This window comes from Salvelinus alpinus, chromosome 3, assembly GCF_045679555.1.
Source record: "Salvelinus alpinus chromosome 3, SLU_Salpinus.1, whole genome shotgun sequence".
Taxonomy (NCBI): Eukaryota; Metazoa; Chordata; class Actinopteri; order Salmoniformes; family Salmonidae; genus Salvelinus; species Salvelinus alpinus.
The window spans coordinates 7,478,591-7,550,679 of NC_092088.1; the positions used below are offsets into that span (position 1 = coordinate 7,478,591).

Below are 72,089 nucleotides of genomic sequence, written 5' to 3' on the forward strand. Positions count from 1 at the left end.
AAGGAGAGATAAGGTGAGGGAAGGAGAGATAAGGTGAGGGAAGGGGAGGGAAGGAGATATAAGGTGAGGGACGGGGAGATAAGGTGAGGGAAGGAGAGATAAGGTGAGGGAAGGGGAGGGAAGGGGAGATAAGGTGAGGGAATGGGAGGGAAGGAGAGATAGGGTGAGGGAAGGGGAGGGAAGGAGAGATAGGGTGAGGGAAGGGGAGATACGGGGAGATAAGGGGAGATAAGATGAGGGAAGGGGAGATAAGGTGAGGGAAGGGGAGGGAAGGGGAGATAAGGTGAGGGGAGGAGAGATAATGAAAGGGAAGGATCCCTTCATCTACCCCACGGGGCACGCACTGGTTGAATAAACATTGGTTCAACGTCATTTGTCAACCTATTTTGATGTGGAATCAACGTGGACAACACATTTGGATTCACAAAAAGTAATCAACCAGCATTGTAACCAGCATTGTAACCAGCATTGTAACCAGCATTGTAACCAACATTGTAACCATTGACATTTGGGTAAAACTTCAACGAAAATACAATGACTTCTTAAACAGATCAGAGACCAGGCTACAATCTTGCATCTTTAGAGCAAAGATCTTCTTCAAAAAGAAACTCAACATTGCTCTTGTGGTCTTAGCTGAAACAGACAAAAAAAGGACAATCGTTGGAGGAACGAGGACCGATCTACTCCTGCTGTAATTTGTAACTCTATGTATTCTGTGTGTTCCACTCCTCCGTGATAGAACCAATAGAGATGACCCACTCCTCCGTGATAGAACCAATAGAGATGACCCACTCCTCCGTGATAGAACCAATAGAGATGACCCACTCCTCCGTGATAGAACCAATAGAGATGACCCACTCCTCCGTGATAGAACCAATAGAGATGATCCACTCCTCCGTGATAGAACCAATAGAGATGATCCACTCCTCCGTGATAGAACCAATAGACATGATCTAAACTAAAGAAAGCATTGTTCAACTTCTTTTCTCCTCTGTAGTCAACTGTAAATAAATTCAATAAAATTGTCATTTTTTTCCTGTATTTCCCATTGTGCGGGTCTTTGTTGTCAGTAATATATTAATATATGAAGAATATATAGTTATCTTTTTAAGAAACTAGAGCCTTAGGGTGGTTCATCGAGATGTCTTAGAATGGTAAACATAAACACACAGTTTCAACCAATGTGTTTTATTACATATTTACATGTATAGCATATTTATTACAGAGTTATTACAAATTTATATAATACATAAATAAACTAATTATTAACCATTTATAAATTACTTACAAACTATCTTATAATTTGTTTTGATTCAAGCCAATCTAGTATATCACACATTCGTATATAATCACATTTGGGAAGCAGTTTCTATCAAGTCAAGTGAGGTTTGTCATGTTATCCATAACCTAATGTAGCAGGTGTAAAATAAACACCTGAAACTAGATCCCCTACAAACGACCTGTCGGGGGAGGTGCTCTTCTGCACTGTTCAACCAATCCAGTAAATGTAGAGGAGGAGTTAAAATAGAATGTTGCTTTGTTATTGTCCAAAAGCAGAAGTTGTGTCACAGGCTCTCTTTCCATTTCCCCTGACAACCGGAACATCCACAGGCTCTCTTTCATTTCCCCTGACAACCGGAACATCCACAGGCTCTCTTTCCATTTCCCCTGACAACCGGAACATCCACAGGCTCTCTTTACATTTCCCCTGACAACAGGAACATCCACAGGCTCTCTTTCCATTTCCCCTGACAACAGGAACATCCACAGGCTCTCTTTCCATTTCCCCTGACAACAGGAACATCCACAGGCTCTCTTTCCATTTCCCCTGACAACCGGAACATCCACAGGCTCTCTTTCATTTCCCCTGACAACCGGAACATCCACAGGCTCTCTTTCCATTTCCCCTGACAACCGGAACATCCACAGGCTCTCTTTACATTTCCCCTGACAACAGGAACATCCACAGGCTCTCTTTCCATTTCCCCTGACAACAGGAACATCCACAGGCTCTCTTTCCATTTCCCCTGACAACAGGAACATCCACAGGCTCTCTTTCCATTTCCCCTGACAACAGGATCATCCACAGGCTCTCTTTCCATGTCCCCTGACAACAGGATCATCCACAGGCTCTTTCCATTTCCCCTGACAACAGGAACATCCACAGGCTCTCTGTCCATTTCCCCTGACAACAGGAACATCTACAGGCTCTCTTTCCATTTCCCCTGACAACAGGAACATCCACAGGCTCTCTTTCCATTTCCCCTGACAACAGGATCATCCACAGGCTCTCTTTCCATGTCCCCTGACAACAGGAACATCCACAGGCTCTTTCCATTTCCCCTGACAACAGGAACATCCACAGGCTCTCTGTCCATTTCCCCTGACAACAGGAACATCCACAGGCTCTCTTTCCATTTCCCCTGACAACAGGAACATCCACAGGCTCTCTTTCCATTTCCCCTGACAACAGGAACATCCACAAACTCTCTTTTCCATTTCCCCTGACAACAGGAACATCTACAGGCTCTCTTTCCATTTCCCCTGACAACAGGATCATCCACAGGCTCTCTTTCCATTTCCCCTGACAACAGGAACATCCACAGGCTCTCTTTCCATTTCCCCTGACAACAGGAACATCCACAGTCTTTCTTTCCATTTCCCCTGACAACAGGAACATCCACAGGCTCTCTTTCCATTTCCCCTGACAACAGGAACATCCACAGGCTCTCTTTCCATTTCCCCTGACAACAGGAACATCCACAGTTTTTCTTTCCATTTCCCCTGACAACAGGATCATCCACAGGCTCTCTTTCCATTTCCCCTGACAACAGGAACATCCACAGGCTCTCTTTCCATTTCCCCTGACAACAGGAACATCCACAGTCTTTCTTTCCATTTCCCCTGACAACAGGAACATCCACAGGCTCTCTTTCCATTTCCCCTGACAACAGGAACATCCACAGGCTCTCTTTCTATTTCCCCTGATAACAGGAACATCCACAGTCTTTCTTTCCATTTCCCCTGACAACAGGAACATCCACAGGCTCTCTTTCCATTTCCCCTGACAACAGGAACATCCACAGGCTCTCTTTCTATTTCCCCTGATAACAGGAACATCCACAGTCTTTCTTTCCATTTCCCCTGACAACAGGAACATCCACAGTCTTTCTTTCCATTTCCCTTGTAAACCAGAACATCCGGTTGTTGGGGACTCAACAGAGGCAGTGGCAACCCGTCATTCAGGGCAGAGCCCATAGTTTTTGCAAAAAAATTAATTATATATATATATATATGTACACTACCGGTCAAAAGTTTTAGAACACCTACTCATTCAAGGGTTTTTCTTTATTTTTTATATTTTCTACATTGTAGAATAATAGTGACGTCATCAAAACTATGTAATAACACATATGGAATCATGTAGTAGCCAAAAAAGTGTTAAACAAATCAAAATATATTTTATATTTGAGATTCTTCAAATAGCCACCCTTTGCCTGGATGACAGCTTTGCACCCTCTTGGCATTCTCTCAACCAGCTTCATGAGGTAGTCCCTGAAATGCATTTCAATTAAGAGATGTGCCTTCTTAGAAGTTAATTTGTGAAATATCTTTCCTTCTTAATGTGTTTGAGCCAATCAGTTGTGTTGTGACAAGGTAGAGGGGGTGTACAGAAGATAGCCCTATGACAGCTTTGCACACTCTTGGCATTCTCTCAACCAGCTTCACCTGGAATGCTTTTCCAACAGTCTTGAAGGGGTTCCCACATATGCTGAGCACTTGTTGGCTGCTTTTCCTTCACTCTACGGTCCAACTCATCCCCAACCATTTCAATTTGGTGGAGGTCGGGGGATTGTGGAGGTCATCTGATGCAGCACTCCATCACTCTTCTTCTTGGTCAAATAGACCTTACACAGCTTGGAGGTGTGTTGGGTCATTGTCTTGTTGAAAAACAAATGATAGTCTCACTAAGCACAAACCAGATGGGATGGCGTATCGCTGCAGAATGCTGTGGTAGCCATGTTGGTTAAGTGTGCCTTGAATTGCAAATACATCACAGACAGTGTCACCAGCAAAGCACCACACACACCATAACACCTCCTCCTCCATGCTTTACGGTGGGAAATACACATGCAGAGATCATCCGTTCACCCACACCATGTCTCACAAAGACACGGCGGTTGGAACCAAAAGTTTCCAATTTGGACACCAGACCAAAGAACAGATTTCCTCCGGTCTAATGTCCATTGCTCATGTTTCTTGTCCCAAGCAAGTCTCTTCTTATTATTGGTGTCCTTTAGTAGTGGTTTCTTTGCAGCAATTCAACCATGATGGCTTGATTTACGCAGTCTCCTCTGAAGAGTTGATGTTGAGATGTGTCTGTTACTTGACCTCTGTAAAGCATTTATTTGGGCTGCAATTTCTGAGGCGGTAATAACTATATACAGTAACTGATGGCCCGCTCTCCCGATCGCAACTGATAGTTCAGATGAAAGGTAACAGATTCGGTGGACAGTGGGGCAAAAAAGTATTTAGTCAGCCACCAATTGTGCAAGTTCTCCCACTTAAAAGATGAGAGAGGCCTGTAATTTTCATCATAGGTACACTTCAACTATGACAGACAAAATGAGGGAAAAAAATCCTGAAAATCACATTGTAGGATTTTTTTATGAATTTATTTGCAAATTATGGTGGAAAATAAGTATTTGGTCAATAACAAAAGTTTATCTCAATACTTTGTAATATACCCTTTATTGGCAATGACAGAGGTCAAACGTTTTCTGTAAGTCTTCACAAAGTTTTCACACACTGTTGCTGGTATTTTGGCCCATTTCTCCATGCAGATCTCCTCTAGAGCAGTGATGTTTTGGGGCTGTTGCTGGGCAACACGGACTTTCAACTATCTCCAAAGATTTTCTATGGGGTTGAGATCTGGAGACTGGCTAGGCCACTCCAGGACCTTGAAATGCTTCTTATGAAGCCACTCCTTCGTTGCCCGGGCGGCGTGTTTGGGATCATTGTCATGCTGAAAGACCGTTTCATCTTCAATGCCCTTGCTGATGGTAGGCTTTGTTACTTTGGTCCCAGCTCTCTGCAGGTCATTCACTAGGTCCCCCCGTGTGGTTCTGGGATTTTTGCTCACCGTTCTTGTGATCATTTTGACCCCACGGGGTAAGATCTTGCGTGGAGCCCCAGATCGAGGGAGATCAGTGGTCTTGTATGTCTTCCATTTCCTAATAATTGCTCCCACAGTTGATTTCTTCAAACCAAGCTGCTTACCCATTGCAGATTCAGTCTTCCCAGCCTGGGGCAGGTCTACAATTTTGTTTCTGGTGTCCTTTGACAGCTCTTTGGTCTTGGCCATAGTGGAGTTTGGAGTGTGAGTGTTTGAGGTTGTAGACAGGTGTCTTTTATACTGATAACAAGTTCAAACAGGTGCCATTAATACAGGTAACAAGTGGAGGACAGAGGAGCTTCTTAAAGAAGAAGTTACAGGTCTGTGAGAGCCAGAAATCTTGCTTGTTGGTAGGTGACCAAATACTTATTTTCCACCATAATTTGCAAATAAATTCATTAAAAATCCTACAATGTGATTTTCTGGATTTTTTTTTCTCATTTTGTCTGTCATAGTTGAAGTGTACCTATGATGAAAATTGCAGGCCTCTCATCTTTTTAAGTGGGAGAACTTGCACAATTGGTGGCTGACTAAATACTTTTTTGCCCCACTGTATATACTGTACTCTATACCATCCACTGCATCTTGCCAATGCCGTTCGGCCATCGCTCATCCATATATTTATATGTACACATTCTTATCCATTCCTTCACTTGTGTGTATGAGGTAGTCGTTGTGAAATTGTTAGATTACTTGTTAGATATTACTGCACTGATGGAACTAGAAGCACAAGCATTTCGCTACACTCACATTAACATCTGCTAACCATGTGTATTGTGACCAATAACATTTTATTTGATTTGATTTGATAGTATCCCCTCACTCTGACTGTCACAGTGTGTGTGTGTGTGTGTGTGTGTGTGTGTGTGTGTGTGTGGGTTTCATCCTTTAATTGTAATACATGTAGTAGCACCTAGGTGGCAGTACAGGAAAACTTTTAACAATTACAAGCTCTCCCTTAATGAGAACCTGGACGCTCATTCACAATAGACAGCTACTTAGATAGTGGACATATTTTTGAACTACTGTACGTAACAACAACACATCCTATAGCAAACGTTTGATGCATGTCATAGCAATAACCTTTCATGACATTTATGAGTTTCTGACTATAGTGCGCTAGACTAAGTTTGGATGAAAAAAAGAAAGGCAGGAAGTACGGGGATTGTGACTCTATGGGGAGGATATTGTTGTAGACACATGAAGCACTGTGTCTGAATACTAATTTACACTACAGAACTACACTAAATTACCAAACGTTTGTGGACACCTGCTCGTCGAACATCTCATTCCAAAATCATGGGCGTTAATATGGAGTTGATCCCCCCTTTGTTGCTTCACTCTTCTGGGAAGGCTTTCCACAAGATGTTGGAACATTGCTGCGGGGACTTGCTTCCATTCAGCCACACGAGCATTATTGAGGTCGGGCACTGATGTTGGGCGATTAGTCCTGGCTCGCAGTCGGTGTTCCAATTCATCCCAAAGGTGTTCGATGGGGTGGAGGTCAGGGCTCTGTGCAGGCCAGTCAAGTTCTTTCACACTTATCTCGACAAACCATTTCTGTATAGACCTCGCTTTGTGCACAGGACTACAGTCATGCTGAAACAGGAGAGGGCCTTCCCCAAACTGTTGCCACAAAGTTGGAAGCACAGAATCGTCTAGAATGTCTTTGTATGCTGTAGCGTTAAGATTTCCCTTCACTGGAACTAAGGGGCCTGGAACCATGAAAACATCCCCAGACCAGGTAGCGTTCCCTCAGATCAGTCCTTCAGAATGCCAGATGGTAAATCGTGATTCATCACTCCAGACAACGCGTTTCCACTGCTCCAGAGTCCAATGGCAACAAGCTTTACACCACTCCAGCCGATGCTTGGCATTGCGTATGGTGATCTTAGGCTTGTGTGCGGCTGCTCGGTCATGGAAACCCCTTTCATGAAGCTCCCGACGAACAGTTATTGTGCTGACATTGCATCCAGAGGCAGTTTGGAACTCAGTAGTGAATGTTACAACCGAGGACAGATGATTACGTGCTATGCGCTTCAGCACTCGGCAGTCATGTTCTGTGAGCTTGTGTGGCCTACCACTTTGCGGTTGAGCCATTGTTGCTCCTAGACATTTCCACTTCACAATAACAACACTTACAGTGAACCGGGGCAGCTATAGCAGAGCAAAGATTTGACGAACTGACTTGTTGGAAAGTTGGATTCATAGGACAGTGCCACATTTAAAGTCATTGAGCTCTTCATTACGGGCCATTCTACTGCCAATGTTTGTCTATGGAGATTGCATGGCTGTGGGCTCGATTTTATATACATGTCAGCAACAGGTGTGGCTGAAATAGACGAATCCACTAATTTGAAGGGGTGTCCACATACTTTTGTATATATAGTGTATGTCTGTCGACATATGAACCACTGTGTCTGCGTAGTAACGTTACACAACAGAACTAGATGGCTGTCAACACATGGCTGCATACTGTGTCTGAAGGTTAGAACACAAACATTTGGAGTTGTTTTCAGGACACATTTTGTCCTTTGCCCACTCTGGCAACCGCAAGGTACACATGATCAATTGTTCATTTGACTTGCCCTGATCATCCTTAAATGAATGTTGATTACTGCAACACATTCCACTTTCTGGGACAGTTATTAGATGACTGCTGTGTAGCAAGGAGACAAGGCTGTGAGTAAGAGTCAACCCAAGCTTTAATAGACTGAACCCCGACCCAGGAAGTAACCCAAGCTTTAATAGACTGAACCCCAACCCAGGAAGTAACCCAAGCTTTAATAGACTGAACCCCAACCCAGGAAGTAACCCAAGCTTTAATAGACTGAACCCCGACCCAGGAAGTAACCCAAGCTTTAATAGACTGAACCCCAACCCAGGAAGTAACCCAAGCTTTAATAGACTGAACCCCAACCCAGGAAGTAAGTACGTAATAATAACAATAATAATAATAATAGATTTTAACAGACTCCTTTCAAGAAACTCAAGCACACCTTAAATTAACAGTTGCTACCTAAAATCAAGTGCAGTTTAAATATGATCAAAGATTAATAAAATAAAATAAAATCAATCAATCAGTAGTTCAATTTAAAATCAAAGGACCAAAACAGGACAGAAAACAGGGATATATGGTGGGGGGGGGGGTCTGTTGTTGAGTTTGGTGGGGAGCGTGTTGCAGTAGTCCAGTCAGGAAGTCTGGCTGTCGACACATGAAACATTGTTTCGTCATACTAACTTTACACGACAGAACTATATGGCTGCCCAGGATGAAGCACTGTGTCAGCATACTAACTTTACACTACAGAACTATATGGCTGCCCAGGATGAAGCACTGTGTCAGCATACTAACTTTACACTACAGAACTATATGGCTGCCAGGATGAAGCACTGTGTCAGCATACTAACTTTACACGACAGAACTATATGGCTGCCAGGATGAAGCACTGTGTCAGCATACTAACTTTACACTACAGAACTATATGGCTGCCCAGGATGAAGCACTGTGTCAGCATACTAACTTTACACTACAGAACTATATGGCTGCCAGGATGAAGCACTGTGTCAGCATACTAACTTTACACTACAGAACACTATGGCTTTCCAGGATGAAGCACTGTGTCAGCATACTAACTTTACACTACAGAACTATATGGCTGCCAGGATGAAGCACTGTGTCAGCATACTAACTTTACACTACAGAACTATATGGCTGCCAGGATGAAGCACTGTGTCAGCATACTAACTTTACACTACAGAACTATATGGCTGCCAGGATGAAGCACTGTGTCAGCATACTAACTTTACACTACAGAACTATATGGCTGCCAGGATGAAGCACTGTGTCAGCATACTAACTTTACACTACAGAACTATATGGCTGCCCAGGATGAAGCACTGTGTCAGCATACTAACTTTACACGACAGAACTATATGGCTGCCAGGATGAAGCACTGTGTCAGCATACTAACTTTACACTACAGAACTATATGGCTGCCCAGGATGAAGCACTGTGTCAGCATACTAACTTTACACGACAGAACTATATGGCTGCCAGGATGAAGCACTGTGTCAGCATACTAACTTTACACTACAGAACTATATGGCTGCCCAGGATGAAGCACTGTGTCAGCATACTAACTTTACACTACAGAACTATATGGCTGCCAGGATGAAGCACTGTGTCAGCATACTAACTTTACACTACAGAACTATATGTTAAGGAATAACTTTTTTTTTTTTTTATCAAACCTCCTCTTTTTTTTTTACATAACTATGGACAAACTCTGGAAACCCTTCCTCAAGCATCCCCACCGCCTTCACCTAGTCAGCCTAAAGCACCCCTTCACTGTGCCACTACCCCTCCCTCCACCCCTCACTTAACATCCTAATTAAGGTTAAAGAAAGCCTTGCAAACAGAGCTGATGGGTTCTGATTCGGGGCCAGCCAGGGGCAGAGTGGAAGCTGTCTGCGGAATGGGAGCTGCTGAGCAGTGGCCCAAACTGCGAGCACGCACTCACACGTACAGACACAGACACAGACACAAACACACACACACACACAGGCCTAAAGCGGAACAGGCTCCAGACTCTCACAGTTTGGGGTCAGTCTCTATCCTGCCTAGGGGCAGCCCGTTCCACTGTGTATGTGTGTGTGTGTGTGTGTGTGTGTGTGTGTGTGTGTGTGTGTGTGTGTGTGTGTGTGTGTGTGTGTGTGTGTGTGTGTGTGTGTGTGTGTGTGTGTGTGTGTGTGTGTGTGTGTGTGTGTGTGTGTGTGTGTGTGTGTGTGTGTGTGTGTGTGTGTGTGTGTGTGTGTGTGTGTGTGTGTGTGTGTGTGTGTGTTTGTTTGTCACAGTTTGGGGTCAGTCTCTATCCTGCTCCAGGGCAGCCCGTTCACACCCTCACACCTGCCTGTCAGATTAGAGACCTGCCGGGGGTAAAGGAAAATAACGGCAGAGTGTGGTGTGGAGGAGATGCAGTAGACTGGAGAGATGGAAAGACAGATAAAGAAGAAGAGCATGAGAGAAATGACAGAAGAAGAAAGGACAGAAGGAGAAATGACAGAAGGAGAAGTGACAGAATGACAGAAGGAGAAATAACAGAAGACATGACAGAAGGATAAATGACAGAATGACAGAAGGAGAACTGACAGAAGGAGAAATGACAGAATGACAGAAGGAGCAATGACAGAAGGAGAAATGACAGAAGGAGAAATGACAGAATGACAGAAGGAGAAATGACAGAAGGAGAAATGACAGAAGGAGATCTGACAGAAGGAGAAATGACAGAAGGAGAAATGACAGAATGACAGAAGGAGAAATGACAGAAGGAGAAATGACAGAAGGAGAAATGACAGAATGACAGAAGGAGAAATTACAGAAGGAGAAATGACAGAATGACAGAAGGAGAAATTACAGCAGGAGCTGTCCTTGAAACAGTCTTGATATGTTCGTCAAAAGAGAGATCGGGGTCCAGAGTAACGCCGAGGTCCTTCACAGTTTTATTTGAGACGACTGTACAACCATCAAGATTAATTGTCAGATTCAATAGAAGATCGCTTTGTTTCTTGGGACCTAGAACTAGCATCTCTGTTTTGTCCGAGTTTAAAAGTAGTTTGCAGCCATCCACTTCCTTATGTCTGAAACACAGGCTTCTAGCGAGGGCCATTTTGGGGCTTCACCATGTTTCATTGAAATGTACAGCTGTGTGTCATCCGCATAGCAGTGAAAGTTAACATTATGTTTTCGAATGACATCCACCAGAGGTAAAATATATAGTGAAAACAATAGTGGTCATAAAACGGAACCTTGAGGAACACCGACATTTACAGTTGATTTGTCAGAGGACAAACTATTCACAGAGACAAATTGATATCTTTCCGACAGATAAGATCTAAACCAGGCAAGAGCTTGTCCATGTAGACCAATTTGGGTTTCCAATCTCTCCAAAAGAATGTGGTGATCGATGGTATCAAAAGCAGCACTAAGGTCTAGGAGCACGAGGACAGATGCAGAGCCTCGGTCTGACGCCATTAAAAGGTAATTTACCACCTTCACAAGTGCAGTCTCAGTGCTATGATGGGGTCTAAAACCAGACTGAAGCATTTCGTACACATTGTTTGTCTTCAGGAAGGCAGTGAGTTGCTGCGCAAATTTTTGAGAGGAATGGAAGATTCAATATAGGCCGATAGTTTTTTATATTTTCTGGGTCAAGGTTTGGCTTTTTCAAGAGAGGCTTTATTACTGCCACTTTTAGTGAGTTTGGTACATATCCGGTGGATAGAGAGCCGTTTATTATGTTCAACATAGGAGGGCCAAGCACAGGAAGCAGCTCTTTCAGTAGTTTAGTTGGAATAGGGTTCAGTATGCAGCTTGAAGGTTTAGAGACAATAATTATTTTCATCATTGTGTCAAGAGATATAGTACTAAAACACTTGAGTGTCTCCCTTGATCCTAGGTCCGTGCAGAGTTGTGCAGACTCAGGACAACTGAGCTTTGGAGGAATATGCAGATTTAAGGAGGAGTCTGTAATTTGCTTTCTAATGATCATGATCTTTTCCTCAAAGAAGTTCATGAATGTATTACTGCTGAAGTGAAAGCCATCCTCACTTGGGGAATGCTGCTTTTTAGTTAGCTTTGCGACAGTATCAAAAATACATTTCGGATTGTTCTTATTTTCCTCAATTAAGTTGGAAAAATAGGATGATCAATCAGCAGTGAGGGCTCTTCGATACTGCACGGTACTGTCTTTCCAAGCTAGTCGGAAGACTTCCAGTTTGGTGTGGCGCCATTTCTGTTTCAATTTTCTGGAAGCTTGCTTCAGAGCTCGGGTATTTTCTGTATACCAGGGAGCTAGTTTGTTATGACAAATGTTTTTCGTTTTTAGGGGTGCAACTGCATCTAGGGTGTTGCACAAGGTTAAATTCAGTTCCTCAGTTAGGTGGTTAACTGATTTTTGTCCTCTGACGTCCTTGGGTAGGCAGAGGGAGTCTGGAAGGGCATTAAGGAATCTTTGGGTTGTCTGAGAATCTATAGCACAACTTTTGATGCTCCTTGGTTGGGGTCTGAGCAGATTATTTGTTGCGATTTCAAACGTAATAAAATGGTGGTCCGATAGTCCAGGAGTATGAGGAAAAAAATTAAGATCCACAACATTTATTCCATGAGACAAAACTAGGTCCAGAGTATGACTGTGGCAGTGAGTAGGTCCAGAGACATGTTGGACAAAACCCACTGAGTCGATGATGGCTCCGAAAGCCTTTTGGTGTGGGGCTGTGGACTTTTCCATGTGAATAATAAAGTCACCAAAAATTAGAATATTATCTGCTATGACTACAAGGTCCGATAGGAATTCAGGGAACTCAGAGAGGAACGCTGTATATGGCCCAGGAGGCCTGTAAACAGTAGCTATAAAAAGTGATTGAGTAGGCTGCATAGATTTCATGACTAGAAGCTCAAAAGACGAAAACGTAGTTTTTTTTTTGTTAATTGAAATTTGCTATCGTAAATGATAGCAACACCTCCGCCTTTGCGGGATGCACGGGTGATATGGTCACTAGTGTAACCAGGAGGTGAGGCCACATTTAACACAGTAAATTCATCAGGCTTCAGCCATGTTTCAGTCAGGCCAATCACATCAAGATTATGATCAGTGATTAGTTCATTGACTATAACTGCCTTTGAAGTGAGGGATCTAACATTAAGTAGCCCTATTTTGAGATGTGAGGTATCACGATCTCTTTCAATAATGGCAGGAATGGAGGAGGTCTTTATTCTAGTGAGATTGCTAAGGCGAACACTGACATGTTTAGTTTTGCCCAATCTAGGTCGAGGCACAGACACGGCATCAGTACAGATACAAAGTAGAGTCGCAATGCAACGGCTCAAACATGAGACGAATGTGGCAGGGTCTACAGTCAATCACAGATTACAAAAAGAAAACCAGCCCTGTTGCGGACACCGACGTCTTGCTCCCAGACAAATTGAACAACTTCTTTGCTTGCTTTGAGGACAATACAGTGCCACTGACATGGCCCGCTACCAAAACCTGTGGGCTCTCCTTCACCGCGGCCAACGTGAGTTAAACATTTAAACATGTTAACCCTCGCAAGGCTGCCGGCCCAGACAACATCTCTAGCCGCATCCTCAGAGCATGCGCAGACCAGCTGGCTGGTGTGTTTACGGACATATTCAATCAATCCCTATCCCAGTCTGCTGTTCCCACATGCTTCAAGATGGCCACCATTGTTCCTGTTCCCAAGAAAGCAAAGATAACTGAACTAAATGACTATCGCCTCGTAGCACTCACTTCTGTCATCATGAAGTGCTTTGAGAGACTAGACAAGGATCATATCACCTCCACCCTACCTGACACCCTAGACCCACTCCAATTTGCTTACCGCCCCAATAGGTCCACAGACGACGCAATCGCAACCACACTGCACACTGCCCTAACCCATCTGGACAAGAACAATACCTATGTGAGAAGGCTGTTCATCAACTACAGCTCAGCATTTAACACCATAGTACCCTCCAAACTCATCATTAAGCTCGAAACCCTGGGTCTCGACCCCGCCCTATGCAACTGGGTCCTGGACTTTCTGACGGGCCACCCCCAGGTGATGAGGGTAGGAAACAACATCTCCACCCCGGCTCAGGGATTCGAACTTGCAAACCAGTATATCTCATATGTATATACTGTACTCTATACCATCTACTGCATCTTGCCTATGTTGTTAGGCCATCACTCATCGATATTTATATGTACATATTCTTATTCATTCCTTTACACTTGTGTGTATAATGTAGTTGTTGTGAAATTGTTATATTACTTGTTAGATATTACTGCACGGTCGGAACTAGAAGCACAAGCATTTCGCTACACTCGCATTAACATCTGCTAACCATCTGTATGTGACCAATAAAGTTTGATTTGATAATATACGGTAGGCTGTGTATTGTATAAGGCCCAATCATAATTTTAATTCTGGGCTTGGGCTCCAATATGCATATGGGTGTTTAGAATGAATCATCACCTTGGAAAGCGTTGTCCATTTCCTTTTTGTTAGGCTTTTGAAACAACAGCCAGAGCGACAATGTTTCCCACTCAGTTTCAATATGGAGGTTGAAAGAAATGCACACCTGTTTAGGTGCTGGCTAGTGGAGTAGAACACCTGTTTAGGTGCTGGCTAGTGGAGTAGAACACTTAAAAAAGGACAGCAGCTCTTGGAGCTCAGATGTCTTCATCAGGGTGTTGCACTTCTTTCTTCACATTGATCGTCACAGTGAGGCTTTAAAAGCACAATAATGTTTTGATGAGAAGTGTTTGATGGGATTTTTGATTGCATTGATGTCAGAGTGGTTAGAGGGACAATAGAGCCCTGAGTAGGAGGCCATTAGGACCTGATGGTCGGTAGCAAGTCGGATACTACCGAAGCATGTCCAGAGTGCATAAGAGGAGATTACTCAAACGGTCACGTGGAATTTTACTGCTGTCATGACTCATGATGGCCCTAGCGGGACTGTACATTATCATGCTGAAACATGAAGTGATGGTGGAGGATGAATGGCACAACAATTGGGCCTCAGGATCTTGTCACGCTATCTCTGTGCATTCAAATTGCCATCGATAAAAATGCAATTGTGTTCGATGTCCGTAGACTCTTTTCCAGTTCACAACATGCTGACGTCAAGCACAGATGCGCGCAACCCTTGCCTGCAATAAAAAAGCCATCGCCATCTGCGCCCGTTCAACATAGCATAGATATTACATTTTATTTGTCACATGCACCGAATACAACAGCGAAATGCTTAATTATTTACGTTTTTTATTAGTTCTAAACAAAAAAAACTTTTTGGGGGGGGTTCTCATACAATTATATTTTGATTCTTGCTTGAACAGTCGGTTGTGATCTTTGCAAAATAACTATTTTGGATGCAGCAGTTGTTAGCTAGAATGCTAACGCTCATTGATATCGGCTGTAGCAAAAGTTAGCCAAAGAGCCATTTTACCGGTTGAAATTGAAGTGCTTTTTTAAAAGTGTAATGCGGTTGATTTGTGATGATGACAACAAACATTATATTAATCAGGACATTTATACGAGCCTTAAAATCCATTTATTATAGAAAAAGTAGTATGAAATGGACTCATAAGCAACACGTAAATAGAGTTTTTTTTGCTGGCGTTCTATAAGAACTCCCTTGTTCTGCCACCAACTTGCGCCATCGCCCTCTTGCGGCAATGTTTGCAAACACAGAAAGGGGTCTATACTACAACCCCACCGCCACCATTGGGCACTCTGTTCCCAACGTTGACATCAGCAAACTGCTTGCCCACACAACGCCTTACACGCTGTCTGCCATCTGCCCGGTAACTAACTGCGATTCATCCGTGAAGAGCTCACTTCTCCAGCGTGCCAGTGGCCATCGAAGGTGAGCGTTTGTCCACTGAAGGTAGTTACAACACCGAACTGCAGTCAGATTAAGACCTTGGCGAGGACGACGAGCACGCACATGAGCTTCCCTGAGACGGTTTCTGACAGTTGTTCGCGGTGGCTGGGCTCAGATGATCCCGCATGTGAAGAAGCCGAATGTGGAGGTCCTGGGCTGGCGTGTTTACACATGGTCTGCGGGTGGACGTGCTGACAAAATCTCCAAAATGACGTTGGAGGAGGCTTATGGTAGAGAAATTAACATAACATTCTCTGCAAATAGCTCTAGTGGACATTGCTGCAGTCAGCAAGCCAATTGCACGCTCCCTCAAAACATGATACATCTGTGGCGTGTTGTGTGACAAAACTGCACATTTTAAAAGTGGCCTTTTATCGTCTCCCAGAACAAGGTGCACCTGTGTAATGATCATGCTGTTTAATCAGCTTCTTGATATGTCACACCTGTCAGGTGGATGGATTATCGTGGCAAAGGAGAAATGCTGATTGAAGGGGATGTAAACAAATTTGTGCATAAAATATGAGAAGCTTTTTTTTTGCATATGAAAAATGTCTGGGATCTTATATTTCAGCTCATGAAACATGGGACCAACACTTTACATGTTGCGTTTTACATTTTTATTCAGTGTAAAATGTAGGGGAGGCTGCTCATTAGAAATATTTGGGGGTGTGATTTGCTCACAGCATTTTTTGTGCAACTGTGAGTGAGAGTGTCACTCCTGTATATATAAAATGTTGTGTTATGTTAAACAAGATTATGGCCAGTGACAGTGTCTTGTGTCAATTGATAATTTTGGTCCAAATCAGTCAGTGGTTCTCAATTCTGTTCCAGAGGTAGATCACTACATTCAACTTGTCAATTAACAATAACACCTATGACATTTTGACAATATGGCTGACCAGAATAAAAAAATAAACTGTATGGTTTTTCAAAATGATCTACAAAGATAATATCAGATTGAGAAAGGTCCTTTACAGAAGCATTCTCCGTAAAGGTTCTATAAAGAACCATAAAAAGGGTTCTATATAGCCCCAAAAAGGGTTGTAACCATAGAGGAACCCTTTTTTGGTGCTATATAGAACCTTTTTTAATGGTTATTTTATAGAACCTTAGGAAATGGTTCTTTATAGCACCCTACAGTTTCAATTTAGAACCTCATAAGGATGGTTCTTTATAGAACCTTCAAAAAAGGTTCTATATAACACCAAAGAGGGGTTCTGCTGTGGTTACAATCCAGAGATCCCCTATCTGGTACCATTTAGAAGCAGTTTTGTTGTGTGTATGAGAGAGAGACGCGTGTGTTTCTCAGTTTGGCTGTGGAATAGATGGTGAGGAGCAAAGTCAGTGGTTCTCTCTCCTCGAGACCCAAGACGTTTTACAATTTTGCTTAAAATTACCCTTTATTTAACTAGGCATATCAGTTAAGAACACATTTTATTTACAGTGACGGCCTACCCCGGGCCAATTGCGCGCCACCCTATGGGACTCCCAACCACGGTCAGATGTGATACAGCCTGGATTTGAACCAGAGACTGCAGTGATGACTTTTGCACTGAGCTACAGTGCCTTAGACCACTGCGCCACTCAGGAGCCCAATGAAACCCTGAAACCATAGAATTAAAAATTAGAACCCTCAACTCAACTCCGCCTTCTCATAATGACATCTCAGAGAGATGCCAACTGACTCCTCCCACATGAACACAGTGACTCCTCCCCCTGGAGGAGACATGAACTTGTGAACCATCAGAGGAATCCAAAGTCACATGTCTGTGCAGAACGAGAGCATTGAGATGAGACTAGGACAGGATCAGCCTCCCTTGGCAACGCCCACTTTGTACCGTGCAAAACGTGCACGTAACGAGTGCACGTACTAAAAACGAACTGAGACAAACATCTATATTTTTTTTAATCCAAGAGAGAACATTAATTTAGGTCGGCTCCTCTGAAAAAAGGAACAATCACAAACAACAACTCAACGAGATCTGCATCTGGCTGAAGTTCCTCACTTTATAATGATCAATAAAATCACCTCTCACAGAGGAAAGAGTAATAATATCAATGACCCCAGAGTGGTCGTGCCCACTGTGATCCAAACAAGCAAACACAGAACACACACAAACGACTCCCAAATGGAGGGAGGAACAAAGGAGGGGGGACGAGCGATGGAGAGAGGAGAGGAGAGGAGAGGAGAGGAGAGGAGAGGAGAGGAGAGAGGAGAGGAGAGAGGAGAGGAGAGGAGAGGAGAGGAGAGGAGAGGAGAGGAGAGTAGAGAGAGGAGAGGAGAGGAGAGGAGAGGAGAGAGGAGAGAGGAGAGAGGAGAGGAGAGAGGAGAGAGGAGAGAGGAGAGGAGAGGAGAGGAGAGGGGAGAGGAGAGGAGAGAGGAGAGGAGAGGAGAGGAGAGGAGAGGAGAGGAGAGGAGAGGGGAGAGGAGAGGAGAGGAGGGGAGAGGAGAGGGGAGGGGACAGGAGAGGAGAGGAGAGGAGAGGAGAGGAGAGGGGAGGGGAGGGGAGGGGAGGGGAGAGGAGAGGAGAGGAGAGGAGAGAGGAGAGAGGAGAGGAGAGGAGAGGAGAGGAGAGGAGAGGAGAGGAGAGGAGAGAGGAGAGGAGAGGAGAGAGCATGAAAGACTGTGGTTGTGTTTACTAGCGACCGGCTGGCTAGCGTTGTGTGTGTGTGTGTGTGTGTGTGTGTGTGTGTGTGTGTGTGTGTGTGTGTGTGTGTGTGTGTGTGTGTGTGTGTGTGTGTGTGTGTGTGTGTGTGTGTGTGTGTGTGTGTGTGTGTGTGTGTGTGTGTGTGTGTGTGTGTGTGTGTGTGTGTGTGTGTGTGTGTGTGTGTGTGTGTTACTGATCGGCCCTTGTTGGGTTCAACTACCGGTCAGCGGTTCTGAGGTCTTTGGGTCCTTTTTGAAAAAGATCCCTGAAGCAGAATTAAAGTGATCTACCTCCGGACCTCTCTCTCTCTCTCTCTCTCTCTCGCTCTCTATTTACAGACCCAGGGCTGTGGGGATGAGAGAGAGAGAACCAGAGGGAGAGAGAAATCGCAGATGGAGGGTGTGTAGGGGGATAGCAGGGGTGGGAGGGTGTAATCAGTGTGCTGCCCTGCCTGAGACTTTTTGAAATGAGTCTAATGGTTCACAATCTGTGAGGCGTGTTGGAGGTCTGTCCCAGAGTTATGGGGCCAGACAAAGACAGGACCAGAGAGATGTGCAGAATAAAGAGAGTTACAAAGAATAGAGTTACAAAGAATCAAGACGGTCTAAAACATTTTGATACAAGTTTTTGCAAGTCAGGGAAAACATGTACAATATTTTATTTAGATTCAATGTTTTTACCTACAATGTAACAAGATCATGTCACGGCTGTTGAGAGAGGAGGACCAAGGTGCAGTGTGGTGCGCTTACATTTCCCTTTATTGATAAAAATGACGCCGAACAAAACAATAAACACCACAAAAACAAACCGTGAAGCAAAAAGCTATGTGCCCTACAAAACAAAGTCAACTTCCCACAAAGACAGGTGGAAAAAAGGGCTACCTAAGTATGGTTCTCAATCAGAGACAACGATAGACAGCTGCCTCTGATTGAGAACCACACCCGGCCAAACACAAAGAAATAGAAAACATAGAGATAAAGAAACTAGAATGCCCACCGTAGTCACACCCTGGCCTAACCAAAATAGAGAATAAAAGCCTCTCTATGGCGTCACATATCAACGTCATGAAGGAATCTAAAAAGTTTTTGCTAAGCAACATGTGAGATGATACACAGATGATACACAGATGATACACAGATGATACACAGATGATACACAGATGATACACAGATGATACACAGATGATACACAGATGATACACAGATGATACACAGATGATACACAGATGATACACAGATGATACACAGATGTTACACAGATTTAGCCAAACTCCAAATACGGAGATATCTCACTCAGAATATAACAACCTGAGAACCAAACTGCAGAGAAATCTCACTCAGAATTTTTCAACCTGGGAACACATCCCATTTAGTGTTTACTATGCCAAGAGTTTAATGGCAATCTACGACAAAGAGTCAATTGACGACTAAGTAACAGAGGATTCAGTTAGAGAACACTGACACCAAACGGAACAGAGGATTCAGTTAGAGAACACTGGCACCAAACGGAACAGAGGATTCAGTTAGAGAACACTGACACCAAATGGAACAGAGGATTATGTTAGAGAACACTGACACCAAACGGACCAGAGGATTCAGTTAGAGAACACTGACACCAAACGGAACAGAGGATTCAGTTAGAGAACACTGACACCAAACGGAACAGAGGATTCAGTTAGAGAACACTGACACCAAATGGACCAGAGGATTCAGTTAGAGAACACTGACACCAAATGGACCAGAGGATTCAGTTAGAGAACACTGACACCAAACGGAACAGAGGATTCAGTTAGAGAACACTGACACCAAATGGAACAGAGGATTCAGTTAGAGAACACTGATACCAAACGGACCAGAGGATTCAGTTAGAGAACACTGACACCAAATGGAACAGAGGATTCAGTTAGAGAACACTGACACCAAACGGAACAGAGGATTCAGTTAGAGAACACTGACACCAAACGGAACAGAGGATTCAGTTAGAGAACACTGGCACCAAACGGACCAGAGGATTCAGTTAGAGAATACTGACACCAAACGGAACAGAGGATTCAGTTAGAGAACACTGACACCAAACGGACCAGAGGATTCAGTTAGAGAATACTGACACCAAACGGAACAGAGGATTCAGTTGGAGAACACTGACACCAAACGGACCAGAGGATTCAGTTAGAGAACACTGACACCAAATGGAACAGAGGATTCAGTTAGAGAACACTGACACCAAATGGAACAGAGGATTCAGTTAGAGAACACTGACACCAAATGGAACAGAGGATTATGTTAGAGAACACTGGCACCAAACGGAACAGAGGATTCAGTTAGAGAACACTGACACCAAATGGAACAGAGGATTCAGTTAGAGAACACTGACACCAAACGGAACAGAGGATTCAGTTAGAGAACACTGACACCAAACGGAACAGAGGATTCAGTTAGAGAACACTGACACCAAACGGACCAGAGGATTCAGTTAGAGAACACTGACACCAAATGGAACAGAGGATTATGTTAGAGAACACTGGCACCAAACGGAACAGAGGATTCAGTTAGAGAACACTGACACCAAATGGAACAGAGGATTCAGTTAGAGAACACTGATACCAAACGGACCAGAGGATTCAGTTAGAGAACACTGGCACCAAACGGAACAGAGGATTCAGTTAGAGAACACTGACACCAAACGGACCAGAGGATTCAGTTAGAGAACACTGACACCAAATGGAACAGAGGATTATGTTAGAGAACACTGACACCAAATGGAACAGAGGATTCAGTTAGAGAACACTGACACCAAATGGAACAGAGGATTCAGTTAGAGAACACTGACACCAAATGGAACAGAGGATTCAGTTAGAGAACACTGACACCAAATGGAACAGAGGATTCAGTTAGAGAACACTGACACCAAACGGACCAGAGGATTCAGTTAGAGAACACTGACACCAAATGGAACAGAGGATTATGTTAGAGAACACTGACACCAAACGGAACAGAGGATTCAGTTAGAGAACACTGACACCAAACGGACCAGAGGATTCAGTTAGAGAACACTGACACCAAATGGAACAGAGGATTATGTTAGAGAACACTGACACCAAACGGAACAGAGGATTCAGTTAGAGAACACTGACACCAAACGGACCAGAGGATTCAGTTAGAGAACACTGACACCAAACGGACCAGAGGATTCAGTTAGAGAACACTGACACCAAACGGAACAGAGGATTCAGTTAGAGAACACTGGCACCAAACGGAACAGAGGATTCAGTTAGAGAACACTGACACCAAACGGAACAGAGGATTCAGTTAGAGAACACTGGCACCAAACGGAACAGAGGATTCAGTTAGAGAACACTGGCACCAAATGGAACAGAGGATTCAGTTAGAGAACACTGACACCAAACGGAACAGAGGATTCAGTTAGAGAACACTGACACCAAACGGAACAGAGGATTCAGTTAGAGAACACTGACACCAAACGGAACAGAGGATTCAGTTAGAGAACACTGACACCAAACGGAACAGAGGATTATGTTAGAGAACACTGGCACCAAACGGAACAGAGGATTCAGTTAGAGAACACTGACACCAAACGGAACATAGGATTCAGTTAGAGAACACTGACACCAAACGGAACAGAGGATTCAGTTAGAGAACACTGACACCAAACGGAACAGAGGATTCAGTTAGAGAATTCTGGCACCAAACGGAACAGAGGATTCAGTTAGAGAACACTGACACCAAATGGAACAGAGGATTCAGTTAGAGAACACTGATACCAAACGGACCAGAGGATTCAGTTAGAGAACACTGACACCAAATGGAACAGAGGATTCAGTTAGAGAACACTGACACCAAACGGAACAGAGGATTCAGTTAGAGAACACTGACACCAAACGGAACAGAGGATTCAGTTAGAGAACACTGGCACCAAACGGACCAGAGGATTCAGTTAGAGAATACTGACACCAAACGGAACAGAGGATTCAGTTAGAGAACACTGACACCAAACGGACCAGAGGATTCAGTTAGAGAATACTGACACCAAACGGAACAGAGGATTCAGTTAGAGAACACTGACACCAAACGGACCAGAGGATTCAGTTAGAGAACACTGACACCAAATGGAACAGAGGATTCAGTTAGAGAACACTGACACCAAACGGAACATAGGATTCAGTTAGAGAACACTGACACCAAATGGAACAGAGGATTCAGTTAGAGAACACTGACACCAAATGGAACAGAGGATTATGTTAGAGAACACTGGCACCAAACGGAACAGAGGATTCAGTTAGAGAACACTGACACCAAATGGAACAGAGGATTCAGTTAGAGAACACTGACACCAAACGGAACAGAGGATTCAGTTAGAGAACACTGACACCAAACGGACCAGAGGATTCAGTTAGAGAATACTGACACCAAACGGAAAAGAGGATTCAGTTAGAGAACACTGACACCAAATGGACCAGAGGATTCAGTTAGAGAACACTGACACCAAACGGACCAGAGGATTCAGTTAGAGAACACTGACACCAAACGGACCAGAGGATTCAGTTAGAGAACACTGACACCAAATGGAACAGAGGATTATGTTAGAGAACACTGGCACCAAACGGAACAGAGGATTCAGTTAGAGAACACTGACACCAAATGGAACAGAGGATTCAGTTAGAGAACACTGATACCAAACGGACCAGAGGATTCAGTTAGAGAACACTGGCACCAAACGGAACAGAGGATTCAGTTAGAGAACACTGACACCAAACGGACCAGAGGATTCAGTTAGAGAACACTGACACCAAATGGAACAGAGGATTATGTTAGAGAACACTGACACCAAATGGAACAGAGGATTCAGTTAGAGAACACTGACACCAAATGGAACAGAGGATTATGTTAGAGAACACTGACACCAAATGGAACAGAGGATTCAGTTAGAGAACACTGACACCAAACGGAACAGAGGATTCAGTTAGAGAACACTGACACCAAACGGAACAGAGGATTCAGTTAGAGAACACTGACACCAAATGGAACAGAGGATTCAGTTAGAGAACACTGATACCAAACGGACCAGAGGAGTCAGTTAGAGAACACTGGCACCAAACGGAACAGAGGATTCAGTTAGAGAACACTGACACCAAACGGACCAGAGGATTCAGTTAGAGAACACTGACACCAAATGGAACAGAGGATTCAGTTAGAGAACACTGACACCAAATGGAACAGAGGATTCAGTTAGAGAACACTGACACCAAATGGAACAGAGGATTCAGTTAGAGAACACTGACACCAAATGGAACAGAGGATTCAGTTAGAGAACACTGACACCAAACGGACCAGAGGATTCAGTTAGAGAACACTGACACCAAATGGAACAGAGGATTCAGTTAGAGAACACTGACACCAAACGGACCAGAGGATTCAGTTAGAGAACACTGACACCAAATGGAACAGAGGATTCAGTTAGAGAACACTGACACCAAATGGAACAGAGGATTCAGTTAGAGAACACTGACACCAAATGGAACAGAGGATTCAGTTAGAGAACACTGACACCAAATGGAACAGAGGATTCAGTTAGAGAACACTGACACCAAACGGACCAGAGGATTCAGTTAGAGAACACTGACACCAAATGGAACAGAGGATTATGTTAGAGAACACTGACACCAAACGGAACAGAGGATTCAGTTAGAGAATACTGACACCAAACGGACCAGAGGATTCAGTTAGAGAACACTGACACCAAATGGAACAGAGGATTCAGTTAGAGAACACTGACACCAAACGGAACATAGGATTCAGTTAGAGAACACTGACACCAAATGGAACAGAGGATTCAGTTAGAGAACACTGACACCAAATGGAACAGAGGATTATGTTAGAGAACACTGGCACCAAACGGAACAGAGGATTCAGTTAGAGAACACTGACACCAAATGGAACAGAGGATTCAGTTAGAGAACACTGACACCAAACGGAACAGAGGATTCAGTTAGAGAACACTGACACCAAACGGACCAGAGGATTCAGTTAGAGAATACTGACACCAAACGGAACAGAGGATTCAGTTAGAGAACACTGACACCAAATGGACCAGAGGATTCAGTTAGAGAACACTGACACCAAACGGACCAGAGGATTCAGTTAGAGAACACTGACACCAAACGGACCAGAGGATTCAGTTAGAGAACACTGACACCAAATGGAACAGAGGATTATGTTAGAGAACACTGGCACCAAACGGAACAGAGGATTCAGTTAGAGAACACTGACACCAAATGGAACAGAGGATTCAGTTAGAGAACACTGATACCAAACGGACCAGAGGATTCAGTTAGAGAACACTGGCACCAAACGGAACAGAGGATTCAGTTAGAGAACACTGACACCAAACGGACCAGAGGATTCAGTTAGAGAACACTGACACCAAATGGAACAGAGGATTATGTTAGAGAACACTGACACCAAATGGAACAGAGGATTCAGTTAGAGAACACTGACACCAAATGGAACAGAGGATTATGTTAGAGAACACTGACACCAAATGGAACAGAGGATTCAGTTAGAGAACACTGACACCAAACGGAACAGAGGATTCAGTTAGAGAACACTGACACCAAACGGAACAGAGGATTCAGTTAGAGAACACTGACACCAAATGGAACAGAGGATTCAGTTAGAGAACACTGATACCAAACGGACCAGAGGATTCAGTTAGAGAACACTGGCACCAAACGGAACAGAGGATTCAGTTAGAGAACACTGACACCAAACGGACCAGAGGATTCAGTTAGAGAACACTGACACCAAATGGAACAGAGGATTCAGTTAGAGAACACTGACACCAAATGGAACAGAGGATTCAGTTAGAGAACACTGACACCAAATGGAACAGAGGATTCAGTTAGAGAACACTGACACCAAATGGAACAGAGGATTCAGTTAGAGAACACTGACACCAAACGGACCAGAGGATTCAGTTAGAGAACACTGACACCAAATGGAACAGAGGATTCAGTTAGAGAACACTGACACCAAACGGACCAGAGGATTCAGTTAGAGAACACTGACACCAAATGGAACAGAGGATTCAGTTAGAGAACACTGACACCAAATGGAACAGAGGATTCAGTTAGAGAACACTGACACCAAATGGAACAGAGGATTCAGTTAGAGAACACTGACACCAAATGGAACAGAGGATTCAGTTAGAGAACACTGACACCAAACGGACCAGAGGATTCAGTTAGAGAACACTGACACCAAATGGAACAGAGGATTATGTTAGAGAACACTGACACCAAACGGAACAGAGGATTCAGTTAGAGAACACTGACACCAAACGGACCAGAGGATTCAGTTAGAGAACACTGACACCAAATGGAACAGAGGATTATGTTAGAGAACACTGACACCAAACAGAACAGAGGATTCAGTTAGAGAACACTGACACCAAACGGACCAGAGGATTCAGTTAGAGAACACTGACACCAAACGGACCAGAGGATTCAGTTAGAGAACACTGGCACCAAACGGAACAGAGGATTCAGTTAGAGAACACTGGCACCAAACGGAACAGAGGATTCAGTTAGAGAACACTGACACCAAACGGAACAGAGGATTCAGTTAGAGAACACTGGCACCAAACGGAACAGAGGATTCAGTTAGAGAACACTGGCACCAAATGGAACAGAGGATTCAGTTAGAGAACACTGACACCAAACGGAACAGAGGATTCAGTTAGAGAACACTGACACCAAACGGAACAGAGGATTCAGTTAGAGAACACTGACACCAAACGGACCAGAGGATTCAGTTAGAGAACACTGACACCAAACGGAACAGAGGATTCAGTTAGAGAACACTGACACCAAACGGACCAGAGGATTCAGTTAGAGAACACTGACACCAAACGGAACAGAGGATTCAGTTAGAGAACACTGACACCAAACGGAACAGAGGATTCAGTTAGAGAACACTGGCACGAAACGGAACAGAGGATTCAGTTAGAGAACACTGACACCAAACGGACCAGAGGATTCAGTTAGAGAACACTGACACCAAACGGAACAGAGGATTCAGTTAGAGAACACTGACACCAAACGGACCAGAGGATTCAGTTAGAGAATACTGACACCAAACGGAACAGAGGATTCAGTTAGAGAACACTGACACCAAACGGAACAGAGGATTCAGTTAGAGAACACTGACACCAAACGGAACAGAGGATTCAGTTAGAGAACACTGACACCAAATGGAACAGAGGATTCAGTTAGAGAACACTGACACCAAACGGAACAGAGGATTCAGTTAGAGAACACTGACACCAAATGGAACAGAGGATTCAGTTAGAGAACACTGACACCAAATGGAACAGAGGATTCAGTTAGAGAACACTGACACCAAACGGAACAGAGGATTCAGATAGAGAACACTGGCACCAAACGGAACAGAGGATTCAGTTAGAGAACACTGACACCAAACGGAACAGAGGATTCAGTTAGAGAACACTGGCACCAAACGGAACAGAGGATTCAGTTAGAGAACACTGGCACCAAACGGACCAGAGGCCCCAGCCCTATTAACATTATACAGTCATTACTTTCAACTATCGTTGGTATCACTGCAACTTCTCAAATAAAGACAGACGCCACATGACTCTACAGATGTGATGTGACAGAGATGATGCAGACTGATGAATGCTCTTGTAGTTTATTTGTGCAGCGTTTCCAGCCGAACGTCTTTGTCTGGTTTAAACCACGTGACTAACGCAGTGATATTGACAGATGAAAATAATCAGCAGGTGATACGTTGCCTCTTCACCTAGTTTGAGTCGCCACTACAGGCAACGAGATGGCAGAACACAGAAACGCGCACATGCAAACACACACACACACACCTTTCTTTTTTTACTCCCTACCTTATGAACAAAGTGGATACAGAGAAACACTGAGTCTCCTCAATAGAAACCTGCACTAAAAAAAAACAGGATTAAAGTTAATATTGTTTCAGTTTGTTTCATTTTCATTAACAGAGAAAAAATAATATCAGAACACAGGTTTGGGGTTTCACTCTTTCAACAACGGAAATACAAACAGGAGTCTCTCTCTCTCTCTCTCTCTCTCTCTCTCTCTCTCTCTCTCTCTCTCTCTCTCTCTCTCTCTCTCTCTCTCTCTCTCTCTCTCTCTCTCTCTCTCTCTCTCTCTCTCTCTCTCTCTCTCTCTCTCTCTCTCTCTCTCTCTCTCTCTCTCTCTCTCTCTCTCTCTCTCTCTCTCTCTCTCTCTCTCTCTCTAAGCACCGCTACCTGCCAATTTGCCAAGTCCTTATAAACACCTTCACACACTAATACAAACAGAGTGACAGATGAATATATGGAGGAGAAAAAAAAGGAAGGGAGGAAGGAGAGAGGGAGATAATGGGATGGGTGGTGGGTGGGGGGGTGAGGGGGGGTGAGGATGAAGGGGGAGAGGGAGGGGGAACAAAAGAGAGAGGAGGCTCAGTCAGCCGTGCGTTAACATGCAAGTGGGATAATTAGTTTTGGAAAGGAATATCAAGTGATATAATTGAAAAATCTAGTCTAATGAAGATTCTCCATGTTGTCACTGGGAAGATGGAGAAAGGGATGAGGGGGGCGGAGGGATGGAGGGGAAAAGAGAGAGGGTGGAGGGGAAGGAAGAGAGGGATGGGGGGGGTGATTTTGAGGGTGGGGTGGGTTTGAGGGAAGGGGGTGCGGCCGCCACAAACCAATGATTATCTAAGAAGTTGCTGAGGTTCATTGTCGGTCGGTTTTTCTAGTTCTAGAGTTGTTACTGCACTTCAAGTGTGTGTGATTGTGTCTGCGTGTTTTGTTCTCTTCGGCTCAACGTTTGTCCGAAGATTAAAGGATTGGGGACAGATTGGGGAGAATGCTGGAGAATTTGGGGGAGAGAGAGAGAGAGATGGAGATAGAGAGAGAGAGAGAGAGAGAGAGAGAGAGAGAGAGGGTTAAAACTTTCAACTTCGGACAGGATTGCTTGGGGTGGAGAGTGCTTCAGGCGGGGGGAGAGAGAGGATGGGGGGTGCACAGGTCGTGTTGGCGGTTTCAATCGAGGAACGCAGAGGTCGGGGGTTGGGGGTCGGGGGTTGGGAGGGGGGGGGGTGCTAGCATGGAGGGGTCATGGCAAAATCCGTTGTGGGGGATAATAAGCAAGCAAATTGGTTTTGACAAGTTAGCAGAGCTGGAAGTAATGCAGTCCTTTAGAGAGACGGGAGGAGGGCCAACACACACAGGAGAAATACCAGGAGATAATCAGAGAGAGGTGGGGTGAGGGGAGAGAAATACCAGGAGAATCAGAGAGAGGTGGGGTGAGGGGAGATAAATACCAGGAGAATCAGAGAGAGGTGGGGTGAGGGGAGAGAAATACCAGGAGAATCAGAGAGAGGTGGGGTGAGGGGAGAGAAATACCAGGAGAATCAGAGAGAGGAGGGGTGAGGGGAGATAAATACCAGGAGAATCAGAGAGAGGTGGGGTGAGGGGAGATAAATACCAGGAGAATCAGAGAGAGGTGGGGTGAGGGGAGAGAAATACCAGGAGATAATCAGAGAGGTGGGGTGATGTAGAGAGAAATACCAGGAGAATCAGAGCGAGGTGGGGTGAGGGGAGAGACATACCAGGAGATAATCAGAGAGAGGTGGGGTGAGGGGAGAGACATACCAGGAGAATCAGAGAGAGGTGGGGTGAGGGGAGAGACATACCAGGAGAATCAGAGAGAGGTGGGGTGAGGGGAGAGACATACCAGGAGATTCAGAGAGAGGTGGGGTGAGGGGAGAGAAATACCAGGAGAATCAGAGAGAGGTGGGGTGAGGGGAGAGACATACCAGGAGATAATCAGAGAGAGGTGGGGTGAGGGGAGATAAATACCAGGAGATAATCAGAGAGAGGTGGGGTGAGGGGAGAGACATACCAGGAGAATCAGAGAGAGGTGGGGTGAGGGGAGAGAAATATCAGGAGAATCAGAGAGAGGTGGGGTGAGGGGAGATAAATACCAGGAGAATCAGAGAGAGGTGGGGTGAGGGGAGATAAATACCAGGAGAATCAGAGAGAGGTGGGGTGAGGGGAGAGAAATACCAGGAGATAATCAGAGAGGTGGGGTGATGTAGAGAGAAATACCAGGAGAATCAGAGAGAGGTGGGGTGAGGGGAGAGAAATACCAGGAGATAATCAGAGAGGTGGGGTGATGTAGAGAGAAATACCAGGAGAATCAGAGCGAGGTGGGGTGAGGGGAGAGACATACCAGGAGATAATCAGAGAGAGGTGGGGTGAGGGGAGAGAAATACCAGGAGATAGTCAGAGAGGTGGGGTGATGTAGAGAGAAATACCAGGAGAATCAGAGAGAGGTGGGGTGAGGGGAGAGACATACCAGGAGATAATCAGAGAGAGGTGGGGTGAGGGGAGAGAAATACCAGGAGAATCAGAGAGAGGTGGGTGAGGGGAGAGAAATACCAGGAGATAATCAGAGAGAGGTGGGGTGAGGGGAGAGACATACCAGGAGAATCAGAGAGAGGTGGGTGAGGGGAGAGAAATACCAGGAGATAATCAGAGAGGTGGGGTGATGTAGAGAGAAATACCAGGAGAATCAGAGAGAGGTGGGGTGAGGGGAGAGAAATACCAGGAGATAATCAGAGAGAGGTGGGGTGAGGGGAGAGACATACCAGGAGATAATCAGAGAGAGGTGGGGTGAGGGGAGAGAAATACCAGGAGAATCAGAGAGAGGTGGGGTGAGGGGAGAGACATACCAGGAGATAATCAGAGAGAGGTGGGGTGAGGGGAGAGACATACCAGGAGAATCAGAGAGAGGTGGGGTGAGGGGAGAGACATAACAGGAGAATCAGAGAGAGGTGGGGTGAGGGGAGAGACATACCAGGAGAATCAGAGAGAGGTGGGGTGAGGGGAGAGAAATACCAGGAGAATCAGAGAGAGGTGGGGTGAGGGGAGAGACATACCAGGAGATAATCAGAGAGAGGTGGGGTGAGGGGAGATAAATACCAGGAGATAATCAGAGAGAGGTGGGGTGAGGGGAGAGACATACCAGGAGAATCAGAGAGAGGTGGGGTGAGGGGAGAGACATACCAGGAGAATCAGAGAGAGGTGGGGTGAGGGGAGAGAAATAACAGGAGATAATCAGAGCGGTGGGGTGAGGGGAGAGAAATACCAGGAGATAATCAGAGAGAGGTGGGGTGAGGGGAGAGAAATACCAGGAGATTATCAGAGAGAGGTGGGGTGAGGGGAGAGGAATACCAGGAGAATCAGAGAGAGGTGGGGTGAGGGGAGAGAAATACCAGGAGAATCAGAGAGAGGTGGGGTGAGGGGAGAGAAATACCAGGAGAATCAGAGAGAGGTGGGGTGAGGGGAGAGAAATACCAGGAGATAATCAGAGAGAGGTGGGGTGAGGAGAGGAGTGGGGGGGTGAGGGGAGGGTAGCTTGAACGTTGTGACTGAGCAGCTTTTTCAATGGTTCTGGGCTGTCCGGTCGGTGAAACGTGTGCAGTACCAGAGATTGATCCATAGGGGGAGACAGGACAGAGGCAGACTGACCGACATCAAAAGAGAACGGGGAAGCATATAGCGTCGAGTGTTGCTGTGTGAGGTCTCGGGGTCTGGCCTTTGAGACGGTTTAGAGGGAAGCACAGGCCCGAGGAGATGGTGACACATCATGAACTCTATACGTGAAGACTTCCCCTCTTCATCTGGAACCTTTAGAAAATCGACTCTGATTTATTTATACACGACAAAACATTTTCGAGTTGAAGATTATGATCAGCTCACAAAATGAATGAAATCTCATCACGAAGCTTACTCCATATGTTTCATTGCCTCGTTACCTGTTGGATGACAAACTGTTGTCTGTCTGGTACTCGACGCAGGGCTGCAGCATTCTGTGGAAGTGACAAGTTCAAGAGATGTCTGCTGTTCAATCTCTGTCACATCACATCTGTAGTCGTGCTTCATGTCTGCTGTTCTTTCTCTGTCACATCACATCTGTAGTCGTGTTTCATGTCTGCTGTTCTTTCTCTGTCACATCACATCTGTAGTCGTGTTTCATGTCTGCTGTTCTTTCTCTGTCACATCACATCTGTAGTCGTGCTTCATGTCTGCTGTTCTTTCTCTGTCACATCACATCTGTAGTCGTGTTTCATGTCTGCTGTTCTTTCTCTGTCACATCACATCTGTAGTCGTGTTTCATGTCTGCTGTTCTTTCTCTGTCACATCACATCTGTAGTCGTGCTTCATGTCTGCTGTTCTTTCTCTGTCACATCACATCTGTAGTCGTGTTTCATGTCTGCTGTTCTTTCTCTGTCACATCACATCTGTAGTCGTGCTTCATGTCTGCTGTTCTATCTCTGTCACATCACATCTGTAGTCGTGCTTCATGTCTGCTGTTCTATCTCTGTCACATCACATCTGTAGTCGTGCTTCATGTCTGCTGTTCTTTCTCTGTCACATCACATCTGTAGTCGTGCTTCATGTCTGCTGTTCTATCTCTGTCACATCACATCTGTAGTCGTGCTTCATGTCTGCTGTTCTATCTCTGTCACATCACATCTGTAGTCGTGCTTCATGTCTGCTGTTCTTTCTCTGTCACATCACATCTGTAGTCGTGCTTCATGTCTGCTGTTCTTTCTCTGTCACATCACATCTGTAGTCGTGTTTCATGTCTGCTGTTCTTTCTCTGTCACATCACATCTGTAGTCGTGTTTCATGTCTGCTGTTCTTTCTCTGTCACATCACATCTGTAGTCGTGCTTCATGTCTGTTGTTCTTTCTCTGTCACATCACATCAGTAGTCGTGCTTCATGTCTGCTGTTCTTTCTCTGTCACATCACATCTGTAGTCGTGTTTCATGTCTGCTGTTCTTTCTCTGTCACATCACATCTGTAGTCGTGTTTCATGTCTGCTGTTCTTTCTCTGTCACATCACATCTGTAGTCGTGTTTCATGTCTGCTGTTCTATCTCTGTCACATCACATCTGTAGTCATGCTTCATAGCCACATCAGGCCTCCAGCCAGCCAAGAGAAGCTCCAGCCAAGATTCTTACACAGCCGAGACGGAGGTTTGTTGTGCAGTTGAGGCATGATCGAATACCAATCCCACTGTTCCTCTTCACACTACACTCCCAACGGGTTCTTCCACTGTCTCCATAGGAGAACCCTTTTTGGTTCCAGGTAGAACCTTTTTGGGTTCCATGTAGAACCCTCTGTGGAAAGAGTTCTACATGGAGCTCAAAACGGTTCTACTTAGAACCAAAGGGTTCTATCTGGAACCGAAATGGGTTCTTCTATGGGGACCCTTTTAGGTTCTAGATAGCACATTTGTGTACAGATGTAGGATCTTAACTGTTATGGCTGCAAGCCCGACGCCGGTACACTTATGACAACATCCAGCTCAAGTGCAGGGCGGGAAATTCAAAATCTATTTTTTTTTAAATATTTAACTTTCACACATTAACAAGTCCAATACAGCATTTGAAAGATAAACATCTTGTGAATCCAGCCAACATGTCCGATTTTTAAAATGTTTTACAGCGAAAACACCACGTATATTTATGTTAGCTCACCACCAAATACAAAAGAGGACAGACATTTTTCACAGCAACGGTAGCATGCAGGTAGCATGCACAAAGCCAACCTAACTAACCTAGAACCAACCTAAATAACCTAGAAAAAACTCCCTCAGATGACAGTCCTATAACATGTTACACAATAAATCTATGTTTTGTTCAAAAAATGTGCATATTTGAGCTATAAATCAGTTTTACATTACTGCTACCATCATAGCTACAGTCAGAAATAGCACGGGAGTAGCCAGAGTAAATACAGACACCAACGTCAACTACCTAATTACACATCATAAAACATTTCAGAAAAATATATGGTGGATAGCAAATGAAAGACAAAGATCTTGTGAATACAGCCAATATTTCAGATTTTGAAAATGTTTTACAGCGAAAACACCACGTATATTTATGTTAGCTCACCACCAAATACAAAAGACAGACAGACATTTTTCACAGCAACGGTAGCATGCAGGTAGCATGCACAAAGCCAACCTAACTAACCTAGAACCAACCTAAATAACCTAGAAAAAACTCCCTCAGATGACAGTCCTATAACATGTTACACAATAAATCTATGTTTTGTTCGAAAAATGTGCATATTTGAGCTATAAATCAGTTTTACATTACTGCTACCATCATAGCTACCATCACAGCTACAGTCAGAAATCGCACGGGAGTAGCCAGAGTAAATACAGACCCAACGTCAACTTACTCATCATAAAACATTTCAGAAAAATATATGGTGGATAGCTAATGAAAGACAAAGATCTTGTGAATACAGCCAATATTTCCGATTTTTTAAGTGTTTTACAGCGGAAACACAATATATCGTTATATTAGCTTACTACAATAGCTAACACACAGCAGCATTGATTCGAGGCAAACGGTAGCGATAGCACAGTTCGACAGATATATGAAATAGCATCCCAAATTGGGTCCTTATCTTTGTTGATCTTCCATCAGAATGTTGTACAAGGGGTCCTTTGTTCAGAACCGTCTTTGTTTGGATCCAGAACGAACTATTTCCCTCTTGAATTAGCAAGCACACTGGCCGTGCGGCGCTAACCTCTCCTTCTTGAACAAATTCTTGCAACGCATCACGTCTAAAGTCCCGAATAAATTTCAATAATATAATTAAACTATATTGAAAAAACATACTTTAGGATGATATTGTGACATGTATCAAATAAAATCGAAGCCGGAGATCATATTCACCTATAACGACGGTTTTCCAGGAGGCGATTCCAGGTCCAACTTCGCGCCTTCGAAAAAAAAATAATGGCGGACCTCTCACTCCAAGTGATTCAATCCCAGAACAATTCAATCAATTCAATCCCAGAACAAGATAATCAAGTCATTTCTGCTCTCACTTCCGCTTGACACCCAGGGGAAGGTGTATGACGTGTTTCTATAGTCCCAAGTGACATGCCCTTTTATAGACAAGCTCTTGAAGAGAGACCTCGCTTTTGGAAATCTCACTTCCGGATAGGAAATGGGCTGTAAAAAGAGTTCTGTTTCACTTAGAGAAATAATTCAAATGGTTTTAGAAACTAGAGAGTGTTTTCTATCCAATAGTAATAATAATATGCATATTGTACGAGCAAGAATTGAGTACGAGGCCGTTTGAAAATGGTCACCTCTTTCCAGTTACTCAATACGCCCCCTGCAGCCATAACAAGTTAAATTAATCAGCCTGTTGCAGGAGAACTTAATGTATTTGAGGTTTAAAAAGTATTCGGAAGTTAGTAATATCCACTTTGAAATGTTCAACCCCTACAAAAATGTCCATTAAATATGATACAATTAATAATTCACATTTCCCATTGCTGCTATTGAGACAGATAGACATACAGACAGACAGAGAGACAGACAAACTGACTAACAGACAGACAGATAGAGACAGACAGACAGACTAACAGACTGACAGACAGACGGACGGACAGACAGACAGACAGTGACGCAGACAAACCTGTTAGGATGTTTGAACACAAACAGGGTAATAACGGCTGGTGGCAGAGCCAGGGAATCAAACACCAAACAGTACAGAACCAAGGACACGGAGAATCAAACACCAAACAGTACAGAACCAAGGACACAGGGAATCAAACACCAAACAGTACAGAACCAAGGACACAGAGAATCAAACACCAAACAGTACAGAACCAAGGACACAGAGAATCAAACACCAAACAGTACAGAACCAAGGACACAGAGAATCAAACACCAAACAGTACAGAACCAAGGACACAGGGAATCAAACACCAAACAGTACAGAACCAAGGACACAGAGAATCAAACACCAAACAGTACAGAACCAAGGACACAGGGAATCAAACACCAAACAGTACAGAACCAAGGACACAGAGAATCAAACACCAAACAGTACAGAACCAAGGACACAGAGAATCAAACACCAAACAGTACAGAACCAAGGACACAGGGAATCAAACACCAAACAGTACAGAACCAAGGACACAGAGAATCAAACACCAAACATTACAGAACCAAGGACACAGGGAATCAAATACCAAACAGTACAGAACCAAGGACACAGAGAATCAAACACCAAACAGTACAGAACCAAGGACACAGGGAATCAAATACCAAACAGTACAGAACCAAGGACACAGAGAATCAAACACCAAACAGTACAGAACCAAGGACACAGAGAATCAAACACCAAACAGTACAGAACCAAGGACACAGAGAATCAAACACCAAACAGTACAGAACCAAGGACACAGGGAATAAAACACCAAACAGTACAGAACCAAGGACACAGGGAATCAAACACCAAACATTACAGAACCAAGGACACAGGGAATCAAATACCAAACAGTACAGAACCAAGGACACAGGGAATAAAACACCAAACAGTACAGAACCAAGGACACAGAGAATCAAACACCAAACAGTACAGAACCAAGGACACAGAGAATCAAACACCAAACAGTACAGAACCAAGGACACAGGGAATAAAACACCAAACAGTACAGAACCAAGGACACAGAGAATCAAACACCAAACAGTACAGAACCAGGTAGGGAGAGAGGGAGGGAGGGAGGGAGGGAGGGAGGGAGGGAGGGCACACTGATGGTAAATAAACCACAGCCCAGACAGACCCTCCTCTACGGGACAGTGGGTCCTAACGGAGCAGCATGCAGGGAACCGTTGGGTTGGCATTAGAGCCAGTTGTTACTGAACCATTTCACCCTCATTTCCAATTAATGGAGGAGGGTAATGGCATCCGGTGTGTGTGTGTGTGTGTGTGTGTGTGTGTGTGTGTGTGTGTGTGTGTGTGTGTGTGTGTGTGTGTGTGTGTGTGTGTGTGTGTGTGTGTGTGTGTGTGTGTGTGTGTGTAATGAAGCTGTTTCTCTCCTTATTGCTGTCGGACGTGCTAGAGAAGACTTAATATCTAGAGCACTTGAATTAAAGTATGAAATACTACACGCTTAGAAAAAAAGGTGCTCTCTAGAACCTAAAAGGGTTCTGTCCCCATAGGAGAACCTTTTGAGTAACCCTTTTTTGTTCTGGTTAGAACCCTTTTGGTTCCAGGTAGAACTCTTTTGGGTTCCATGTAGAACCTTTTCCACAGAGGGTTCTACATTGAACTAAAAAGAGTTCTACTTGGATCCAAAAATGATTCTTCTATGGGGACAGTCGAAATAACCCTTTTGGAAGACTTTTTTCTAAGAACGTACCATTGAGGTACAAAGAGATGAGATAATTTACAAAGAGATGAGAGGAAAGAAATGACTGTTTTGTTGATTTTTTTTGCAAGATGAAACAGGAAGTAGGGGAGAGGATTGTATCGCAGGAAGAGGAAGGAGTGTGATCTTGAGATGGAGTCTGTCCCCAGACTGCTATTAAATCTGAGGCTTCTTCAATTATTTAGAAACATTTAGATGGCATTTAGAAAAAATTACATTTTCTAGATTTTTATTTTATGTATTTGGGTACATAATCCCACTGTAAATCAACTAATATGGTAGATTAATGATGTTAAATATTTTTGACCATTATGATAACGTTGTGCCACCAGTTGGAGTAGCAACACCGATGACGGCCACGCCAATGACGGCCACGCCAATGACGGCCACGCCAATGACGGCCACACCAATGACGGTAACACCAACGACGGCAACACCAACGACGGCAACACCAATGACGGCCACACCGATGACGGCCACGCCAATGACGGCAACACCAACGACGGCAACACCAACGACGGCAACACCAACGACGGCAACACCAAGGACGGCAACACCAATGACGGTAACACCAATGACGGCCACACCAATGACGGCCACACCAATGACGGCCACACCAATGACGGCAACACCAATGACGGCAACACCAATGACGGCAACACCAATGACGGCAACACCAACGACGGCAACACCAACGACGGCAACACCAACGACGGCAACACCAACGACGGCCACACCAATGACGGCAACACCAATGACGGTAACACCAATGACGGCCACACCAATGACGGCAACACCAATGACGGCCACACCAATGACGGTAACACCAACGACGGCAACACCAATGACGGTAACACCAACGACGGCAACACCAATGACGGTAACACCAACGACGGCAACACCAATGACGGCAACACCAACGACGGCAACACCAATGACGGTAACACCAACGACGGCAACACCAACGACGGCAACACCAATGACGGAAACACCAATGAGACTTTTGGTAAAATTTGGATTTTCGAAAATAGAGGCCACAAATACTCATTATCTAAGGTCATCCACCCTTTAAAAATAATTTACTAAAGTGCTATGATTAATAATGTTGCTCATAGTGTTATTTCCCTTCGTTTAAATTCATTAACACCAAGTGAAACTTTGAATTTAGTCTCACCACCTTATCAATGAAATCCTCACATTTACTAAAAGGGTGCGATTAGCTGCTCATTCGCTTTGCTATAGACCCCTCCCCGATAACAGTTCGCCACTGGAGAGAATGATCAAGGTCCTTGAATATCTTTGTAATCAGTGATTTTCAAGGTAGAAACACCAACGACGTAACACTGAATGAGAGACATTGTACTAGAAAAATGGATCTTTACAATATATGAAATACTTTTGTTTGTTTGTCTAGCATTCAAAATGACAGATAAATATCTCTAAATCCGAAAAAAAGACAATTAGCCAGCCCACAGTAGTTTCTATAATGCTTTACATAAAGATGTTTTGCAGTTTAAAATACTTGCATATTTTTTAATATGAAATAACATTGAAATAAAATGGAAATTATACTATATGTCATGTTAAAAAAAATAAATAAATCCCCCCTCTTTTTATCCCCAATTTCATCATATCCAATTACGATCTTGTCTCGTCGCTGCAACTCCCCAACGGACTAGGAGAGGTAAAGGTCGAGTCATGCGTCCTCTGAAACATGACCCGCCAAACCGCGCTCCTTAACACCCGCCCTCTTAACCCGGAAGTCAGATGCACCAATGTGTCTGAGGAAACACAGTTCAACTGACGACCGAGGTCAGCCTGCAGGCGCCCGGCCCGCCACAAGGAGTCGCTAGAGCACGATGAACAAAGTAAAACCCCTCCCCCGATCAAACCCTCCCCTAACCTGGACGACGCTAGGCCAATTGTGCGCCGCCCTATAGGACCCCCGGTCATGGCCGGATGTGACACAGCCTGGGATCCAACCCGGGTCAGTAGTGAATGAATGTGTTTTTCAAATGGTGCCAAAGTCAAGCGTCAGCATTTACCACAGCAATTCAAGAATGACCCATTTCCTTTTCTCAAACACACACACACACACACACACACACACACACACACACACACACACACACACACACACACACACACACACACACACACACACACACACACACACACACACACACACACACACACACACACACACACACACACACGGACACACACACGCAACGTCTGAAGCTAGTGCGCCATAATGACTCCAGAATTGTGCAACCACTTGGCGAATTCCCCACCAAACGCACACACACACACACACACACACACACACACACACACACACACACACACACACACACACACACACACACACACACACACACACACACACACACACACACACACACACACACACACACACACACACACACACACACACACACACACACACACACACACACACACACACAACGTTGAACCTCTCGCTAAACATTTCCAATGTCTATTATCGTCTAACAGCCACTGTTGAACTCACCCATGTATTTCTCTTCTCTCTGCTTTGTCTGTCAACATCGCAGTCCAACTGTCACCTTGGATAGCATATCTCATTACATTATTCTCAACACCGTGTAATTTTCTATGAAAACAAACTACCTGTCAGTGTTTACTCTTCACGTTCATTTTGTGTCAGATGCCAACAAAACTGAATTTGTGATTCAGTCATGAATACGAAAGCTGTAATCAAACAGTTCCCATCTAATGACGTCGTACACATTAGGGTTAACGGATTAGCATATCAGCCCACTAATTATTATCACTATTGTTATTGTTATTATTATTATTATTAGACTGTTATTAGCCTATTAGCTTACATAAAAGGGTTTCTTAAATATGGAGAGTTCTGTGCCCTGTCTTCCTCCATGCAGCATTGGCTGAGGATGATCAACCTGAGATGGTGCCTTCTACCCGGGGTGGAGGGTTCTGCTACCAGGGTGGAGGGTTATGATACCAGGGAGGAGGGTTCTGCTACCAGGGAGGAGGGTTATGCTACCAGGGAGGAGGGTTCTGCTACCAGGGGTGGAGGGTTCTGCTACCAGTGAGGAGGGTTATGATACCAGGGAGGAGGGTTCTGCTACGAGGGTGGAGGGTTATGATACCAGGGAGGAGGGTTCTGCTACCAGGGAGGAGGGTTATGATACCAGGGAGGAGGGTTCTGCTACCAGGGAGGAGGGTTATGATACCAGGGAGGAGGGTTCTGCTACCAGGGGTGGAGGGTTCTGCTACCAGTGAGGAGGGTTCTGCAATCAGTGAGGAGGTTCTGCTACCAGGGTGGAGGGTTATGATACCTGGGGTGGAGGGTACTGCTACCAGTGAGGAGGGTTCTGCTACCAGGGAGGAGGGTTCTGCTACCAGGGAGGAGGGTTCTGCTACCAGTGAGGAGGGTTCTGCTACCGGTGAGGAGGGTTCTGCTACCAGTGAGGAGGGTTCTGCTACCAGTGAGGAGGGTTCTGATACCAGGGAGGAGGGTTCTGCTACCAGTGAGGAGGGTTCTGCTACCGGTGAGGAGGGTTCTGCTACCAGTGAGGAGGGTTCTGCTACCAGGGAGGAGGGTTCTGCTACCAGTGAGGAGGGTTCTGCTACCAGGGAGGAGGGTTCTGCTACCAGTGAGGAGGGTTCTGCTACCAGGGAGGAGGGTTCTGCTACCAGTGAGGAGGGTTCTGCTACCGGTGAGGAGGGTTCTGCTTCCAGTGAGGAGGGTTCTGCTACCAGGGTGGAGGGTTCTGCTACCAGGGTGGAGGGTTCTGCTACCAGGGAGGAGGGTTCTGCTACCAGGGAGGAGGGTTCTGCTACCAGGGAGGAGGGTTCTGCTACCAGGGAGGAGGGTTCTGCTACCAGTGAGGAGGGTTCTGCTACCAGGGAGGAGGGTTCTACTACCAGGGAGGAGGGTTCTGCTACCAGGGTGGAGGGTTCTGCTACCAGGGAGGAGGGTTCTGCTACCAGTGAGGAGGGTTCTGCTACCAGTGAGGAGGGTTCTGATACCAGAGAGGAGGGTTCTCCTACCAGTGAGGAGAGTTCTGCTACCAGGGAGGAGGGTTCTGCTACCAGGGAGGAGGGTTCTGCTACCAGTGAGGAGGGTTCTGCTACCAGGTAGGAGGATTTTGCTAACAGGGAGGAGGGTTCTGCTACCAGGGAGGAGGGTTCTGCTACCAGTGAGGAGGGTTCTGCTACCAGGGAGGAGGGTTTTGCTACCAGGGAGGAGGGTTCTGCTACCAGTGTGGAGGGTTCTGCTACCAGGGTGAAGGGTTCTGCTTCCAGGGAGGAGGGTTCTGCTACCAATGAGGAGGGTTCTGATACCAGAGAGGAGGGTTCTCCTACCAGTGAGGAGGGTTCTGCTACCAGTGAGGAGGGTTCTGATACCAGAGAGGAGGGTTCTCCTACCAGTGAGGAGGGTTTTGCTACCAGGGAGGAGGGTTCTGCTACCAGGGAGGAGGGTTCTGCTTCCAGTGAGGAGGGTTCTGCTACCAATGAGGAGGGTTTTGCTACCAGGGAGGAGGGTTCTGCTACCAGTGTGGAGGGTTCTGCTACCAGGGTGGAGGGTTCTGCTACCAGGGTGGAGGGTTCTGCTACCAGGGAGGAGGGTTCTGCTTCCAGTGAGGAGGGTTCTGCTACCAATGAGGAGGGTTCTGCTACCAGAGAGGAGGGTTCTGCTACCAGTGAGGAGGGTTCTGCTACCAGGGAGGAGGGTTCTGCTACCAGGGTGGAGGGTTCTGCTACCAGGGAGGAGGGTTCTGCTACCAGTGAGGAGGTTCTGCTACCAGTGAGGAGGGTTCTGCTACCAGGGAGGAGGGTTCTGATACCAGAGAGGAGGGTTCTGCTACCAGTGAGGAGGGTTCTGCTACCAGGGAGGAGGGTTCTGCTACCAGGGTGAAGGGTTCTGCTACCAGGGTGGAGGGTTCTGCTACCAGGGAGGAGGGTTCTGCTACCAGGGTGAAGGGTTCTGCTACCAGGGAGGAGGGTTCTGCTACCAGGGAGGAGGGTTTTGCTACCAGTGAGGAGGGTTTTGCTACCAGTGAGGAGGGTTCTGATACCAGTGAGGAGGGTTCTGCTACCAGTGAGGAGGGTTCTGCTACCAGTGAGGAGAGTTCTGCTACCAGGGTGGAGGGTTCTGCTACCAGGGAGGAGGGTTCTGCTACCAGGGAGGAGGGTTCTGCTACCAGTGAGGAGGGTTCTGCTACCAAGTGAGGAGGGTTCTGCTACCAGGGAGGAGGGTTCTGCTACCAGGGAGGAGGGTTCTGCTGCCAGTGAGGAGGGTTCTGCTACTAGTGAGGAGGGTTCTGCTACCAGGGTGGAGGGTTCTGCTACCAGTGAGGAGGGTTCTGCTACCAGTGAGGAGGGTTCTGCAACCAGGGAGGAGGGTTCTGCTACCAGGGTGGAGGGTTCTGCTACCAGGGAGGAGGGTTCTGCTACCAGGGAGGAGGTTTCTGCTACCAGGGAGGAGGGTTCTGCTACCAGGGAGGAGGGTTCTGCTACCAGTGAGGAGGGTTCTGCTACCAGTTAGGAGGGTTCTGCTACCAGTGAGGAAGGTTCTGCTACCAGTGAGGATGGTTCTGATACCAGAGAGGAGGGTTCTCCTACCAGTGAGGAGGGTTCTGCTACCAGGGTGGAGGGTTCTGCTACCAGTGAGGAGGGTTCTGCTACCAGTGAGGAGGGTTATGATACCAGGGAGGAGGGTTCTGATACCAGAGAGGAGGGTTCTGCTACCAGTGAGGAGGGTTCTGCTACCAGTGTGGATGGTTCTGATACCAGAGAGGAGGGTTCTCCTACCAGTGAGGAGGGTTCTGCTACCAGTGAGGAGGGTTCTGCTACCAGTGAGGATGGTTCTGATACCAGAGAGGAGGGTTCTCCTACCAGTGAGGAGGGTTCTGCTACCAGTGAGGAGGGTTCTGCTACCAGTGAGGAGGGTTCTGCTACCAGTGAGGAGGGTTCTGCTACCAGTGAGGAGGGTTATGATACCAGGGAGGAGGGTTCTGCTACCAGTGAGGAGGGTTCTGCTACCATGGTGGAGGGTTCTGCTTCCAGGGAGGAGGGTTCTGCTACCAGTGAGGAGGGTTCTGATACCAGGGAGGAGGGTTCTGATACCAGTGAGGAGGGTTCTGCTACCAGTGAGGAGGGTTCTGATACCAGTGAGGAGGGTTCTGATACCAGTGAGGAGGGTTCTGCTACCAGGGAGGAGGGTTCTGCTACCAGGGAGGAGGGTTCTGCTACCAGGGAGGAGGGTTCTGCTACCAGTGAGGAGGGTTCTGCTACCAGTGAGGAGGGTTCTGCTACCAGTGAGGAGGGTTCTGATACCAGTGAGGAGGGTTCTGCTACCAGGGAGGAGGGCTCTGATACCAGTGAGGAGGGTTCTGATACCAGTGAGGAGGGCTCTGCTACCAGGGTGGAGGGTTCTGCTACCAGGGTGGAGGGTTCTGCTAGCAGGGTGGAGGGTTCTGCTACCAGTGAGGAGGGTTCTGCTTCCAGGGTGGAGGGTTCTGCTAGCAGGGTGGATGGTTCTGCTAGCAGGGTGGAGGGTTCTGCTACCAGTGAGGAGGGTTCTGCTTCCAGGGTGGAGGGTTCTGCTACCAGGGAGGAGGGTTCTGCTACCAGGGTGGAGGGTTCTGCTACCAGGGAGGAGGGTTCTGCTACCAGGGTGGAGGGTTCTGCTACCAGGGAGGAGGGTTCTGCTACCAGGGTGGAGGGTTCTGCTACCAGGGAGGAGGGTTCTGCTACCAGTGAGGAGGGTTCTGCTACCAGTGAGGAGGGTTCTGACACCAGAGAGGAGGGTTCTCCTACCAGTGAGGAGGGTTCTGCTACCAGGGAGGAGGGTTCTGCTACCAGGGAGGAGGGTTCTGCTACCAGTGAGGAGGGTTCTGCTACCAGGTAGGAGGGTTTTGCTACCAGGGAGGAGGGTTCTGCTACCAGGGAGGAGGGTTCTGCTACCAGTGAGGAGGGTTCTGCTACCAGGGAGGAGGGTTTTGCTACCAGGGAGGAGGGTTCTGCTACCAGTGTGGAGGGTTCTGCTACCAGGGTGAAGGGTTCTGCTTCCAGGGAGGAGGGTTCTGCTACCAATGAGGAGGGTTCTGATACCAGAGAGGAGGGTTCTGCTACCAGTGAGGAGGGTTCTGCTACCAGTTAGGAGGGTTCTGCTACCAGTGAGGAAGGTTCTGCTACCAGTGAGGATGGTTCTGATACCAGAGAGGAGGGTTCTCCTACCAGTGAGGAGGGTTCTGCTACCAGGGTGGAGGGTTCTGCTACCAGTGAGGAGGGTTCTGCTACCAGTGAGGAGGGTTATGATACCAGGGAGGAGGGTTCTGATACCAGAGAGGAGGGTTCTGCTACCAGTGAGGAGGGTTCTGCTACCAGTGTGGATGGTTCTGATACCAGAGAGGAGGGTTCTCCTACCAGTGAGGAGGGTTCTGCTACCAGTGAGGAGGGTTCTGCTACCAGTGAGGATGGTTCTGATACCAAAGAGGAGGGTTCTCCTACCAGTGAGGAGGGTTCTGCTACCAGTGAGGAGGGTTCTGCTACCAGTGAGGAGGGTTCTGCTACCAGTGAGGAGGGTTCTGCTACCAGTGAGGAGGGTTCTGCTACCAGTGAGGAGGGTTATGATACCAGGGAGGAGGGTTCTGCTACCAGTGAGGAGGGTTCTGCTACCAGGGTGGAGGGTTCTGCTACCAGGGAGGAGGGTTCTGCTACCAGTGAGGAGGGTTCTGCTACCAGGGAGGAGGGTTCTGCTACCAGTGAGGAGGGTTCTGCTACCAGTGAGGAGGGTTCTGATACCAGTGAGGAGGGTTCTGCTACCAGTGAGGAGGGTTCTGCTACCAGGGAGGAGGGTTCTGCTACCAGGGAGGAGGGTTCTGCTACCAGGGAGGAGGGTTCTGCTACCAGTGAGGAGGGTTCTGCTACCAGTGAGGAGGGTTCTGCTACCAGTGAGGAGGGTTCTGCTACCAGAGAGGAGGGTTCTGCTACCAGTGAGGAGGGTTCTGCTACCAGTGAGGAGGGTTCTGCTACCAGGGTGGAGGGTTCTGCTACCAGGGTGGAGGGTTCTGCTACCAGGGTGGAGGGTTCTGCTACCAGTGAGGAGGGTTCTGCTTCCAGGGTGGAGGGTTCTGCTAGCAGGGTGGATGGTTCTGCTAGCAGGGTGGAGGGTTCTGCTACCAGTGAGGAGGGTTCTGCTTCCAGGGTGGAGGGTTCTGCTACCAGGGAGGAGGGTTCTGCTACCAGGGTGGAGGGTTCTGCTACCAGGGAGGAGGGTTCTGCTACCAGGGTGGAAGGTTCTGCTACCAGGGAGGAGGGTTCTGCTACCAGGGTGGAGGGTTCTGCTACCAGGGAGGAGGGTTCTGCTACCAGTGAGGAGGGTTCTGCTACCAGTGAGGAGGGTTCTGACACCAGAGAGGAGGGTTCTCCTACCAGTGAGGAGGGTTCTGCTACCAGGGAGGAGGGTTCTGCTACCAGGGAGGAGGGTTCTGCTACCAGTGAGGAGGGTTCTGCTACCAGGTAGGAGGGTTTTGCTACCAGGGAGGAGGGTTCTGCTACCAGGGAGGAGGGTTCTGCTACCAGTGAGGAGGGTTCTGCTACCAGGGAGGAGGGTTTTGCTACCAGGGAGGAGGGTTCTGCTACCAGTGTGGAGGGTTCTGCTACCAGGGTGAAGGGTTCTGCTTCCAGGGAGGAGGGTTCTGCTACCAATGAGGAGGGTTCTGATACCAGAGAGGAGGGTTCTCCTACCAGTGAGGAGGGTTCTGCTACCAGTGAGGAGGGTTCTGATACCAGAGAGGAGGGTTCTCCTACCAGTGAGGAGGGTTTTGCTACCAGGGAGGAGGGTTCTGCTACCAGGGAGGAGGGTTCTGCTTCCAGTGAGGAGGGTTCTGCTACCAATGAGGAGGGTTTTGCTACCAGGGAGGAGGGTTCTGCTACCAGTGTGGAGGGTTCTGCTACCAGGGTGGAGGGTTCTGCTACCAGGGTGGAGGGTTCTGCTACCAGGGAGGAGGGTTCTGCTTCCAGTGAGGAGGGTTCTGCTACCAATGAGGAGGGTTCTGCTACCAGAGAGGAGGGTTCTGCTACCAGTGAGGAGGGTTCTGCTACCAGGGAGGAGGGTTCTGCTACCAGGGTGGAGGGTTCTGCTACCAGGGAGGAGGGTTCTGCTACCAGGGAGGAGGGTTCTGATACCAGAGAGGCGGGTTCTGCTACCAGTGAGGAGGGTTCTGCTACCAGGGAGGAGGGTTCTGATACCAGAGAGGAGGGTTCTGCTACCAGTGAGGAGGGTTCTGCTACCAGTGAGGAGGGTTCTGCTACCAGGGAGGAGGGTTCTGCTACCAGGGTGAAGGGTTCTGCTACCAGGGTGGAGGGTTCTGCTACCAGGGAGGAGGGTTCTGCTACCAGGGTGAAGGGTTATGCTACCAGGGAGGAGGGTTCTGCTACCAGGGAGGAGGGTTTTGCTACCAGTGAGGAGGGTTTTGCTACCAGTGAGGAGGGTTCTGATACCAGTGAGGAGGGTTCTGCTACCAGTGAGGAGGGTTCTGCTACCAGTGAGGAGAGTTCTGCTACCAGGGTGGAGGGTTCTGCTACCAGGGAGGAGGGTTCTGCTACCAGGGAGGAGGGTTCTGCTACCAGTGAGGAGGGTTCTGCTACCAAGTGAGGAGGGTTCTGCTACCAGGGAGGAGGGTTCTGCTACCAGGGAGGAGGGTTCTGCTGCCAGTGAGGAGGGTTCTGCTACTAGTGAGGAGGGTTCTGCTACCAGGGTGGAGGGTTCTGCTACCAGTGAGGAGGGTTCTGCTACCAGTGAGGAGGGTTCTGCAACCAGGGAGGAGGGTTCTGCTACCAGGGTGGAGGGTTCTGCTACCAGTGAGGAGGGTTCTGCTACCAGGGAGGAGGTTTCTGCTACCAGGGAGGAGGGTTCTGCTACCAGGGAGGAGGGTTCTGCTACCAGTGAGGAGGGTTCTGCTACCAGTTAGGAGGGTTCTGCTACCAGTGAGGAAGGTTCTGCTACCAGTGAGGATGGTTCTGATACCAGAGAGGAGGGTTCTCCTACCATTGAGGAGGGTTCTGCTACCAGGGTGGAGGGTTCTGCTACCAGTGAGGAGGGTTCTGCTACCAGTGAGGAGGGTTATGATACCAGGGAGGAGGGTTCTGATACCAGAGAGGAGGGTTCTGCTACCAGTGAGGAGGGTTCTGCTACCAGTGTGGATGGTTCTGATACCAGAGAGGAGGGTTCTCCTACCAGTGAGGAGGGTTCTGCTACCAGTGAGGAGGGTTCTGCTACCAGTGAGGATGGTTCTGATACCAGAGAGGAGGGTTCTCCTACCAGTGAGGAGGGTTCTGCTACCAGTGAGGAGGGTTCTGCTACCAGTGAGGAGGGTTCTGCTACCAGTGAGGAGGGTTCTGCTACCAGTGAGGAGGGTTCTGCTACCAGTGAGGAGGGTTATGATACCAGGGAGGAGGGTTCTGCTACCAGTGAGGAGGGTTCTGCTACCATGGTGGAGGGTTCTGCTTCCAGGGAGGAGGGTTCTGCTACCAGTGAGGAGGGTTCTGCTACCAGTGAGGAGGGTTCTGATACCAGGGAGGAGGGTTCTGATACCAGTGAGGAGGGTTCTGATACCAGTGAGGAGGGTTCTGCTACCAGTGAGGAGGGTTCTGCTACCAGTGAGGAGGGTTCTCCTACCAGTGAGGAGGGTTCTGATACCAGTGAGGAGGGTTCTGCTACCAGGGAGGAGGGCTCTGATACCAGTGAGGAGGGTTCTGATACCAGTGAGGAGGGCTCTGCTACCAGGGTGGAGGGTTCTGCTAACAGGGTGGAGGGTTCTGCTAGCAGGGTGGAGGGTTCTGCTACCAGTGAGGAGGGTTCTGCTTCCAGGGTGGAGGGTTCTGCTAGCAGGGTGGATGGTTCTGCTAGCAGGTTGGAGGGTTCTGCTACCAGTGAGGAGGGTTCTGCTTCCAGGGTGGAGGGTTCTGCTACCAGGGAGGAGGGTTCTGCTACCAGGGTGGAGGGTTCTGCTACCAGGGTGGAGGGTTCTGCTACCAGGGAGGAGGGTTCTGCTACCAGGGTGGAGGGTTCTGCTACCAGGGAGGAGGGTTCTGCTACCAGGGTGGAGGGTTCTGCTACCAGGGAGGAGGGTTCTGCTACCCGGGGTGGAGGGTTCTGCTACCAGGGAGGAGGGTTCTGCTACCAGGGTGGAGGGTTCTGCTACCAGGGAGGAGGGTTTTGCTACCAGGGTGGAGGGTTCTGCTACCAGGGAGGAGGGTTCTGCTACCAGTGAGGAGGGTTCTGCTACCAGGGTGGAGGGTTCTGCTACCAGGGTGGAGGGTCTGCTACCAGGGTGGAGGGTTCTGCTACCAGGGTGGAGGGTTCTGCTACCAGGGTGGAGGGCTCTGCTACCAGGGTGGAGGGCTCTGCTACCAGGGTGGAGGGCTCTGCTACCAGGGTGGAGGGTTCTGCTACCAGGGTGGAGGGCTCTGCTACCAGGGTGGAGGGCTCTGCTACCAGGGTGGAGGGCTCTGCTACCAGGGTGGAGGGTTCTGCTACCAGTGAGGAGGGTTTTGCTACCAGGGTGGAGGGCTCTGCTACCAGGGTGGAGGGTTCTGCTACCAGGGTGGAGGGCTCTGCTACCAGGGTGGAGGGTTCTGCTACCAGGGTGGAGGGTTCTGCAACCAGGGTGGAGGGTTCTGCTACCAGGGTGGAGGGTTCTGCTACCAGTGCTCTCAGGGCAGGAGGGAAGACAGTTGCCTTTCTTACACTTGCATTAATCTTTACTTACTATCACATACTTTGCTGACAGCCCTAACCCTTTACTGTGGAAAAACATGTATTTACTAGGACTGGTATATGTGTTTGTCTCACCTAGCTATCTTAAGATGTGTGCTCGAACTATGACTTGTATATTTGGTTGTAACGCCTAGCTAATATCTGCCCCTTTTTCAAATTTCGCCTAAAATGACATACCCAAATCCAACTGCCTGTAGCTCAGGACCTGAAGCAAGGATATGCATATTCTTGATACCATTTGAAAGGAAACACTTTGAAGTTTGTGGAAATGTGAAAATAATGTATGAGAATATAACACATTAGATCTGGTAAAAGATAATACAAAAACAACAATCACTTTTTGGGGTATTTTTTTTTGCTCATTTTTGAAATGCAAGAGAAAGGCCATAATGTAGTTTTCCAACCCAGGTGCAAATAAAAGTTTGGCCACTAGATGGCAGCAGTGTATGTCTATAGGTTTAGACTGATACAATGAATCATTGCATTTATGTTCAAAATGTTGTAGCAAGACTTCCCAACTGTGCCTAATTAGTTTATTATTACATTTTCAAGTTCATAACTGTGCACTCTCTTCAAACAATGCCATGGTTTTATTTCACTGTAATAGCTACTTTAAATTGGACAGTGCAGTTAGATTAACAAGAATTGAAGCGTTCTGCCCATTTCAGATATGTCTATGTCCTGGGAAATGTCCTTGTTACCTACAACCTCACGCTAATCGCATTTGTCTGTTAGCTCAACCGTCTCACGGCTGGGACACCGATCTGTAGAGATCCTTCAGAGGGTGGAGGGTTCTGCTATATCCTTCAGAGGATATTATCAAGATGAATGTACTGACTGTGACTGTGGTTGTCTCACCTAGCTATCTGAAGATGAATGTACTAACTGTGACTGTGATATGTGGTTGTCTCTCCTAGCTATCTGAAGATGAATGAACTGACTGTGACTGTGATATGTGGTTGTCTCTCCTAGCTATCTGAAGATGAATGAACTGACTATGACTGTGGTATGTGGTTGTCTCTCCTAGCTATCTGAAGATGAATGAACTGACTAGGACTGTGGTATGTGGTTGTCTCTCCTAGCTATCTGAAGATGAATGAACTGACTATGACTGTGGTATGTGGTTGTCTCTCCTAGCTATCTGAAGATGAATGAACTGACTATGACTGTGATATGTGGTTGTCTCTCCTAGCTATCTGAAGATGAATGAACTGACTATGACTGTGGTATGTGGTTGTCTCTCCTAGCTATCTGAAGATGAATACACTAACTGTGATATGTGGTTGTCTAACCTAGCTATCTGAAGATGAATGAACTGACTATGACTGTGGTATGTGGTTGTCTCTCCTAGCTATCTGAAGATGAATGAACTGACTATGACTGTGATATGTGGTTGTCTCTCCTAGCTATCTGAAGATGAATGGACTGACTGTGACTGTGGTATGTGGTTGTCTCTCCTAGCTATCTGAAGATGAATGGACTGACTGTGACTGTGGTATGTGGTTGTCTCTCCTAGCTATCTGAAGATGAATGTACTAACTGTGACTGTGATATGTGGTTGTCTCTCCTAGCTATCTGAAGATGAATGGACTGACTATGACTGTGATATGTGGTTGTCTCTCCTAGCTATCTGAAGATGAATGAACTGACTATGACTGTGATATGTGGTTGTCTCTCCTAGCTATCTGAAGATGAATGAACTGACTATGACTGTGATATGTGGTTGTCTCTCCTAGCTATCTGAAGATGAATGTACTAACTGTGATATGTGGTTGTCTCACCTATCTATCTGAAGATGAATACACTAACTGTGATATGTGGTTGTCTCACCTAGCTATCTAAAGATGAATGGACTGACTGTGATATGTGGTTGTCTCACTTAGCTATCTGAAGATGAATGTACTGACTGTGACTGTGATATGTGGTTGTCTCACCTAGCTATCTGAAGATGAATGGACCGTAAGTCGCTCTGGATAAGAGTTTCTATTAAATGACTAACGTGCCAATGTAAATGTAGAAATAGTCTCGGAGTAGTAGTGCTGATTTAGGATCAGTTTTTACAACGGACAGCTGATCCCAGACCACTTTGAGATGCATGATACTTATGACCTCAGACGTCACCCAGTCCAGAGTCCCTTCGATCCACCTCCGGGTTTTCCCTTTCACCCCTTCCATCCGGTCGCATTAGTTCAACCCCAGCCCACCCGCTAAAGCCCAGTAGCGGCATAAACCAGCGAGCAGCGGGTCAATTGTGGCAGACGTTGAAAAAAGAGAAAGCCGAGAGAAAAAAAGGAAGAGCAAGCAGGAGAAAAAGAGAAAATATTTACAGACCAGCTCCTTTTGTCAGCTTTCACCTCAGCTTTCACCTCTTTTTTTCCCTCCCCTCTCTCTCCCTCCTCACTCCTTCTTTCTCTCGTTCTTCTGGTTTTCTCAGTCCTTAATCCTGTGCTCCTCCGACGCTTGGCGGTCACAGGTTTTGACAGCAGACTGTAATGACCTAAGCTGCTCTCTGTGGGGGGTGAGGAGAGAGGGATGGGAGTAGGGGGAGAGGGGAGAGGGGAGGAGGAGAGATGGGAGAGGGGTAGAAAGGGATATGGGAGAAGAGGGGAGGGGAGATGGGGAGGGGAGAAGGGTGGAGGAGGGTGAGAGAAGGGGGAGGAAAAATGGGAGGAGAGGGGTAGGAAGAGAAGGAGAGTGGAGGGGCAGGAGAGGAGAGGGGTAGGATGAGGAGAAAGTGGAGAGGAGGTGGGGAGAAAGAGGGGGAGGAGGAAAGCAGAGGAGGGGAGGTGGAGTAAGGAAGTGTGTGGAGGAGGAGAGCGAGGGAAGAGGAGAGAGAGGGAAGATGAGAGGGAAGAGGAGAGAGAGGGAAGAGGGGAGAGAGAGGGAAGAAAGGAGAAAAGAGAAGGTGAGAGGAGAGGGAGAGTCGAGTGAAAGGGCTATGGGAGGTGTTGTACAAGGGTCTAAATGAGCGTCTATTTGGTGTCCAATCAATCTCAGGTCCAATGTTGCAGTTTAACATCTTGGCCACTAGGGGCAGTGGTTAACCACAGAACCTGGGCCTCGTGTCCCAGAGCCTTCGTTAGTAACATGGCTCTTAAAAACCTTCACACATCTATGAGTGATCCACACTACAGATGCTTTTTTTCCCACCTCCACCTTCACTTTTATTCACTGATTACAAAAGATTTCTGCTAAACATAGACTCGAGATGTTTAGGCTGTGTCTGTCCGGCTGTGTCTGTCCGACTGTGTCTGTCCGACTGTGCCTGTCCGACTGTGCCTGTCCGACTGTGTCTGTTTGACTGTGCCTGTCCGACTGTGTATGTCCGACTGTGTCTGTCCGACTGTGACTGTCTGACTGTGACTGGCTGACTGTGTCTGTCTGTCTGTCTGTCTGTCTGACTGTGTCTGTCTGATGGTGACTGTCTGACGGTGTCTGTCCGACTGTGACTGTCCGACTGTGACTGTCTGACTGTGTCTGTCTGTCTGACTGTGTCTGTCTGACGGTGACTGTCCGACTGTGTCTGTCCGACTGTGTCTGTCCGACTGTGTCTGTCCCACTGTGTCTGTCCGGCTGTGTCTGTCCGACTGTGTCTGTCCGGCTGTGTCTGTCTGACTGTGACTGTCGATAACTTCAGAATGAAGTTGACTACAAATACAAAAGCATTTTGCAATAGTTACAAACACGTGAAGGACAAAATGAAAACTGAGGTGACTGCATTGAAAGATACATAGGACTAACGGAGATATACAGTATAGGTTATTTCAATCATTTTAAAATCAATTTCATGTTCATTTAATTGACTTCTATTTTGCGACTGTCTGTAATTCTTCCCTCAATGTGTGCACAATCTGTGATTTTGTCAATTATTATCGGGGAAGCACAATACGTCGCCTCAATAGCCTTTTTTTCCAGCCGTAGTCCCACCTATCTCTCTACGAGCTGATCCTTCATCAGTATTGTGGAACATTTTTGAATGTTAAAGGTCAGATTTAAAATGGGAAAAAGCTGATCCGAGAACAGCTCTGCTTTTTCTTTCCATCCTATCAGTAGGCCTATCGACAACAAAGTCTAACGACGCACCTAGCGAACGTTCTCTCCATGTGCTTGTTTGGGAAACATTCCTAAAAAAGTTGTTTACTCCTAAAAAAGTTGTTTACACCTAAAAAAGTTGTTTACTCCTAAAAAAGTTGTTTACTCCTAAAAAAAAGTTGTTTACTCCTAAAAAAGTTGTTTACTCCTAAAAAAGTTGTCTTGTTAACAACAATGCATCTGGTACGGTCATTGTAAGGCTTAACGCTTAACGCTTACGGTCATTTTAACGCTTACGGTCATTGTAAGGCTTAACGCTTACGGTCATTGTAAGGCTTAACGCTTACGGTCATTGTAACGCTTAACGCTTACGGTCATTTTAACGCTTACGGTCATTGTAAGGCTTAACGCTTACGGTCATTGTAAGGCTTAACGCTTACGGTCATTGTAAGGCTTAACGCTTACGGTCATTGTAAGGCTTAACGCTTACGGTCATTGTAAGGCTTAACGCTTACGGTCATTTTAACGCTTACGGTCATTGTAAGGCTTAACGCTTACGGTCATTGTAAGGCTTAACGCTTACGGTCATTGTAACGCTTAACGCTTACGGACATTGTAAGGCTTAACGCTTACGGTCATTGTAAGGCTTAACGCTTAACGCTTACGGTCATTTTAAAGCTTACGGTCATTGTAAGGCTTAATTGTCCTACATGGCTGACAAGGTACATGTTTGTTCTTTCTTTCACATTTAACCTTGATTTAACGAGGCAAGTCAGTTAAGAACACGTTCTTATTTACAATGACGGCCTGCCCTGGCGACACTGGGCCAGTTGTCTGCTGCCTTACAGGACTCCCAATCACAGCCAGATGTGTTTCAGCCTGGATTTGAACCATGGACTGTAGTGATGCGTCTTGCACTGAGATGCAGAGCCTTTAACCCCCAAAAGAGTTACATGACAGTTGCTTTAAAAAAAAGTTCAACCACTTCTTCTCTTTCTTTTCTCTCTTCTCGCTTTTTCAAAATCCATTTTTATCCTTTTTTTGGGGTATTTTATTATGGATCTCCATTAGTTCCTGCCAAGGCAGCAACTACTCTTCCTGGGGTTTATTATGGAACCCCATTACTTCCTGCCAAGGCAGCAGCTACTCTTCCTGGGGTTTATTATGGATCCCCATTAGTTCCTGCCAAGGCAGCAGCTACTCTTTCTGTGGTCCAAACACATGAAGACACATCAACCATAAAACAAAAATATAAAACAGTATATCATATGACAATGTCACGCCTCCACATAAGCACAACACAACATGTATGATATCACTATACAACAATATTACAATGTATATTTGTGTAGAGTGCGTGTGCTAGTGTTTGTGTTACTTCTAATCAGTTTTAATCCATTTTATTTAATAATGTTCTTTCCTCCCCCTGCGTCATGCTCTGTTGACAATGTTGATGTGTGTTTCCAAGGTGACGATGCGTGGAGGAACTGCAGAGTTGATAAACAGTTTAAGATCACTGATAACTTGTTCCGTGAGAACCGGTTGTCTGGAAATACTGGGAAAAACACTAGTATGTTTCTGACATCTGCATAGTTAGGACGATAATGCCCCCCAAGATCATTTAAAAAAACAACTATAGACATTCTCAGAACAAATTAGTTCGGATTATTCTTAGACTTCTATAGCATATGACCGTTGAACGATTCTGATGTCTCAAAGGAAAGGAGAGAGTCTCTCTGATTAAAATGGTGTCCTGTGGACAAGCCTGTCCACAGTACGGTCCCCAAAGTACCTAAAGTTCCTTCAAATAAGTTCAGGAGTTAAAATGTGCTTAACAAGTCACATAACAAGTTGCATGGACTCTCTCTGTGTGCAGTAAAAGTGTTTAACATGATTTTTGAAAGACCTTATCTCTGTACCCCACACATACAATTATCTGTAGGGTCCCTCAGTCGAGCAGTGAATTTCAAACACAGGTTCAACCACAAAGACCAGGAAGGTTTTCCAATGCTTCGCAAAGAAGGGCACCTATTGGCCGACACTGAATATCTCTTTGAGCATTGTGGAGTTATTAATTCCACTTTGGATGGTGTTTCAATACACCCAGTCACTACACATATATAGGTGTCCTGCTGGAGAGGAGGGAAACTGCTCCGGGATATATTTTAAAGAAACACATGTCTGTCATTGAACAACCCCATGCCATGATTACATAGTGGAAAAACACACCAATCTCTTTCAGAATGACTTCAAACAGTTTCTTCAAAGTTCTGCACGCGTTTTTACCAAAGTTGAATCAAACATCCTTTGGTGGTTAAGGATTACTGTTAGGGTTCTGGTTACTATTACAGATAACTAGGTTAAGGTTCTGGTTACTATTACAGATAACTAGGTTAGGGTTCTGGTTACTATTACCGATAACTAGGTTAGGGTTCTGGTTACTATTACCGATAACTAGGTTAGGGTTCTGGTTACTATTACCGATAACTAGGTTAGGGTTCTGGTTACTATTACCGATAACTAGGTTAGGGTTCTGGTTACTATTACCGATAACTAGGTTAGGGTTCTGGTTACTATTACCGATAACTAGGTTAGGGTTCTGGTTACTATTACCGATAACTAGGTTAGGGTTCTGGTTACTATTACAGATAACTAGGTTAAGGTTCTGGTTACTATTACACATAACTAGGTTAAGGTTCTGGTTACTATTACACATAACTAGGTTAGGGTTATTATTACAGATAACTAGGTTAGGGTTATTACTACAGATAACTAGGTTAGGGTTCTGGTTACTATTACAGATAACTAGGTTAGGGTTATTATTACAGATAACTAGGTTAGGGTTCTGGTTAATATTACAGATAACTAGGTTAGGGTTATTATTACAGATAACTAGGTTAGGGTTCTGGTTAATATTACACATAACTAGGTTAGGGTTATTATTACAGATAACTAGGTTAGGGTTATTACTACAGATAACTAGGTTAGGGTTCTGGTTATTATTACACATAACTAGGTTAGGGTTCTGGTTAAAATTACACATAACTAGGTTAGGGTTATAATTACAGATAACTAGGATAGGGTTCTGGGTAATTTTACACATAACTAGGTTAGGGTTCTGGGTAATATTACAGATAACTAGGTCAGGGTTATTATTACAGATAACTAGGTTAGGGTTCTGGTTACTATTACACATAACTAGGTTAGGGTTATTATTACACATAACTAGGTTAGGGTTATTATTACAGATAACTAAGTGAGGGTTCTAGTTCTGGTTACTATTACAGATAACTAGGTTAGGGTTATTATTACACATAACTAGGTTAGGGTTATTATTACACATAACTAGGTTAGGGTTATTATTACAGATAACTAGGTTAGGGTTCTAGTTCTGGTTACTATTACAGATAACTAGGTTAGGGTTCTGGTTACTATTACAGATAACTAGGTTAGGGTTATTATTACAGATAACTAGGTTAGGGTTCTGGTTACTATTACAGATAACTAGGTTAGGGTTATTATTACAGATAACTAGTTTAGGGTTCTGGTTACTATTACAGATAACTAGGTTAGGGTTCTGGTTATTATTACAGATAACTAGGTTAGGGTTATTATTACAGATAACTAGGTTAGGGATCTTGTTACTATTACAGATAACTAGGTTAGGGTTATTATTACAGATAACTAGGTTAGGGTTCTGGTTAATATTACACATAACTAGGTTAGGGTTATTATTACAGATAACTAGGTTAGGGTTATTACTACAGATAACTAGGTTAGGGTTCTGGTTAAAATTACACATAACTAGGTTAGGGTTATAATTACAGATAACTAGGATAGGGTTCTGGGTAATTTTACACATAACTAGGTTAGGGTTCTGGGTAATATTACAGATAACTAGGTCAGGGTTATTATTACAGATAACTAGGTTAGGGTTCTGGTTACTATTACACATAACTAGGTTAGGGTTATTATTACACATAACTAGGTTAGGGTTATTATTACAGATAACTAAGTGAGGGTTCTAGTTCTGGTTACTATTACAGATAACTAGGTTAGGGTTATTATTACAGATAACTAGGTTAGGGTTCTGGTTATTATTACACATAACTAGGTTAGGGTTATTATTACAGATAACTAGGTTAGGGTTCTGGTTACTATTACAGATAACTAGGTTAGGGTTCTGGTTACTATTACAGATAACTAGGTTAGGGATATTATTACAGATAACTAGGTTAGGGTTCTGGTTACTATTACAGATAACTAGGTTAGGGTTCTGGTTACTATTACAGATAACTAGGTTAGGGTTATTATTACAGATAACTAGGTTAGGGTTCTGGTTACTATTACAGATAACTAGGTTAGGGTTCTGGTTACTATTACAGATAACTAGGTTAGGGTTATTATTACAGATAACTAGGTTAGGGTTCTGGTTACTATTACAGATAACTAGGTTAGGGTTCTGGTTATTATTACAGATAACTAGGTTAGGGTTATTATTACAGATAACTAGGTTAGGGTTCTTGTTACTATTACAGATAACTAGGTTAGGGTTCTGGTTATTATTACAGATAACTAGGTTAGGGTTATTATTACAGATAACTAGGTTAGGGTTCTGGTTACTATTACAGATAACTAGGTTAGGGTTCTGGTTATTATTACACATAACTAGGTTAGGGTTCTGGTTATTATTACAGATAACTAGGTTAGGGTTCTGGTTACTATTACAGATAACTAGGTTAGGGTTCTGGTTATTATTACACATAACTAGGTTAGGGTTCTGGTTATTATTACAGATAACTAGGTTAGGGTTCTGGTTACTATTACAGATAACTAGGTTAGGGTTCTGGTTACTATTACAGATAACTAGCTTCTGGTTATTATTACACATAACTAGGTTAAGGTTCTGGTTACTATTACAGATAACTAGGTTCTGGTTACTATTACAGATAACTAGGTTAGGGTTCTGGTTACTATTACAGATAACTAGGTTAGGGTTCTGGTTACTATTACAGATAACTAGGTTAGGGTTATTATTACACATAACTAGGTTAGGGTTCTGGTTATTATTACACATAACTAGGTTAGGGTTCTGGTTACTATTACAGATAACTAAGTTAGGGTTCTGGTTACTATTACAGATAACTAAGTGAGGGTTCTAGTTATGGTTATTATTACAGATAACTAGGTTAGGGTTCTGGTTATTATTACACATAACTAGGTTAGGGTTCTGGTTACTATTACAGATAACTAGGTTATGGTTATTATTACAGATAACTAGGTTAGGGTTCTGGGTAATATTACACATAACTAGGTTAGGGTTATTATTACACATAACTAGGTTAGGGTTATTATTACAGATAACTAGGTTAGGGTTCTGGTTATTATTACAGATAACTAGGTTAGGGTTCTGGTTATTATTACACATAACTAGGTTAGGGTTATTATTACAGATAACTAGGTTAGGGTTCTGGTTACTATTACAGATAACTAGGTTAGGGTTATTATTACAGATAACTAGGTTAGGGTTCTGGTTACTATTACAGATAACTAGGTTAGGGTTATTTTTACACATAACTAGGTTAGGGTTGTGGTTAATATTACACATAACTAGGTTAGGGTTCTGGTTAATATTACAGATAACTAGGTTAGGGTTATTATTACACATAACTAGGTTAGGGTTCTGGTTATTATTACAGATAACTAGGTTAGGGTTCTGGTTACTATTACAGATAACTAGGTTAGGGTTCTGGGTAATATTACACATAACTAGGTTAGGGTTATTATTACACATAACTAGGTTAGGGTTCTGGTTCTGGTTACTATTACAGATAACTAGGTTAGGGTTATTATTACAGATAACTAGGTTAGGGTTCTGGTTAATATTACACATAACTAGGTTAGGGTTCTGGTTATTATTACACATAACTAGGTTAGGGTTCTGGTTAATATTACACATAACTAGGTTAGGGTTCTGGTTAATATTACACATAACTAGGTTAGGGTTCTGGTTATTATTACACATAACTAGGTTAGGGTTCTGGTTACTATTACAAATAACTAGGTTAGGGTTCTGGTTCTGGTTACTATTACAGATAACTAGGTTAGGGTTATTATTACAGATAACTAGGTTAGGGTTCTGGTTAATATTACACATAACTAGGTTAGGGTTCTGGTTATTATTACACATAACTAGGTTAGGGTTCTGGTTAATATTACACATAACTAGGTTAGGGTTCTGGTTACTATTACACATAACTAGGTTAGGGTTATTATTACAGATAACTAGGTTAGGGTTCTGGTTAATATTACACATAACTAGGTTAGGGTTCTGGTTACTATTACACATAACTAGGTTAGGGTTCTGGTTACTATTACACATAACTAGGTTAGGGTTATTATTACAGATAACTAGGTTAGGGTTCTGGTTAATATTACACATAACTAGGTTAGGGTTCTGGTTATTATTACACATAACTAGGTTAGGGTTCTGGTTACTATTACACATAACTAGGTTAGGGTTCTGGTTAATATTACACATAACTAGGTTAGGGTTCTGGTTATTATTACAGATAACTAGGTTAGGGTTCTGGTTATTATTACACATAACTAGGTTAGGGTTCTGGTTATTATTACACATAACTAGGTTAGGGTTATTATTACAAATAACTAGGTTAGGGTTCTGGTTATTATTGCACATAACTAGGTTAGGGTTCTGGTTATTATTACAGATAACTAGGTTATGGTTCTGGTTATTATTACACATAACTAGGTTAGGGTTCCGGTTATTATTACAGATAACTAGGTTAGGGTTCTGGTTCTGGTTAATATTACACATAACTAGGTTAGGGTTCTGGTTATTATTACACATAACTAGGTTAGGGTTCTGGTTATTATGACACATAACTAGGTTAGGATTCTGGTTATTATTACAGATGACTAGGTTAGGGTTATTAAGATACATCTACAATCTGTGATTCATAAGTCGAAAAATGCAGAGGAATACATCTTCCCAGTTATGACTTAAATATAAATACCACATAATATATGATGACTGTAACAAGACTGATTAGCCAGTTAATATATGAAGACTGTAACAATACTGATCAACCAATTAATATTTAATGACTTCAACAAGACTGATCCGCCAAATAATATTTGATGGCTGTCAGACCAGCTCTCTCAGTACTCTAATCACATCAGATCTCTCAGTACTCTAATCACACCTCTCAGACCAGCTCTCTCATTCATGTCTGTGTGCTGTGCTTCTGGCTCACCTTGCCTGTAGCAGATCTCTCTCTTTCTGACTGGCAGCATCTGCTTCCTGTTCAACGGTGCTGTTCTCACACTGTGAACAGATCACACACACGTGCTCACACACACAAACAAACACACACACACACACACACACACACACACACACACACACACACACACACACACACACACACACACACACACACACACACACACACACACACACACACACACACACACACACACACACACACACACACACACACACACACACACAGTGAACAACTCTGGCAGAGTGTGTGGAGGTGAAAAATTTAGCAATCAATTAGATTTTAACAAATGACTTTCTAAGTGCATCACCCAGCAGCTGTTAAATCGGTCAACCCTGCTGCTCTGCCTCTCTCTCTCTCAGAGGGGACGGAGGAGAGGAGAGGAGAGGAGAGGAGAGGAGAGGAGAGGAGAGGAGAGGAGAGGAGAGGAGAGAGGAGAGGAGAGGAGAGGAGGAGGAGAGGAGAGGAGAGGAGAGGAGAGGAGAGGAGGAGGAGAGGAGAGGAGAGGAGAGGAGAGGAGAGGAGAGGAGAGGAGAGGAGAGGAGAGGAGAGGAAAGGAGAGGAGAAAAATATAAGAGGTGAGGTCCCTCTTTCTCCCGCGGTGAGCGTTCCACATCACGGTCAACTGCAGAGAAAGTCAGCCACGGCCCGCGGCAGCGGTGCGATGGAGGGCTGGAGGGATGGTGGGACCGAGGGATGGAAGGCTGGAGGAGGGGTGCAGAGGGGTCATAAATACCTGATGTCTCCTGGGTCCATAGTGAGACGGACGCGGGAACAAGGAGGCCTGGATGGCCTGCAGACAGGTTGGGTCGCTACACATGGAAAACCAAGCCCACCACAGGCTCAGGCCACAGAGAGCACAAAGCTCTCTACAGCTCTCCATACCTCTCTACACCTCTCTACATCTCTATACACCTGTCCACACCTCTCTACACCTCTCTACACCTCTCTACACCTCTCTACACCTCTCTACAGCTCTCCAGACGTCTCTACACCTCTCTATACCTCTCTACACCTCTATACACCTGTCCACTCCTCTCTACACCTCTCTACACCTCTATACACCTGTCCACTCCTCTCTACACCTCTCTACACCTCTCTACACCTCTCTACACCTCTATACACCTGTCCACTCCTCTCTACACCTCTCTACACCTCTCTACACCTCTCTACACCTCTATACACCTCTATACACCTGTCCACTCCTCTCTACACCTCTCTACACCTCTCTACTCCTCTATACACCTGTCCACACCTCTCTAGACCACACTACACCTCTCTAGACCTGTACCTCCCTATACCCCTCTATACCTCTCTGTACCTCCCTATACCCCTCTATACCTCTCTGTACCTCCCTATATCCCTCTACACCTCTCTGTACCTCTCTATACCCCTCTATACCTCTCTGTACCTCCCTATACCCCTCTATACCTCTCTGTACCTCCCTATACCCCTCTACACCTCTCCATACATATCTTTACCCCTTTATCTCTCAATACAGGTCTCATAACCTCTCTACACCTTTATATTTCTCTCTACACCTTTATACACCTCTCTGTACCTCTCTACACCTCTCTATACCCCTCTACACCTTTATACACCTCTCTGTACCTATCTACACCTCAATAATACCTCTCTGCACCATTCTACACCTACCTATACATCTTTTCAACTCTATATATCTCTCTATACATCTCTATAGCTGTCTACGCCTTTCCACACCTCTATATACCTGTATATACCTCTCTACACCTCTATTTACCTCACTATACCCCTCTATTCCTCTCCATACATCTCTATACCCCTTTCTCTTTAACTCTCTATACCTCTCTACACACCTCTCTATACCTCTCTACACATTCTATGCCAGTCTACACCTTTCTACACCTCTCTGTACCTCTTTACACCTTTGTACAACTCCCTATACCTCGCTACAACTCCCTATACTTCTCTAAACCTTTCTACAACTCTCTAGACCTCTCCACACCTTTCTACACCTCTCTATATCTCTCCAAACACATTACTACATCCCCTTATACATCTCTACAACTCTCTAGACCTCTCTAAACCTTTCTGCAACTCTCTATACCTCTCTAAACACATTCCTACATCCCCTTTTACATCTCTACAACTCTCTATACCTCTGTATACCTTTCTACACCTCTCTATACCCCTCTACACCTCTCTATATCTCTACTCCTCTCTATAACACTCTATACCTCTCTACACATTTGTACAAATCTCTATACCTCTCCACACCTCTCTATACCTCTCTACACCTCTCTATACCTCTCTACACCTCTCGATAACACTCTATACCTCTCTACACCTTTGTACAAATCTCTATACCTCTCTACACCTCTCTATACCTCTCTACACCTCTCTATACCTCTCTACACCTCTCGATAACACTCTATACCTCTCTACACCTTTGTACAAATCTCTATACCTCTCTATACCTCTCTACACCGCTCTACCCTCTCTATACCTCTCTACAACGCTCTACACCTATCTACCCTCTCTATACCTCTCTATACACCTCTCTATACCTCTCTACACCTCTCGATAACACTCTATACCTCTCTACATCTTTGTACAAATCGCTATACCTCTCTATACCTCTCTATACACCTCTCTATACCTCTCTATACACCTCTCTATACCTCTCTATACACCTCTCTATACCTATCTATACCTCTATACACCTCTAAAATACATCTCTACAACTGTCTTTATACTTCTCCACACCTCTATATACACCTCTCTACACCTCTCTAAACACATTCCTACATCCCCTTATACCTCTCTACCTCTCTCTACCCCTCTCTACCCCTCTCTACCTCTCTCTACACCTCTCTATACCTCTCTACCTCTCTCTACCCCTCTATATACCTCCCTACCTCTCTCTACCCCTCTCTCTACCTCTCTCTACCCCTCTCTATACCTCTCTACCTCTCTCTACACCTCTCTACCCCTCTCTATACCTCTCTACCTCTCTCTACCCCTCTCTACCTCTCTCTACTCCTCTCTATTCCTCTCTATGCCAGTCTACACCTTTATACACCTCTCTGTACCTCTATACACCTTTGTACAACTCCCTATACCTCTCTACAACTCTCTATTCTTCTCTGCACCTCTCAATACATCTCTATACTTCGCTACACCTCTCTATACCTCTCTAAACCTCTCTATACCTCTCTATAACTCTCTAGACCTCTCTAAACCTCTCTATACCTCTCTATACCTCTCTAAACATTCCTACATCCTCTTAAACATCTCTACACCTCTTTGCATTTCTCTATACCTCTCTATTCCTCTAAACACATTTCTACACCTCTCTATACCTCTCTATTCCTCTAAACACCGTTCTACACCTCTCTATACCTCTCTATTCCTCTAAACACCTTTCTACACCTCTCTATTCTTCTAAACACCTTTCTATACCTCTCTATACACCTATATACCTCTCTATACCTCTCTACACCTCTCTATACCTCTCTACACCTCTCTACACCTCTCTACACCTCTCTATACCTCTCTATACCTCTCTATACCTCTCTACACCTCTCTACACCTCTCTATACCTCTCTATACCTCTCTATGCTAGTCTACACCTCTCTACACCTCTCTATACCTCTCTATACCTCTCTATGCCAGTCTACACCTCTCTACACCTCTCTACACCTCTCTATACCTCTCTATACCTCTCTATACCTCCATACACCTCACTATACCTCTATAGACCACTCTCTCTCTCTACTCATCTCTACACCTCTCTATACCTATCTATACCTCTCTATGCCAGTCTACACCTTTCTACACATCTCTGTACCTCTTTACACCTTTGTACAACTCCCTATACCTCTCTACAACTCTCTATACCTCTCTAAACCTTTCTACACCTCTCTATACCACTCTAAACACATTCCTACATCCCCTCAAACCTCTCTACACCTTTGTACAACTCTCTATACCTCTATACACCTATATACACCTCTCTACACCTCTCTACCTCTCTCTACCCTCTCTACACCTCTCTACCTCTCTCTACCCTTCTCTATACCTCTCCACCTCTCTCTACCCCGCTCTATACCTCTCTACCTCTCTCGACCCCTCTCTACCCCTCTCTATACCTCTCTACCTCTCTCTACCCTCTCGATACCTCTCTACACCTCTCTACCCTCTCTATACCTCTCTACCTCTCTCGACCCTCTCTACCCCTCTCTATACCTCTCTACCTCTCTCGACCCCTCTCTACCCCTCTCTATACCTCTCTACCTCTCTCGACCCTCTCGACCCCTCTCTACCCCTCTCGACCCCTCTCGATACCCCTCTCTACCCTCTCGATACCTCTCTACACCTCTCTACCCTCTCTATACCTATCTACCTCTCTACCCCTCTCTATACCTCTCTACCTCTCTCGACCCCTCTCTACCCCTCTCTACCCCTCTCTATACCTCTCTACCTCTCTCTACCCCTCTCTATACCTCTCTACCTCTCTACCTCTCTCGACCCCTCTCTACCCCTCTCTATACCTCTCTATACCTCTCTATACCTCTCTACCTCTCTCCACACCTCTCTATACCTCTCTATACCTCTCTACACCTCTATACACCTCTCTATACCTCTCGATACCTCTTTATGCCAGTCTACACCTCTCTACACCTCTCTATACCTCTCTATACCTCTCTATGCCAGTCTACACCTCTCTACACCTCTCTATACCTCTCTATACCTCTCTATACCTCCATACACCTCAGTATACCTCTATAGACCACTCTCTCTCTCTACTCATCTCTACACCTCTCTATACCTCTCTATACCTCTCTATGCCAGTCTACACCTTTCTACACATCTCTGTACCTCTTTACACCTTTGTACAACTCCCTATACCTCTCTACAACTCTCTATACCTCTCTAAACCTTTCTACACCTCTCTATACCACTCTAAACACATTCCTACATCCCCTCAAACATCTCTACACCTCTCTACACCTCTCTATACCTCTCTATACCACTCTACAACACTCAAAGCTCTCTACACCTTTGTACAACTCTCTATACCTCTATACACCTATATACACCTCTCTACACCTCTCTACCTCTCTCTACCCTCTCTACACCTCTCTACCTCTCTCTACCCTTCTCTATACCTCTCCACCTCTCTCTACCCCGCTCTATACCTCTCTACCTCTCTCGACCCCTCTCTACCCCTCTCTATACCTCTCTACCTCTCTCTACCCTCTCGATACCTCTCTACACCTCTCTACCCTCTCTATACCTCTCTACCTCTCTCGACCCTCTCTACCCCTCTCTATACCTCTCTACCTCTCTCGACCCCTCTCTACCCCTCTCTATACCTCTCTACCTCTCTCGACCCTCTCGACCCCTCTCTACCCCTCTCGACCCCTCTCTACCCCTCTCTACCCTCTCGATACCTCTCTACACCTCTCTACCCTCTCTATACCTCTCTACCTCTCTACCCCTCTCTATACCTCTCTACCTCTCTCGACCCCTCTCTACCCCTCTCTACCCCTCTCTATACCTCTCTACCTCTCTCTACCCCGCTCTATACCTCTCTACCTCTCTCGACCCCTCTCTACCCCTCTCTATACCTCTCTACCTCTCTCTACCCTCTCGACCCCTCTCTACCCCTCTCGACCCCTCTCTACCCCTCTCTACCCTCTCGATACCTCTCTACACCTCTCTACCCTCTCTATACCTCTCTACCTCTCTACCCCTCTCTATACCTCTCTACCTCTCTCGACCCCTCTCTACCCCTCTCTACCCCTCTCTATACCTCTCTACCTCTCTCTACCCCTCTCTATACCTCTCTACCTCTCTACCTCTCTCGACCCCTCTCTACCCCTCTCTATACCTCTCTATACCTCTCTATACCTCTCTACCTCTCTCCACACCTCTCTATACCTCTCTATACCTCTCTACACCTCTATACACCTCTCTATACCTCTCGATACCTCTTTATGCCAGTCTACACCTCTCTACACCTCTCTATACCTCTCTATACCTCTCTATGCCAGTCTACACCTCTCTACACCTCTCTATACCTCTCTATACCTCTCTATACCTCCATACACCTCACTATACCTCTATAGACCACTCTCTCTCTCTACTCATCTCTACACCTCTCTATACCTCTCTATACCTCTCTATGCCAGTCTACACCTTTCTACACATCTCTGTACCTCTTTACACCTTTGTACAACTCCCTATACCTCTCTACAACTCTCTATACCTCTCTAAACCTTTCTACACCTCTCTATACCACTCTAAACACATTCCTACATCCCCTCAAACATCTCTACACCTCTCTACACCTCTCTATACCTCTCTATACCACTCTACAACACTCAAACCTCTCTACACCTTTGTACAACTCTCTATACCTCTATACACCTATATACACCTCTCTACACCTCTCTACCTCTCTCTACCCTCTCTACACCTCTCTACCTCTCTCTACCCTTCTCTATACCTCTCCACCTCTCTCTACCCCGCTCTATACCTCTCTACCTCTCTCGACCCCTCTCTACCCCTCTCTATACCTCTCTACCTCTCTCTACCCTCTCGATACCTCTCTACACCTCTCTACCCTCTCTATACCTCTCTACCTCTCTCGACCCTCTCTACCCCTCTCTATACCTCTCTACCTCTCTCGACCCCTCTCTACCCCTCTCTATACCTCTCTACCTCTCTCGACCCTCTCGACCCCTCTCTACCCCTCTCGACCCCTCTCTACCCCTCTCTACCCTCTCGATACCTCTCTACACCTCTCTACCCTCTCTATACCTCTCTACCTCTCTACCCCTCTCTATACCTCTCTACCTCTCTCGACCCCTCTCTACCCCTCTCTACCCCTCTCTATACCTCTCTACCTCTCTTACCCCTCTCTATACCTCTCTACCTCTCTACCTCTCTCGACCCCTCTCTACCCCTCTCTATACCTCTCTATACCTCTCTACCTCTCTCCACACCTCTCTACACTTCTCTAAACCTCTCTACCTCTCTCTACCCTCTCTACCTCTCTCTACCCCTCTCTACCTCTCTCTGCCCTCTCTATACCTCTCTACCTCTCTCTACCCCTCTCTACCCCTCTCTATACCTCTCTACCTCGCTCTACCCCTCTCTATACCTCTACCTCTCTCCACACCTCTCTACACCTCTCTATACCTCTCTACCTCTCTCTACCCTCTCTATACCTCTCTACCTCTCTCTACCCTCTCTATACCTCTCTACCTCTCTCTACCCCTCACTACCCCTCTCTATACCTCTCTACCTCTCTCTACCCTCTCTATACCTCTCTACATCTCTCTACCCCTCTCTACACCTCTCTATACCTCTCTACCTCTCTCTACCCCTCTCTATACCTCTCTATGCCAGTCTACACCTTTCTAAACCTCTCTGTACCTCTCAATACTTCTCTATATCTCGCTACAACTCTCTATACCTCTCTAAACCTTTCTACAACTCTCTAGACCACTCCACACCTTTCTACAACTCTCTAGACCACTCCACACCTTTCTACACCTCTCTATACCTCTCTAAACCTTTCTACAACTCTCTAGACCACTCCACACCTTTCTACAACTCTCTAGACCACTCCACACCTTTCTACACCTCTCTATACCTCTCTAAACATTCCTACATCCCCTTATACATCTCTACAACTCTCTATACCTCTTTGCATTTCTCTACACCTCTCTATTCTTCTAAACACCTTTCTACACCTCTCTATTCTTCTAAACACCGTTCTACACCTCTCTATTCTTCTAAACACCTTTCTACACCTCTCTATTCTTCTAAACACCGTTCTACACCTCTCTATTCTTCTAAACACCTTTCTACACCTTTCTATACCTCTCTATACCTCTCTATATCACTATACACCTCTATCTACACCTCTCTGCATCTCTCTGCACCTCTTTATACCCCTCTATACCTCTCTGTACCCCTCTATACATACAGTGGGGAGAACAAGTATTTGATACACTGCCAATTTAGCAGGTTTTCCTACTTACAAAGCATGTAGAGGTCTGTAATATTCATCATAGGTACACTTCAACTGTGAGAGACGGAATCTAAAACAAAAATCCATAAAATCACATTGTATGATTTTTAAGTAATTAATTTAACATAAGTATTTTACATAAGTATTTGATACATCAGAAAAGCAGAACTTAATATTTGGTACAGCAATCTTTGTTTGCAATTACAGAGATCATACGTTTCCTGTAGTTCTTGACCAGGTTTGCACACACTGCAGCAGGGATTTTGGCCCACTCCTCCATACAGACCTTCTCCAGATCCTTCAGGTTTCGGGGCTGTCGCTGGGCAATACGGACTTTCAGCTCCCTCCAAAGATTTTCTATTTGGTTCAGGTCTGGAGACTGGCTAGGCCACTCCAGGACCTTGAGATGCTTCTTACGGAGCCACTCCTTAGTTGCCCTGGCTGTATGTTTCGGGTCGTTGTCATGCTGGAAGACCCATCCACGACCCATCTTCAATGCTTTTACTGAGGGAAGGAGGTTGTTGGCCAAGATCTCGCGATACATGGCCCCATCCATCCTCCCCTCAATACGGTGCAGTCGTCCTGTCCCCTTTGCAGAAAAGCATCCCCAAAGAATGATGTTTCCACCTCCATGCTTCACGGTTGGGATGGTGTTCTTGGGGTTGTACTCATCCTTCTTCTTCCTCCAAACACGGCGAGTGGAGTTTAGACCAAAAAGCTCTATTTTTGTCTCATCAGACCACATGACCTTCTCCCATTCCTCCTCTGGATCATCCAGATGGTCATTGGCAAACTTCAGACGGGCCTGGACATGCGCTGGCTTGAGCAGGGGGACCTTGCGTGCGCTGCAGGATTTTAATCCATGACGGCGTAGTGTGTTACTAATGGTTTTCTTTGAGACTGTGGTCCCAGCTCTCTTCAGGTCATTGACCAGGTCCTGCCGTGTAGTTCTGGGCTGATCCCTCACCTTCCTCATGATCATTGATGCCCCACGAAGTGAGATCTTGCATGGAGCCCCAGACCGAGGGTGATTGACCGTCATTTTGAACTTCTTCCATTTTCTAATAATTGCGCCAACAGTTGTTGCCTTCTCACCAAGCTGCTTGCTTATTGTCCTGTAGCCCATTCCAGCCTTGTGCAGGTCTACAATTTTATCCCTGATGTCCTTACACAGCTCTCTGGTCTTGGCCATTGTGGAGAGGTTGGAGTCTGTTTGATTGAGTGTGTGGACAGGTGTCTTTTATACAGGTAACGAGTTCAAACAGGTGCAGTTAATACAGGTAATGAGTGGAGAACAGGAGGGCTTCTTAAAGAAAAACTAACAGGTCTGTGAGAGCCGGAATTCTTACTGGTTGGTAGGTGATCAAATACTTATGTCATGCAATAAAATGCAAATTATTTACTTAAAAATCATACAATGTGATTTTCTGGATTTTTGTTTTAGATTCCGTCTCTCACAGTTGAAGTGTACCTATGATAAAAATTTCAGACCTCTACATGCTTTGTAAGTAGGAAAACCTGCTAAATCGCCAGTGAATCAAATACTTGTTCTCCCCACTGTATATATAACTCTCTACACCTCTCTACACCTCTCTATACTGCTCTACACCACTCTAAACCTCTCTATAATTCTCTATATACCTCTCTACACCTATCCATATCTCTATATACCCATTTATCGCTGTCTACACCTCTCTATACATCTCTACACCTCTCTATACATCTTTACACCTCTCTACCCCTCTCTACACCTCTCTACACCTCTATATACCTCTTTACACCTCTTTACACCTTTTTACGCCTCTCTACATTTCTCTACACCTCTCTATAGCGCTCTACACCGCTTTATACCCCTCTACACCTCTCTACACCTCTCTACACATCTCTATTCCCCTCTCTCTCTCTACACCTCTCTACACCTCTCTACACCTCTCTACACATCTCTATTCCCCTCTCTCTCTCGACACCTCTCTACACCTCTCTTTGCGTCTCTATACATCTATATTCCCCTCTCTCTCTCTATACATCTATATTCCCCTCTCTCTCTCTATACATCTCTATTCCCCTCTCTCTCTCTACACCTCTATATATCTTTTTCTCTCTTTCTGCTCTTTCTCTCTCGTTCTCTTTTTTCTCCCTTTCTCTCCCTTTTCTCTCTCTTCTGTTCTCTCTTTTCTGAACAGACACATTGCACGGTAGAGTAATAGACTTACTTGTGGTTCTTTGTCTGATAACCTTAACCATTAAAGACCCATTCTGGGGTTTGAGCACTCTGACTGATTCAGCGTTTATGGTTTAGAGACGCTAATGGTCCACTAACAGCTCTTAAAGAACCACTTACAAGACAGCACACACACAGCACGGGTATAAACTGTGTGACATTTAGGAATGAAATGGGACCAATCACACTGGAAGGTCCACTAGACTGTCAGAGAACAACGGGGTGTGTGCATGTGAATGTGTGTGTGTGTGTGTGTGTGTGTGTGTGTGTGTGTGTGTGCGTGCGTGCGTGCGTGCGTGCGTGCGTGCGTGCGTGCGTGCGTGTGTGTGTGTGTGTGTGTGCATGTGCGTGTGTGTGTGTGAGAGTGTGTGTGTGTGTGAGTGTGTGTGTGTGAGAGAGAGTGTGTGTGTGTGTTGAGTAGGTAGTTATCCCAGAATATCACCCAGTGGGAGAGATATACTCTTTAGACAAAACATAGTATATTTAGACTATCTCCTGTCAACAGTGTGATTGACATGTGTTACCTCTACACAGTGTCTGGTTCCTCTACACAAGGTGGGCTTTTCTACAGTAGGGTCTGAAATTATTGACACCCTTGATAAGAATGAGCAAAAATTACTATATAAAATAAATAATTTAAATACTGGACTATATTTTATGTTCCAAAAAAATGGTGAAATGATAATAAGGGGATACCTAGTCAGATGCACAACTGAATGCATTTAACCAAAATATATGTCTTCCGCATTTAACCCAAACCCCTCTGAATCAGAGAGGTGAGGGGGGCCTGCCTTAACGGTGCTGTATGGTCAATCCCAGGTCTGCATTGGGCCGTGTAGCATTTACGGTGATACGGCCTCTGCAGAGCATTCATACTTCTCGCGCTTGCTTTGAGGAGCAGCGCAGAGCTGTTGTGAATGAAATTAGTTTGTGTTTTATACATGACCTCTGACCCCCAACTACTGTCAACCAATCAAATGCAAAGCTATACGTAGCCCTCTGCATTGTTTCAAAATTTCAGAGGCGGAGCTCAATCTAGCCTCTGCATGCCTCCGAAGGCTCCGCAATTACATCACACCCTCCATAAGAAGTCTTCGATCAAGCATAAATTGCCTTTCTTTAATCGACGTTCATGTCACCAGCACCCGGGGAGCACGTTTTGGGGGGTTAACTGCCTTGCATAAGGGCACAACAACCTTTCCTGGTTCGGGAATTCGAAACCTTTCGGTTACTGTTACCCAACGCTCTTAACCACTAGGCTACCTGCTGCTTTTCTGCAATGGCCAACTCAGTCTCCAGACTTAAAACCCTTTGAAAACCTGAGGTTTGAACTGAAGCGGGGCAGTTCATAAGAGCAGACAAAAGATATCAAGGATCTCTAGAAAGATTCTGTATGGAGGACTGATCTAAGATCCCCCCCCTCCACTGTGTTCTCTAATCTCATAAAACATTTCTCTCTCCCCTCCCCCCACTCTCTCTCTCTGGCTCTTGCTCTCTTTAATTTCTCTCTCTCTAATCTCTCTCCCCTTTTCTCTGTTTCTCTCTTTCTCCCTCTTTCGCTTTGTCTCTCTACTATCTGGTGCTAATTGGGATGTTTTACATGGTCGGCAGAATAATGTATATTTGAAGTTATGTAAAAGTCTGCATGTTTGTCCAAAGTTCGTAATTGAAACAGCTTTGTTCTGTTCAATGTTCTCCAGCTATATAGTACTCGAAATACCTCAATTAATGTTATTAATTTCAAAAGAATTCTCTCTCTCTCTCTCTCTCTCTCTCTCTCTCTCTCTCTCTCTCTCTCTCTCTCTCTCTCACTCCAACCCCCTCTATTCAATTCAATTCAATTTGCTTTATTGGCATGACGTAACAATGTACATATTGCCAAAGCTTGTTTACAATGTAAAAATGAGAATCACAATTGTCAACGGGACAACAGTAACAACAATAACCAAGGGTCAAAATAACCATACATTCAACAATAACAATAAACATACAGTAAAGGACATGTGCAGGTTGATTGGTCTGTCAGACACTGTCCCTCAACTTATGGCAGGCAGCAATGTAGTGCGCTGCCAACCCACAGCTCTCTGCGTCCTCCCCCAACAGGACGGGTAG

At 45.5% G+C, this 72,089-nt stretch overlaps 1 protein-coding gene across 1 annotated transcript; it reads left to right on the forward strand.

Moving 5' to 3' along the window:
• The first annotated feature begins 15,417 nt into the window (after positions 1-15,417).
• LOC139569680 (mucin-21-like) lies at positions 15,418-47,146 on the forward strand. The gene is made up of 8 exons (XM_071391089.1): positions 15,418-15,608; positions 36,924-37,597; positions 39,516-39,588; positions 40,906-41,200; positions 42,149-42,563; positions 43,791-44,180; positions 46,606-46,995; positions 47,109-47,146. The coding sequence occupies exons 1-8, from the start codon at positions 15,418-15,420 to the stop codon at positions 47,144-47,146; spliced, it is 2,466 nt and encodes an 821-aa protein (XP_071247190.1).
• The last annotated feature ends 24,943 nt before the right edge of the window (positions 47,147-72,089 follow it).

What these genes read in the sequence shown, in the direction of transcription:
- LOC139569680 (XM_071391089.1), top strand. Translation starts at nt 15,418, where the DNA reads ATGTTTGCAAACACAGAAAGGGGTCTATACTACAACCCCACCGCCACC. An exon ending in AAACACCAATGAGACTTTTG is followed by an intron (nt 37,598 to 39,515) that starts GTAAAATTTGGA and finishes TCCTCCATGCAG; the next exon opens with CATTGGCTGAGGATGATCAA. An exon ending in TGAGGAGGGTTCTGCTACCA is followed by an intron (nt 42,564 to 43,790) that starts GTGAGGAGGGTT and finishes CCAGTGAGGAAG; the next exon opens with GTTCTGCTACCAGTGAGGAT.